The following is a 72,089-nucleotide window of genomic DNA, read 5'->3' on the forward strand; positions in this document are numbered from 1 at the left end:
CCTGCTATTCACTTATTGTGTTGTGCTCCAACTCTCAAAAAGTGAACTGTGACTATCAGCAAGTCTTTGGGGGCTCCAAATTCCTACCACAAACGTATTTTAAGATGCAGATGCTGTGATCCAAATGGAAAAATGATTGGTCAACTGTAGGCCTGTCCATTCAAGAAATAATATTATTTCTATTCATGTTTTGGGCAGTCCATATATTGTTAGAAATTGTTGGGGCAGGGCTTGTCCATCCTGCTTCCCAGCAACATATACGCACAGGCTGCCAGCCAAACTACTCCTAACTGCATCTGCACCTAGCTGCATCCAACCAGGCCCTGTGTGCAGCCTTCCTGTCCCAGAGCCCTTCCATTCTTTTCCTTCCTCTTCCCCTCCCTCCTCCCACCTCCCAGCCCACCCTTCTACCCTAATTGGTCAAATCACTGGTCATTACTGACCTTCCCAGGGAAGCCCTCTGCCTGGCAGCCCCTGCGGCTAAGGACCCCAAGGCAAAGGGCGGCTCCCCTAAGGCGGCTCCCGTTAGTGTCTGCAGGTGTCAGCAGGGGAAGCCAATGGCCAGCCATCAACCAGCAGTGATCTGTAAGGTAGGAGTGGCCTTGGTTCGGAATAGGGCCTTCTCTCTGCCCTGAAAACCTGGCTCCATAGCTAACTCTCAGACTTAGGTGTGTTTTTGCCAGTATTTTAATTGCATTGTGAAAGTATTTGAAATTGCATTGTGAAACCTAGACCTTTTCCCCCCTATACAGGATTCTCAGACTTAGGTGTGAATTCTCCTGTATTTAAATTGCATTGTGAAAGTAGGGCGTTCTGTGGTTTTTGCCTCCCAGCAAAGCATTCATCTGGCAAACTTTTCTACCATTATCTAAACTTCTGTCATCTTGTCCAATTATCTACCAGTTTCGCCTCTCTCTGTCTCGTCTGCTTGTGCCCCACCCTGTGTATTTCCCTAGTGTTCTCCTCTTCCCCACCCCTCCCACACCCTTCCTCTTCTCTCCTCTCCCTACCTACTCTATGGTGCTCTCTGTCTCCCCTATCTTTTCTAACTGCTTCTCTATCGACTATCCTGCTTTCCTCAACAAATTTGGTAGGAAGAAGTTTAAAAAGGACATCCTGGTCTCCAATCCACACCTCCCTATTGCTGATACCAATACCAGTGCTTCCTCCGGGCAAACACTCACTTACATCCTTTGTCGTTCCCTCACCAGACCTATGGACTCTACATATGGTCTCAGTGCACTCTCTTTTCTCTTCTTCTCCCATTAATGGTGGAACCCAGTGGAAGGCCATCCTGGCCTCCTTCCACTCCTCTAAGGTCATCATTAATGTTTACCTGAGTGGCACCGTCTTGGTCCAAGGCCCTCAGGCCAACCTTCTCCTCATTGTTAGATGCTTCCTGTGCCTCATCAATTACCTGTCTTCTCCTGCTGTCCCTTCTCTCCCTTCTTTGGCTTCCTTGCCTCTCCCTGCTGTCTTCTCCTTGGCTACCTTGCCCTCTCCTCCTTCCTCTTCTGCCCCCTTGGGCTTCTTCTACATATCTGCAGGGCATACCTCTGATTTGTACCACCCCCCGGAAATCTTTCAAAGTTGGCAACCATCTCCATATTGCCACTCTTAACTATCAGCTGTCAAACACTCATCTGACATCTGCCACCTCCTGGAAGAACTTGACCTCGATGTCCTCAGTCTCACCGAGGCATGGTTCATGGCCAGCTCTGTCGCAAGCTTTGACACTTTCCTCTTGGATGGCTACAAGTTCCTCTCTGTACCTAGATCCAACCGTTCCGGAGGGGGTGTAGCCTTGATCTTCCCTTAGTGGATTCATGCCTCGGTCATTCCTACGCAGGCCTACTCATCTTTCAAAAGGCTCGTCTGCAGGCTCTCTCTCTCTCCTGGCCATTCCCTTACTGTGGCTACCATCTATCAGCCACCTGCCATATCTCCTCCTTCCTCTCTGAGTGGGCGGACCTCTCTTCTTCCCTCCTGGTCTCGACTACTCAACTCCTCCTTGGAGACTTTAACATCCACTGGGATGCTTCCTGTCCTTCCCTGGACACTTTCGTGACCTCTGTGACTCTCTCTCACTCTCTATTTTCCCCTCTGGCCTGACTCATTCTGCAGGGAACACCCTGGGTGCTCTAATCTCTTGACACCTTCCCGTTTCAATCCCTCTCACCACTCCTCTCTCCTGGAGTGATCACTTTCTCCTTTCCTCCTAGCTCACCCTCTCTACCCCTCAGGCCAAGCCAACTCCAGCACTGCCACCTACCTTCTGGGTTATCCGACCCATGAAGCGTGTGTCAGTTGAGGTTTTCGCTGCCACTTTCTCTCCCCCCTGACTGACTCACACCATGACACAGCCCTCTTCGTGATCCACTCTGCGATATCTGCTCTAAATGTTGTTGCCCCTGTCATAAGGATCTGCTTGAAGCCCAAAGCCAAGTGCAACTCTTAGTACGACTCCTGCATGGCCCTGGCTTCTCATTTCATCTCTAAAACTCAGAACATCCTGTCCTCTCTCTCTTCCTCTGCCCCTCCTCCGTCTACTCCCTGCTCTTCCTCTGGCCCTTCTTCAGCCACCTCTCCTCCCTACTTCTCTTCCTTTCCCCTGTTCTCCCCAGATGAGATTTCAAGACAAGTCCGATCTATGAAAGTCTCGTCAAAACAGGTTCACCCCTCTTCCTCCAAAAGCATCAAGGACCACATTGACAGCCTGGCTCCTGCTCTGGCTGTCTTCTGCAACCACTCCTTCGCCACTGGAGTCTTTCCTTCCCCCTGAAGCACTCCCTTGAGCACCCTCTTCTTATGAAACCCTCAGCTGACTCTTCCTGCCCAGCTAACTATCTCCCAATCTTCATCACTCCTTTCCTGGGAAACCTCCAGGAAAAGCTGACCATCTCCCAGCTTAATCTTCACACTGAATCTGTTGGTTGCCTCTATGACCATCAGTTTGGCTTCAGAGCTGCCAGAAGCATGGAAACTGCTCTCCTGAACATCCGTGAAGACCTGCTCTCCAACCTTGATTCCAACACCACCGTGCGTCCTCATCTGACTTGATCTCTCATCTGCCTTTGACACGGTCAACTGTGCCATCCTCATAGCACTCAACCATTTGTGCTGCAAAGGCGGGTGAAATCAACCGATTTTGTTTTTGGCGGGTGAGATGCCCATTGGAATGAGTGGGCGTGCAGGAGGCTTGGCGGGTGATACAGCCCTTTACAATGTGGGTGACACCCACCAAAAGCGTGTGAGTTGAGAGCTATGCATCCTGCTCAACTGTCTCCGTGAATAACCTGTGTATCACCGATCAGGCCCTGGCTTGACTGACTTCTTTCCTCTCTGATCGACCCTCCCAGGTCCAACTTGGGTTCTTCCGCTCCCCTATCTGTATCTCTGCCTGTGGTGTTCCCCAGGGGTCTAACCTCTCTCCCCGGCTGTTCAACCAATACCTGGCATTTCTTGCCCACCGCATTGCCGCTCTCTGCCCCAACTTTCATTGCTATGTGGATGACTCTCAACTCATCTTCAGGCTTCCTTCCACCACCTCTTCTTCTTATCTCATTTCTGACTGTCTGCTATCCAGGAGTGGTGTGCCACCAATGATCTCTGCCTTAATGCCAGTAAGACCAAGATTCTCCTCACCAGTTCACCCGCTCCCTCCTTTCCAGTCGCTCTAAGGCCAGCCTTTCTTGGCCCTCTTCCTGCTCCCACCAGTGAGGCTAAAATCCTCAGGGTCATCGTTGACTCCACACTCTCCTTCTGTCCTCACATCTCTGACATCTCTAAGAAGTCAAACTACCAGCTGCACCTCCTCAGAGGTATTCTTCCTTTCCTCTCCTCCCCCCACAAGCTCACTGTCTCCAGAGCTCTGATTCTCTCTAGGTTGGACTACTGCAACAACTTTTTTCTAAATCTGCCTGCCTCTATTCTCCGCCCTCTGCAACTTATCCAAAACAGGACTGCAAGACTTGTCCTTGGCCTCAAGCCCAGGGAGCGTATCTCTCCAGGACTGAAATCTCTGCACTGGCTCCCAATTACAGCGAGGATTAAGAGAAAAACCCTCTGCATTGTTAAGTCCTTCGGTGTCCTGGGGCCTCAATACTTCAACTCTTTCTTCCTAAATATCTTCAATCTTGAGCTTGTCGCTCACCCGCCTCCAACTCCCTCAGGGTCAGTCGCTTCTCCAAGCAACGAGTTGGTGGTAGATCTCTTTCTTCTGCTGGGGCCTCCCTCTGGAACAGCCTCCCTGTCTCTTTGAAACTTGAGGAGTACTGTCTTATATGGGTGGGGGAATCCCTGGCCCCCACCGTAGTGCTCCGTGAGCCCAGGGCCTCCCTCCACTTCAGGAACTCACATGGAGGCGAAGTAACAGGCTCAGGCTCCCCAGTCACGAATGCCGCAGCCACGAATGCCCCCTTTATTAATAGGGCACGCGGCTGCGTGCAACGTCATGCCGCCGCGTGCTATTCCCTTAAAGGGGCAGCACCACACTCCTCCTTTTTCATGACGACACTAAACAATAACATACCACACTGCATAACTACAGTAAACATCTACACCACTCTAACACCCTTAACCCAAACAGCTAAACTCCCCAATGAGCCCCTTTACTCACAGCCACCCCCCATCCCCACTTAGCAGGTACCTCCTTGTCGGGCTCCATCATGAGTCCAACACAAAGTCACTGAAACATGCAGATTTCCCTCGCCCTGTCCTCAGGGGGTACCCCCTGCTTGCCTCAGGGTTGCGGATTCACGCTGTCAGCTAGCATCCTCACAGGGGATCGAGGGAGGGGCTCTGCACCCCCACCCTCACTGGGAATGTCCACACAGTCCTGCTCCATCGGTGCCTCAGCCCTGGGCTCCCCCAGCTTCTTGAAGAAGCTAACGTTCCGGGTGACCGAGACTCGGCCCTCTGACGCAGTCACCATGGAACCCTTGACTGCAATCACGTTCAGCGGCTCAAGCTCATAAGTTAGTGCCAGTTTCCCACAGGGGTGCCTGTTTCTTATCAGCACCTCGTCCCCAGGCACGAGTTGTTGTTGGCGTAGACCTCTCCTCTCATTCTTTTGCTCAGTTCGTAGTTGCCGCTCCAGCTCCACTTGTTGAGTGTTGATGACCGCCGGCTCTTTCTCCCCCACTTCCAGAAGCAGCCCCCTGGGCACCGCTTGAAGAGGGCTTTGGCCGGGGCCACTCCCGTTGAGGTGTGCAGTGTTGTTCGATACACCCACAGGAATTGGTAGAGAGCCCTCTCCAAACTCTGTCCTTGACCTTATGCAATTCGAAAAACCTTATTCAGCGTGCACATCATCCTTTCAGCCTCCCCATTGGCCCTCGGCCACAGGGGTGTAACCTTCCTGTGGTGTACCCCATAGTCTTCCATCAGGGCCGCAAACCGTTCATCTTGAAATGGAGCCCCATTGTCCGTGCAGAGTACTGTGGGGAGACCATGGGCCACAAATACCTTTTCCACTGCCACATGCTCGAAGGCCACCGACTGGATGAAATCCACCTCCGGGTACCTGGAGTACTCATCCACCACCACCAGGAAGTACGTCCCCTGCGACGTGGACCCAAAATCAGCATGGACCACCACCCAGGGCTGCGTGCCGCGTGGCATGGCTTTGATGGGCAGGCGATGCCACCTGACACCACACACATGATGCAACATAGTCGTCCACCCATTTGTCTAACTCGGGGAACCAGACCTTGAGGCGTAGTCGGGCTTTGGTCTTTGCAGCCCTTTATGGCCTTGGTGTGCCAGGCCTATCACCTCCTGTTCTTTTGCCTGTGGGACCACGATTCGATCACCTCTCAGCAGGAGGCCCTTCACCGAGAATGACAGCTCCTCCCGCACTCTCCATAGCTGCTCGAGGACCACCTTTGCTTCCTGTGCGCACCCAGCTAGCGACTCCAGGACACTCTTCCACGACCCCTGCTGCAGTGCCGCTCTGAGTATGCAGAAGCACTCACCGTTAGTAACCGTGGCTTCCAGTTCTTCCAGCGGTATGGCATTGGGGGTGGCCGCTTCGAACACCAGTTGTATATGGTCCCTGGCCTCTTCCGCACAGTCGTCCGCTTCTCCGTCCTGGTGACTCCCCGGATGGTGAGAGAGGTAGTCAGCTGCATTGTTGGCACCCGGCCGATACACCAACGAGACTCTGTATTCAAAACCGGGCCAGCATCCATCTCTAAATCCTCACTGTTGGTTTTGAAGATGAGCCCACTAGGATCGGCAGTAGGGGCTTGTGGTCGGTCACCTCGGTCACCGGCCTTCCCAGGATGTATAGCCGGAAGTGCCAGCATCCCCAGAAGACAGCCAGCGCTTCTCGCTCCATCTGATAATACCATTGCTCTGTGTCGGACATGGCCTTGCTGGCATAGGCCACTGGGCGGACACAAGAGTCCTGTCCCACTTGCGTCAGAACCGCTCCGAGGCCAAACGGGCTGGCGTCCATGACAATTTCAGACTGCAGGGACGGGTCGAAGAAGGCCATTGTGTCTTCCTCAGTGAGGGCGCTTTTAATGTCCTCTAACGCTGCCTGTTCCAACGGTCCCCACTGCCATGCCATCTCTTTCTTAGTGAGTGCCCATAGCGGCTCTGACCTGGATGCTAGATTTTTGCTAAACCGGCCACAGTAGGTGACCATCCCCAGGGAGCTTCTCACTTCAGACACATTTTCGGGTGGTTTCGCTTCCTTGATGTCTTTCAACTTCCTGGGGTCCGGAGACACTCTTCCCTCCTTGAACATGAATCCAAAGAACTCTATGCTCGTCCTCAGGAACTCACACTTTTCGTGGTGGAGTGTTAGGCCCAGTGACTGAAGCCTCTCGAAGGTCTGTGCCAGTCCCTGCAGATGGTCCACCTCTGACTTGGCAAACACCAGGCTGTCGTCATTAATGTCGAGAACACCCTCTAGGTCCACCAGTGTCCCCCTGATAATGTTCTGAAATACCTCAGCCGTGGAGGAGACCCTGAAGCTGAGTCGATTGTACCGGTATAGACCCGGTGGGTCGTGAAGATCGTGATGTATCTTGACTCTGGATGGAGGAGTACTTGGTGGTATCCCACCCTTAGATCGAGCTTCGAAAAGAAGCGAGCTCCCTGCAGCTCTGCAATGATGTCATCAATAGTGGGTGTGAGATGGCATTCCCTCCTGATAGCCTTGTTATGAAGCCTCATGTCCACGCAGATCCTTACAGAATCAGGTTGCTTGTGTTTCCTGGCAACTACAATTAGAGACACCCAGGGCGTCGGACCTTCCACCTCCTCTGTGATGCCAAGGTTCGCCAGGTTGTCTAGTTCTTTGTCCACCAATTCCCTCAGAAGGAATGGCACCCTGCGGTGTTTGAGGGCAATTGGCTGCACCAACACATCAATGTGAAGTCACACTGGATCCCCAACCATGCGTTCAATCCCTTGGAACAGGCCTGCGTCCTTTTTCAGCAGCGTTTGTATATCCTCTACATACACAGAGTATGCAAAGCGCACCAGTCTGAGGGCTTCAGCCGCCGCACAGCTCAGTAGGATGTTTGTACTGACTGGGGTGACATAAAACTGTGCTTTAATCTTGGAGCTTCCATGCCCTACCCGGGTCACAAATGCACCATCCAGGGGAATAGGATATGATCCCCCAAATGTGAAAATGCGAGCCTTCAGGGTTGACAGTCTGGAGGTTCAGGTCATGGCATCATAATGCTGATGGGCCATAACGTTGACTGAGGCCCCCCTGTCCACCAGCACTGATACAGGAGAGTAATTTACTGCCATGATGCATCTTGGCTGTCTTTGGCCCTTGGACTGGAGGGCATCAATGTTTGAAACAAAGAAGATATTCTTCTCTTCCTCCTCCTCCTCATCGGGTTGGGCACTTTCCTCCCCTTGATCTACTTGAACAACATTTGGAGGGCAAGACTGTCTGAAAAATCCAGATCGCACTGGGTCTCTCGGTACCATCACTGGCAGGGTCGCTCTACACACCCTTGCGAAATGGTCCATCATGCCACACCGTCCACATGGCCTCCCTGTGGCTGGGCATTCACTGGGGTGGGGCAGGTCGTACCCGCACTTCTGCCATGCTTCGCCTAGCTTTCTGCCCCTGTCACGGAAATTGCCAGGCGGCCTCTGGGCATCTCTGCCCCCACAACCCACAGCACAAACCTCTTCCAACTTGACTGCATGGGACCCCGTCTCCATCCTTGAAGCACATACCTCAGAAATCTCCTGGCAGCGGCCCAGCTCCAGGATGCAAAGAAGGGTGATTCCTGGTTCCCTCAGTACTTGTCTCCTCAACTTGCCCGAGGAGCACCCTTGGATGAGTTGAGCACCCTTGGATGAGTTGATTTCTGATCATGTCATCAGCGTTGTCCCATGCGCAGGCCACCGAGAGTCTCCTGAGATGACCATAGAAGGTGTCGAGGGTCTCGTCCTCTTTCTGTTTGGCGGAGAGCATCACAAACCTCTCATAGTCCACATTAGCCAGTGGAAGGAAATAATTGTGCAGGACTGTCTTTGCTGCCGCATATGAGTTGCCTGTGGTCGTGAGAGAGTCAAAGATCTTGTGTACAGCCGGGCCGGCGGCATATAGTAACGTGGCCAGCTTGCTGTCATCGCTGGTTTCCATCGTTGCCCGAAAATACATGTAAAGGCGATCAACCCATCGCCTCCACCAAGGCCCCAGGCTCGAAGAAGGGCCGGACACGTCAAACTCGGGTATGGGTGGCAGTGCCGCCGGAGCCCTCATCTGGGCCATTGCCGGAGGCTGGGGTGGTGGTGGCGCTTGCATTTGTGGGCCAGCATGTGCCCCGTCCTGATTCGCTGGGTCACTCATGGGTTAGAGCGCACAGGCACCCCTTCTCCTTTTACAGGGGCTGCAACTCACCCAGTAGAAATATCCTTCACCCAGCCAGATAGGTCTTCCACCTTCCACCAGGCTCACAGGCCTCCAGGCCTCCTTGATCTTCAAAACTCCCCACGGGTCCTTCACCAGTGCACACAGGCACTCACCAGCTTCCAGCCGTAGTATTGGTTCAGTGGCCAGTTGGTAGATTGTCCAGCATATGAGAAGTGTCCAAATATTGAGCCAGTGAGGCCTAGGGTAGGAGTTTCAGAATAGCAAGTCTCCCCCAGGGCCTCCACTTCACTCGTTGAAATACACCTAAAATGACAAAATATTGCAAATTTCAGGCATGTCCATATGGGGATAGCAGTCTGCTGTCCATTCCTCCAAAATTGTGCCTGGATGGCACTCACAGGCCCCACCGGAGCTCTGTGAAGTTTTCGAGTTGAGGGGACCAAATGGCCGCCGCGGCGTGGGCTGCCCCGCCCCCCACGCATAGAACGAGAGATCCTTCCCTCATTCGGTAAAAAAGAATTATATTATATCATCACCGCCGGGTCCGGGCATATTACTGGCCTCGTCGCCACTGTTGTATATGGGTGGGGCAATCCCTGGCCCCCACCATAGTACTCCGTGAGCCCCGGGCCTCCCTCCACTTCAGGAACTCACACAGAGGTGAAGTAACAGGCTCGGGCTCCCCGGTCGTGAATGCTGCGGCCGGGTACGCCCGCTTTACTAATAGGGCACATGGCGGCGTGAAACATCACACCGCTGCATGCTATTCCCTTAAAGGAGCAGCCCGACAAGTACCATCTCCAGTTCTGGAAGCCTCAAGACCTTCCTCTTTGTTGCTCCTTTCTCTCCTCCTCTCCCCTGCTGATCTCCTGGTTGAAACTTAAACTGCACTGGTTTACCTGGCCACCCTCGGATCTAGGGCCCAGGTCCCCTCCCTGCCAGTTACCCACCTGCACTGCCCCCCTGGCAACCCTTGCGCTCAGGGACTGTTTCTGTATCCCTTCAGCCCCCTACCAGCACTTGACACCTGATGTTTGCCCTTACCCTTGCACTTGCCACCGGCTAGCCGTACTTTTTATTTATTGTCTTTATTTATTGTATTTATTTATCTTATTTTGTACTGTTATCCTATGTACTGCACTGCCCTCTCCCCCTTTCCCCTGCACTTTTCCCCTTCCCCCCTCCCCTGCACTGCGTGATCTCAATGTCACCTGGCCTAGTAAGATCGCTGTCTCTGTCTTCCCTCTGTTCCTCCTCCCTTACCTCGTCGCACCTTGAAACACTTGTTACGCGTGTTATAAATCTCATATCATATCTGCGAAAAGTATCACACAGGGGTTTCAGAGGTGTTGTGGTGTAGAGTCTTACACTCTTGTAGAGCTACATTCATGCCAGGGGATGGGTGCCGTGTTATGTGACGTTGATCCTATTACACAGCCAAAACCTCGATGATGCCTTTTCCCATCGGAAACTTCCGGTTTATTTGAAGTGCAGGCAATACAAGTTGCAATACGCAGAACAACACGTCTTTGAAACGATCCACGTCACTTGACTCAAGATTTCCAGACTCCCCTGCAAGAGCCTTGCAGGCCAGCACTTCACTGATACTACTTCATTTCTGTTGATCACCAGTATGTTCAGTGAAAGATAGAAACACACAGAGGAGCTCAGTTCCTTACAGTGTACTGGACACTACAATGTAAAAGGGACCCACCTCTGCAGGTCTAAGTCTTGCCACACTTTCCCACTGTGTGCATGTGCAAACATACCCTCACCTTTCCAAACCTTCAAACATGAGTGCCCTTTCCCTTACCAATCTGTCCCTTAGACTATGGGTGAGGCAGAGGTGAAACTCTTGTCAACTGAACCCTTCTTCTCACAACCATCCGTCCCAGCATGATGATTCATGCATCCTTGCTGCTTTGGGCAGGGGCTTGTGGTTACTGAACCTAACAGTAGCCCTGGACCAGCACTCCTTTCTAACAAGTACTACCACACCCCCATATCAACATTATTCATCTTGACTGACCATCTGGGCCAGATAGAAGGGAGAGGCACAAAGGTTTGCGGCCCAATATTTTAGCAGCCTAATAAGGGGTCTGGAGGTCACCGTGGTCTAGAGGAGAGCTTTGGGCAGGCAATGTTTTGAGCAACTAGCGTGGGAGGTTTGACTTTTTTATTGGTGGTGGGGAGCTGGTAGAATCGTTTTGTAATAGTTAACTGTTTAGGGCGTTCTACCTTTTTGTATTCATAATACAAGGTTGTAATACGATGCAAACTGCCTCCTTGCTTTGGTCATGAAGCAGCCCATCAACACAGAAATTAATGAATGGGCTTATTTATTCTGTCTGTCTCAGAAATGGATCCCCGGTGAGGGGTCACAAACTACCACCTCCACTGAGGATGGAGGGAGAACAGCGCACATACTACATCCTCGGTGTGCCACAGCTGCTGGTTCAGCAGAGGCCTCAGAAGCGGCCATTAACCGGCACCACTGGAAGGCACACACATGTTTTCTTGTCACAACGGCATGTGTGGCTCACCCACTAGCCGCTTGGCAGGAAGAAGAAACTGCTGTGTGAAGGCAAACAATGGGATTGGTCTGAGGCAAGGCAACCGAAGTGGAGTTTAGGAGTTTTAAGGTGTGTAAGTGTGGAAAAATGCTTTTGAATGTTGAGGGAGTCGGAGTTGCCGCTTCAAGTTTATTGAGGGAGTTAGAGTTGCCGCTTTAAGTTTATTGAGGGAGTTGGAGATGCTGCTTCAAGTTCATGTCCAAGAATGATAAGTACGTAGGTGAATTATGGCATAGCTCTCAACCATTTGTGTCGCAAAGGCGGGTGAAATCATTCGATTTTGTTTTTGGCGGGTGAGACGCCCATTGGAATGAATGTGCGTGCAGGAGGCTTGGCGGGTGAATCAGCCTTTTACAAGGCGGGTGACACCCGCCAAAAGCGTGTGAGTTGAGAACTATGATTATGGAGACTTAGGGGTAAGTAGAAGGGAGAGGGGCCATGTCCAATTGCCCTAAGTAATATTCACAAGTTTATTCATTTCATTTCTGGAGCTCAAATATACTAAGGAAACTCAACGTTGTGGCTTGGAGGTCAGCGCCACTTAGATGGTAGGTGGACGAAGCAGAAATCTAGTGAGTATTGACTTTTTACAGATGGATGGAGGGGTGAAAAACATTTTTATATTAGCTTGTCGTTTACATCAGTGTTAGTTCTGTTATTCAAAGGCCAAGGTTGTAATATGATGTAAGGGTTGATTTGCCTGGCAATAAATGGCGTAAGTGGCTTATTAGCGCCATCAGTCCCAGTGCTTCTAAATTCAGTAGTCCGTCTGCGGTTTCCATTCTGGCGGAGCACATACGCGATGACAGCTCAACGTACACAAAACGGAAAGGGTTCACACGTGCAGTGTACAGTCTTTCCATGGATTAATCCCGCTCACATCTTTTTGTGCCGTCACACCCCAACTTTAAAGTTTGATACCGATTCCTTTCTAGCAGCATGGGCGGATAGCCAGCACATACGGATAGAGCCGATTTAAGTGCCCCGAGAAAGGCCAGTATCTTGTTTGGTTTACAGAGGAAGTATGTAATCCGGCGTTTGCAAATGCTTCTGGACCCCGCTCCAGACAAAGTGAGCACTGTGAGTAATCAGAGGATGTCTGTGGAAGGCTGCCAACATACACAACTCAGGCATGCAAAGGGTTAAACCGGAAAACACTATCAAGCTCAACAAAACCCCGATTCATGTTGCAAGCCCCCCTTCAATTGATGGAGGGGGGAAAAACATCGGCAAATAAAAAGCAGCGGCGTAGCACGACACAGCGCCGCCTCTGTGTGCGCGGCCTGAGCCTATCAGGGTTTGTTTTTACAGAAATTCTTAAGCAGCAGAGTAAACAAATAAAATAACGGATAATTCTCTGAAGGGGGTGGGAAACAATACGCTTCTTTCTTTTTCTTTTAACCGGGATTAAATGAAAATGTCCAGAGAATGTGTTCTCTATCCTGTGCTCATGTCATCAGCAGAAAGTTACAGTTGAGCTTAGCAGGTTTTTCCACAACACGAAAACGTCGAGGTTTGAACACCACCCGACATGCCATTGGCGTTAGTATTCTACTGGTAAATAGCTGACTTTTGGGTACCTTTGCTTTTAGTACTGTATTATACTGGAGTGAATTCCCATGGCTTTTCTAAGGAAAGTCTATAGGTGTATGCACAATCGGGCCACTTTGCATTCGCCAACTTCATGAACCCGGTCGATATTTTGAGGAAATAAAACAATGTAACGCGTACAATTGATGCAAAACAAAAGTCTACAAAAAAGGTTATCAAAAGACCGTTGCTGGAGATTTTCTCAGAAATGTAAGCTATACACATCTAATTGAATGTCCATCTGAGCATGCTAGATACAAGTCTGTAGGTGAACTTTTAATGGAGGTTTTCTTAGTAAACTTGGGGCGGGGGGTGGACATTTATTTGAGTTTTGCTTCTGTTTAGCTGATAACTGCATGTTTACTTTTTCTAAAAATGATCGTTGAAACCTGAGTTAAAACTCTTTACATGAATTGTAAAGATTATTTTGCTGTGAAAAAGTCCTAAAAATGCGTATTTGTAGTATTTCTTCTCTATATATACCCCAGCAGAAGAATTGCAAAATATACTAATAATTTTGCAAACTAGTGGAGCGAAACCTCATCAATGATGACCTCTTCTCCCATTTGAACTTCAACTGCAAAGGGCAGCAATTTGAGCTGGCCAAAATGCTTTCTCAGTGTTGTCAAAGCCCTTGGGGTTACCCCCCACTCGGGACCAGGCTTTGTAATTAAGTCCAAATGAATTGCAAATCGATTGAGAATGTCACTGCCTAAGTAAAAGGTGGAGGGGACATCTCTCACAACCCAACAATTATGTTCTATACTTTTGTCGCCAATGGACATTTTTAGTATGCACCTGCTAGGCAGTAGATGTCTGGAATTAGGATTTTCCAGGCCCATTTCCCACTTATCAATCAACAAAAACGTGGGAATAGTCTGATCTTTTGGGAGTTTCCTGAATAATGCTTCACTGATGAAGCTGCTTCCGTTATTCAGTCACACCCTGGCGAGAAGAGGCCCCCTCCTCATTTACCTGAATGGGGAAAAAAAGCAGTTCCCCCTTTCTCTGGATGTTGGTCAAACTTTGATCTGGTTTTCCCACACCTTTTGTCACAGGATTTGGGTTTTCTTCGGATTGTGAATTGGTATACAATTTCAGGGTATTTCCTTCCAGTGTGGAATGCCACTTAAACTGGGAGGAAGGTTAATTTTTAAAAAATGGAGATGGGTTCCCATCACCAGTTTGTTCTCCTACAGAGATAACAGTGATGTTGGGGATTTGATTGTCCTAAAGTAAAATTCTATTCTTCAATCATGTGGAAGGTGCCATTTAAACTCACGTGATTGGTACTTTGTTTCAACTTGAATGGCCGGTTAGTGTGAGTCCAGAGGACCTTATTCACGCAATCAATGGTGATAACCTCCAGAGTAGGTAATTCCCCAGTAGACAAGGTGTGCCCTCTGGGGTGACGACTATCACCGGGTGTTTTACCCTATGTCGCCCAATTTTGATCTCCAGATCTGCAGTCCCTTCGATGGATATATCATTTCCGTCAAAGTTTTGGAGTTGTCCAGGAAGAGGTGTGAGGTGAATTTGGTGACTCTACCCCTTCTTGAATTCATTTGGTCAAAGGCCTTTCTGAACACAACGGTGGCTTGGGATCCAGTATCCACCAGTGCTGATAATGCATATTGACCCTGTACCTTGATGGAGGCATACCATCTCCCTTCCCTCTCTTCAAGGGGACAAAGAAAATGTGCATTTTGTGCCAGCTTGGCACTTAATTTTTTTATTTTGAACTCTGACACTGTGTGATCTTGGACAGTTTTCTGTGTCGGAGTTTGTGAATCTGTAAAGAAAATTTTGCACCGAGCAACAAATGGGCTGGGGAAGTCCCCATTTTCCCCTGATTCTTTGCCATCCCCCTTTTCCTGGGGACCGTTGCCCAAACATGTTTGGGGGGGAGGATCCCTCATTGCTGACAATGCAACACAACTTTCCATCCACTTAACTACAATAACACCTTCAATGAATAGTCTGCTGCTACTGCACTGTCACGAGTGAAAACTCTCTACCAATCATGGCACAAGCCCCCAGTTTTGTCACGGTTTATTATGCAGTCACACCCAACTCAGGGAGTTCCTTTCCCCCAATGAATGTGGTGGTGCACAATAAAGCGCCATGTTTGGTTCACTTTGGTAAGGCCTCCAACCTATCTCACTTACAACCCCAACAAATATCCGGTGTCACAATGGACTAGGAACCAGGCTGGTTTGTTTTAAGAATATATTAATTAATTGAAATCAAATTTTGACAGATTCACATCCGCCACCAGCGCGGTGGCAACACAAAAACAAAATTGAATTCCGTAAAGCACCAACACAGTTATAATACTGAAATATGTAGTCTCAACTATTTCTTTTTAACTCACCCACCAATACAGAAAAGAACAATTAAAGGCACACATTGATTTCTGAATTAAAACACAATGTTATGATACTATACCTCCCAGCAACCCTTACCCCCTTACCCTACAAACATCAATTAGGCTTCACTCCTTTGAATGATAGGCAGTAACAGGGAGTGGGAACACAATGGGAAAATCGGATTTTGAGTGTTAAGCACAGCTGCAATGGGAGAAAGAAAAGCACACAGGGAAATTAATTTTGCCCCACCTAAAAAGAACAGGTGGGGCTTTGGAGTTTTGGTCAGAACAAAGTGGAAAATCGGTTTTGGAAGTTTTAGCACAGAGGCAAGGTGAAAGAAAAAATGTAAATGGAAATTTGGTTTTGCAAGTTTTAGCAGAGATGCAAGGTGAAAGAAAAACATTTAAATGGGAAATGTGTTTTGCACCTTGCACATGCAAAGGCACTACAAAGCTACCCACTTCTGATTTACAATGAAGGGGATCAATGGGGAATTTCGTTTTTACACCCTGCGCACACACTTGAAATGGGGCTTTGTGTTAGAGAAGATTTCATAATTGTATGTAATTTTCCCTCCATGTCTCAACCCCCAAACTATTTGCTGCTGTTTAGACACCATTGACTGACTTTACCAGAGAAGCACAGCCTTCAGCTGGACTCCTCTGGGCTTTCGCTCACTTTTTATGGGGAATCTGACATGCCCTTAAGACAGTCAGTACCGAGAGACTTTGTTTCCCTTAGTCCTTTCCTCATGTTGCAACTTTTGTGCAACATTTAACAAGTGTGCAATGTATCTTACTATACAGCACACTTGGGTCTGTGGTAATTTTCCTAAGGCCCTAGAAACTCTCTCTGGACGTTTTATAAACTGTGCAGATGTGTCATGGACAGGACTGGTGGCAGCTATCTTTTTGCATTATTTTTAACCCTTTTCTGCCATGTTAACCGCATTAACTGCGTTTGGCACAAATAGGTGGCCTGTCTCCAAAATGGCAATGCCACAATGTTCTTTGTCCTGTCCTTTCACCATCTTGCCCCTTCACCTTCCCCAGGTTGAGTCAACCTGGGTCACTCCTTATTTGGACATGCACTTTCCCGCGAATCCCAATGCTTTCGTGGGCTTCTGTATGCCTGGTGTGTGTGCCTCCAGGATGTGGGCTGGAACGTCTGGTTCCAATGCACATCCTGGGTGCCAGAGAGTCTGAAGTACCCTGAATGACTGGGACCACTGTGGTCCATGATTGGTCCACGTATGGAGTGTGTGTTTGTGAGCAGATCTCCCATTGTTTCCTCTTCGTTTTGGCATGAAGGGAACTTTGGATAAGAGGAGGCTGAAAACACCCATACCATGTCGATCTCTTGAGTTCTCACTGAACAAAGGATAGGATCCAAGTATCCTGTACCTACGAAGCTGAGTCTTGGAACCGCTGGTGGCCCGCTGGAAGGTTTGGCACCCTGTGCCCGCTGTCGTCCCGTGGGACCCCTCTGCATTTGGTCGTCCTAAAAGGTGTGCGAAGATGCTTGGACATATTGGAATAGTGGGACCAACTATTCTCGGCACCTTAATCAAAACCTGCAAGTAAGCTTTCTCAGAAGTGTCCCTGGGCCAACCAGTGGACTGACCAGCTTACCCAGTTGCTTTGCTCTGTTACCTGTGCCTTTTTGAGAAGGCCCTTGAATCTTGGTATACTGCTAGCTCTTTATCCACGGCACCCTCACACTGAATTTCGTACACTTGCCATTCACAGGTCTGAAGTGAGACGAGTGCGCCAGGACCGGAGTAAACGCGGGTACTGTGTTGCCCTGCCACAGCAACTTCCTTTGCAAGTCAGCTGCATTTGTTACCCTCTTGCCCCTGAAACCTGCTGCAGTGTGACTGGGTCGATTCATCCACCCAGAACGGAGAAATTGCCACTGTCCTGTTTGGGAATCATCGCTGTATCTCAGGAACTAAAAGGTGCAGAGACGTCCTTTATGCTGCATTCGAACCACAAGCGAAGTGGACTGACCTGCCAAAGTCTGGGTCCGCTTGCGTTGGGGACTGGTGAGTACTCAATACCCCAACTGGTCCCCCTAGTGCAAGGGCCCATTTTTACACACGAGTTGCCCCTGTGGGCCCCTCTCCTTTCCACTACTATTGCGAAATAGCAACTCTATCCCAAAATCTTGAACTGCCTCTGCCTTCAAGTGGAGGTCCTTCTTGAATAGTGGGAACTTGTTCTGCATCGCCTCATCCACCTTCCCGAGCTGCTAGAGACCCCTGAAGAGACCCTATCCTGCCCATTGAAACAACTGTGTGTGCTTTCATTGCATGTACTATTGAGCACAAGGCTCCTCTCTTCTTAGGGCTTGGACTGCCTCTTAGTTAGGTGTATTGTCGATGTCGAATGGGCCTAAAGACTGTGCGCACTGTCTATTTCCTTCCCATCTAGGTTGTTGACATATTTCATGCATTTAACCCTTTGGACCTCAACGGTCTTGTATATATACTGTATTGATAGTGTGGGTTTGGTTTACTTGGTTTTTCTGCGAGTCTTTTGCTATGGTCTATGTTACAAAGGCCTTGAAATAAATGTGTCTATATTTTTGATATAACACCTGTCTGGAGTAATTTGTTAGTGTCCTTGCTTTGTTTGCTCATTGAGGTCCTTCAGTCACCCTCACCCCTCCTGAGACTTAGGACTTCATTACACGGTAGGTGGTGGACCAAGGTGCTATTAGCACCTTGGTCCATGCCGGTAAATTACTGGCACCGCCTTGGCAGAAAGGGGAATTACCGCCCTACTCCAAGGTTGGTGGGGCGGTAATTCCCCCTTCCACCATTGCCCTTCCCCATTCCCATTTTTGCCCCATAGGGCATAATGGGAATGGGGAAGGTGCTAATTACGGTACCGCAAATTTGCGGTGCCGTAATTAGCACCAAGGTCCCTTTGCGGATTGGGTTTTAACGCCTGCAAAAAGCAGGCGTTAAATTCCCCAACCCGCAAAGGGACCTCGTAGTATGGCGGTAAGGGTTAACGGTCACCGTTACCATTAATGGTGACCGTTAACCCTTACCGCCGTCCTTGTAATGAGGCCCTTAGTCTTGACCACCTTCCATAGCTACCCTGATTGGTCGGGCTTGCCCCTCCAGGTCAGAGTTCAGAAATCCATCTTAACACTTTGGGATCAATTCCTTGGGCAAATCCTTATGTCTATACCGGCTCACAACACACTGGGAAGGATTTGTAAGTTTTTGAATGCCAACAAACACCACCTGTGATTTCTATAGAGGAATTAATTGATTTACTTTGATTAAATATGCTAGGGATCTGCACATATCAACAAGATATTTTTCTATGGGGAACTAACTAAAACAATGCTTGAAAAATATAGGCCCTACACAATCTATGGCTTTGGGGTGGTCTTACCTACACGAGAGGCCTGGAACTAGGCACCAGGAATCATCAGGGCACCACTGGGACAGCAAGGGGGTCAGTCAAGGATCTCCTCTCGTTCCTCCAAGGGATCCCCGTCAGCTTCTATGTCTCCTGGTTCCTGTCTCCAATGGAAAATTAGGCCGCTCTGCTGGGATGTTGTTTGCCAGATTTTAGCAGCAGGTTGCCTCTCAGAATTATTGGAAGTAGTTCAGCTGTAATGCAAACTAATCTACTTATAGTGCCAATGACATCACAAAACTGTCATAGTTCTCACAGAAGGGATTGGTTAATTTTCACTACCCACCTCCCACTTCTGTGCTGATAGGACAAGGGGATGGGAGAACGATTAGGGTTAGCTGTGGGAGGAGAAAGCTTCATCCTCCCACTTTGACAGGTGGGCTGGGTCATGTTTTTGAACTCAAAATCTCAAATACCCTAAACTTTCAAATATATACATGTATGAATATATTTTTGAGAACTACATTTTAAGGCGAGTCAGACAAGATTAGTCTGGAATCAGCACACCCTTCCTATGCAGAGATACAGTTTTTCTTCATTTACCCAGGAGCCATATCAGTGAAAAATGTACCACTTTACAGTTTTCAAAGTAATTATTACCGGCATGCTCATATCAACTTTCACATCCCTCTGAATCAAGGGAAGGCCCAAATCACAATTTCCTTCATAATTGTAGTTATGTTTATCCCACCAAAGTTATTTTAGCATGGCTACAAGGTGGTGACTATCACCTTTAATAAAAGTCTGGAATGACCGTTGTGACATTTACACTGTCCATTTTATGCAGTAAAATGTATTTCCCCATTTTAATCAACTGAAGTTTGACAACCTCATCTTTCACTCCAGCCCCAACCAATCCTAAATTTCATTTATCTTCTGGCATGTGACTTAAGCAGAGAGGTTTGTATTTAGATTCCACCACCCCCTTCAATGCCTAATGGCGACACCGATACACTTTTTATGGGACTTGTGACCTGGAGGTCACAAGTGCTGCCAGAACAGACATGGCTATTGAAGTACTGGCTTTGATTGATGATGACACCCAGGCCAGATCTTCAGGGCAGCAGAGGGAAGAATTCTGGAGCTTAGTTTCATTTCTGAAGAAATGGCCTTTCATGAACCCAGCCGCAAACTGCCTTTTACATTCACACACAATTTCATTTTTAAATGACATTTTATAAGGCGCACAGTTTCAGCACTGTTTTACTTTAACAGCTTGGAAAACAATCTGGTATTCCATTGAAGATAATGTGCACTGTGGTTTCTTGAAATATCAGTGCAGCTCTCCCTGGATTTGTCAGCCACATGTCTTCCTTTTCCTTCCTGAAAAGCATTGCACACATTTTAGCATTTTTGGATTGAGGCCCACTTTCTTTCCTTTGTGATTAGGTTCAATAGGCCTGATGTCTGACCTTATTTCTGTGCTGGCCTTATATTTCGGTGAACATTCACACATGACACCAGCCTCGTTATTTCTCGCATCCAGGGGCTATATTTCACCCCACACATGACAGTTGTTCCTGGCCTATGACTATCCCATCCCTGCTCGTAACCCACAAGTGTTGTAATTGCAAATGCTTCTTTTATGCAATAGTTGATGATGGCAGCTCAGAGGCTTGGATCTGCACATGAAAGCAATTCTGCTGGGTAGATCTTGTGTGCAAGTTGACAGGAAACAAGGTCTTCTGTCAGTGCCATAGACAGCAAACGTGACATTGTGACAATCAGAAACAACACCTTCCCACATCACTTCCCAGGTCCTCACATGCCTTTAGGATTTCCCCATCCCACACAACTACACACATGCACACATGCACGGCCAAAAGAGGGGTTTTCCACAGGTTTCTCTAGTGTCGAAAAGCAGATAAAGTCCAAACCAGAAATGGTGGGCAGTAGAAAAACCTCACCTTCCTAGCTCATTCCAGCTCAGTGCTTTCCACTGCCGGGTTCAAGGATGACCAACATGAAGGTAGGCAGAAGCCCTCCCCTTTATTCAGGTGGTAGGCTGAGTGTGAAAGAAGGTGACTGTTGTCTCCTTGTCCCACAAACTACATTGACCCCATGGAATTCATCAATGCAGCGCAGATGGCTTCAATGTGCTAAAATGTACTTACAGCTTGTTTGACTCACTGTCTGCATAACACTCTTTCTGGTTTACACTAATCACACCATTTTGTCCTCACAGTCAACACTGTTTCACCCAGAGCAGGGGGAATGTGATGTGCTCTTAATATTTTTAAACACCTTTTACCAGAATGTTAGAATTCCATGTGCATTCAAGATGTTCAGGTTTCATGTTAAACACACAGTATCTTCCCAGCAACATAAAGCTTCTCAACATGCTACTCGCTTTATTTTTTAATAACCTATCACTTTTCTATGCACATGGAGTTTCTTTAAATGAGACCGACATTGACAGGGGCACAATTGGGACAGTGATGGATGAGAGCAGAGGCTATAATCTTGGTAACAGTTTCAAACCCTATAATCGTATTGGAAACAGGCTTTCTTCATTTAGCCACTTAAAAGCATATACAAACATTTGAGGGGTGGGAATTTAAAAACAGATCTTAGTGTGTAGTCACTGGGTGAACCTCTGAAAAATAAATTCACTGGCCATGCAAAATGTCTTCCTGAGATCCAATCAAGTTCAAAGCATTCAGGCAGCCTGCAAACCTGATTAATCTCTTTGCTAGACTCAAATCTCAAGGGTAGATGGAAGAATCTGGAGTAATTCAAGCAATTTCAGATACCAAATTGGGAGTTCACAGCTTTGTGCAGGCACCATTACAACTGGGAGTTCAGTGCATTGACACACCTGCTACAAACATCTGTACAACACATGTAGGACATTGATCTGAATGTGGGCAGGGATGACCACCCGGGATAAGACCAAACAATTCAAACCTTGGCACACCCCTGAGCTTGCCACGAAAAAATTCTCAATCGGAACCCTGGAGAAACAGTGGTGCCAAAACTGTAAATCTGGAGATCTCACCAACCTCAAATCTCTCCATGCCAACCGTGGGATTCTGATTAGGATTCTGATTACTGAGTCAAAAGGTGCTTACTACTCCACCATCATGGTGGCAGAATCTAAACAGGCAAAGCTCTCTTTGAAGTAGGAAGGAATTGTACCACACCCTTCCCCGACAACAAAGTGCAAGCAACTCAGGGAAAATGCAATGGCATCAACAATTAGTTTATTGAAAAAATAGACAAAATTTGACAGATCATCAAATCAACCACGCAGAACATTAGCCCCCCCAGCACCCTAGCAGGCACACTGCCATTCTGGGCTGAATGTCCTCCTCTCTCTCTCCCCAGGATCTCCTAAAACAATTGCCTCTTTCAAACCAACTTCCTACTCTGATGGTATCATCCCACTCTCCATCATTAAACAATTGATGGGCCCGGTGCACAATGCACTAGAAAGATGAATGCCTCCCTCAGAGAAGGGTCATTCCCAGACACCAGCAAGACTAATTTCACACAAAAACACCCCTAGACCCAGATGACCCGGCCAACTACCGGCCAATTACGAACCTCATGTTTATTGGCAAAATCTTGGAAAAAGTAGTAGCTAAACAACTAGAATCAATCAACTACACCTCCTTGTCAGGGTGGCAAGGGGACCAAGGGTGCCCATAAGTGTTTGTGGGGGAAGAAGAGGGGCAAGGCAGAGAAAAGGACTGTCCAAAATGCTCCTGAACAGTGTTAAGCCCTACAGAAGGCTTCTTTACCCTTCTTCCAGGAAGAAGCCTCCCAGGACCACACTTCCCAGCAGCTCTAGAGACAAGAACTACATTTCACAAGCCACATGGGGTGTGGCAAGGCAACGTGCATGCGCGAAGCTCCGAGCATGGGGCTTGTGCTCAGAACACCAGCGGGAGCGGTCGCATTAGTTGCAGCTCCAGCTTCAGGGGACAGCACGAGGGGCCACGCCCCAAGGACCAGTCAATCCGGCCCCTCGTGACTCAAAGATAAGTGCTGCATGCTCAATACTATTGGGGAAAGGAGCCACAGGGGAATCATGCACAGGGGGTAACACCCTAAGTCCTAAGCCCCCCTGTGCTCCGTAGAGATAAGTGGAACGTTACTGTATTTGCTAGGTGGGAGTTAACCAAGGAATCAGCATCTGCAAAGTGCGAATTTCACTGTTCCACGGTCGAATTCCCAGGATATTTCCTGACCCCATCCGGGGTGCAAATGGATAAAAAGAAGGTTCAAGCAGTCCTGGATTGGCCTGCACCTACTACTGTGAAGGAAGTCCAAGCCTTTCTAGGCTTTGCTAATTTTTATCAGTCGATTTATGAAAAATGTCTCTGAACTAGTAACCACGATAACTGCTCTACTACGAAAAGGTCGAGTATTCCTATGGGATGAAGCCGCAGAGCGAGGCTTTAAACAACTGAAACTGCCATTCACGTCCGCACCAGTGTCAAAACATCCGGATTTGGCATTACCCTTTGTGGTTGAAACGGACGCATCAAGTTATGCCCTGGGCGCAATCCTCTCCCAGCCTGATCCCAAGACTGGTCTGTTGCACCCTGTAGCCTACCATTCAAGGAAACTACTCCCGGCAGAAACAAACTATACTATAGCCGATAGGGAACTGTTGGCAGTAAAGTCTGCTTTTGAGGAATGGAGGCATTACCTATTAGGGGCCCGTCAAAAAATGACTGTCATGACAGATCAACGCAATTTGCAGTTCATTAAGACCACAAAGACCCTCAGTCATCGTCAATTACGGTGGGCATTGTTCTTTGCGGATTGTGACTTTTTAATTGCATATCGGCCTGGACTGATAACCATAAGGCTGACATCCTGTCCTGGTATCCAGAACCGGAAGAAAAGAAAGTAAGCGAGACCCGACCAATCATTCAGCCACACCAGATTGTAGGGGTGGTTGGTGGACCCAACACCTTTGAAGATGTGCTAGAAAGTAAGTATGTTGGCTTCCGAATTCCAGGAATGGAAAACTAGAGGGCCTAAACACACTATTATAAATGGTCTTCCATATTATGATAAAGCCTTATACCTGCCAATGACCAAATTACAGGCAGAGGTTATGCACTGGTGTCACAACTCCAGTCTAGCAGGCCACCTGGGTGTAGCAAAAACTCAAAGAAATGTGGCATGACATTTCTGGTGGCCCACTCTGTTACGGGACACTCGGGTCTACGTCTCTGGCTGCGAAACGTGTAGTCGACAAAAAGCCGGTCATCAAAAGCCAGCAGGATTACTCCAACCTCTGGCCACGCCATCTGCTCCATGGCATACAGTAACAATGAATCTGATTCTGAACTTACCACCGGTGGATAAGTACACTTCGATCCTAGTTATTGTCTATTCTCTTACTAACATGGGCCATTTTGTCCCTTGTAAGGGTGTGCCGACCTCGGGGGAAGTTGCTGAGTTATTCCTGAATAATGTAGTGCACCTTCATGGGTTTCCCACTCGTGTTATCACGGACAGAGGACCTCAGTTCACATCCCGATTTTGGCAAGCATTTTGCAAGTGGATTAGCGTGGAAGTTAGTCTGTCCTCTGGTTACTACCCCGAGACCGATGGACAAAATGAAAAGGTCAACCAAGGCCTAGAACAATATCTGCGGTGTTACATTCAACCACTGAAGCTTCTGGGTGCAGTATGTCTGGTTGGCCGAGGTAGCATACAACAACTCAGTGCACAGCTCAACGTAGTATACACCATTTTTTGGCATGTATGGTTATCATCCGCGGATGGTGCTCATGTCGCCCATAGCTCCCTCCTTAGATTTACCCACACTGGTAGGACGACATGCTCATGTGTAACAAGTGTGGTGCGATATTCAAGTTAATTTACCACACGTCAAAGAATCATTCAAATCTTATGAGGATAAGAAAAGACGAACTAGCCCTGTGTATCAAAAGGGGGATCGAGTATGGCTATTCACCCAACATATACGACTGCCCGGGCCTCGTAAATTACAACCCTGGTATCTCGGTCCCTTTACCATCACTGATATAAGAAATCCGGTGGCTTTTCGTTTAGCTTTGCCAAACCAAATGAAAATCCATCCCACGTTTCATGTATCTTTACTAAAACCTGCTAAGCCTTCCAGTCGCACCATTAAACCACCTCCTGTGATTATACAAGATCACCCCGAGTATGAGGTGCAAGCTATTTTGAATTCTCAGCTACGGAAGAATGGTCAGGTTTACTACTTTGTAGATTAGGTTGGGTATGGGCCAGAGGACCGCTCCTGGGAACCAGCCTGCAACGTCCATGCCCCGAAGCTGGTGAGCATATTCCACACTACCCATTCCGAGAAACCCAAGCCTCAGACCCTTCGCAGGGGGGGAGTACTGTCAGGGTGCCAAGGGTGCCAAGGGTGCCCATAAGTGTTTGTGGGGGAACAAGAGGGGCAAGGCAGAGAAAATGACTGTCCAAAACGCTCCTGAACAGGGTTAAGCCCTACAGAAGGTTTCTTTACCCTTCTTCCAGGAAGAAGCCTCCCAGGACTACACTTCCCAGCAGCCCTTGAGGCAAGAACTACATTTCACAATCCACATGGGGTGTGGCAAGGCAACGCACATGCGCGAAGCTCCGAGCACGGGGCTTGTGCTCAGAACTCTGGCGCCAGCGGTCGCATTCGTTGGAGCTCCAGCCTCAGGGGACAGCGTGAGGGGCCACGCCTCAAGGACCAGTCAATCCGGCCCCTCGTGACTCAAAGATAAGTGCAGCATTCTCAATACTGTTGTGTAAAGGAGCCACAGGGGAATCACGTGCAGGGGGTAATGCCCTAAGTCCTAAGCCCCCCTGCGCTCCGTAAAGATAAGTGGAACAATACTGTATTTGCTAGGCGGGGGTTAACCAAGGAATCAGCATCTAACAATTTGGTCGCCCATTAACCCGTGCGGGCCCAAACTAACGTTGTATGTGTTGACTACTAATTTACCACGTGCTGCTCCCGCTTGTCATCTAAGGAACAACGCACACTCTGAAAACCAAACATTATGGGCAGCGGCGTATAAACAATCACGTGCGGTTCTTTTAAACGCACGCCTTGAAAAAACAAAACATTACGGGCCGTTGTGTGCAAACGACCATGTGCGGTTCTTTTAACTACACGCCCAAGGCGAGAACGTTATCACCGCATGTAACATAATTCACGTGTGAATCCTGGGGAGAAACGCACAGCAGGATCCCCACGTGGCATTGAGACTAACTACCGTATTGTTGGAGAGTGAGAGTTGGTGAATGATTGTGTGCATGTTAATTGCTGTAATTCAGAACCACGCAGAGCACTGCCTAATTTTCGCTCTTGTTGCAGCATTTGATCCCTTCTGAGGCAAACCGGACCTGGAGTGCGCAGGCAGGAGGCCAGTACTCAAACCCAAAGCTAAGTGCCTTGATATCTCGTTTGATTTGTTTGTAATGTCACCCACAATGGGTGTAAGCATGCATGAATGAATGTAATGTTAAAACCTTGTTTCTAAATGTGTTTTCCCTAACTACCCTGTGTCCTATCCACTACTTTACCCTGCAACCTCTATCCGGTTTTCCTACTTTCCCATACCCATCCAACCAACGTTCCCTAACACTCTTTCCCCGCTGGGGTTGCGGATGTCTGCGTAAGCTCTCGCTTGCAGGCGCCAAAACCTTAGAGGGGGTGGTTGGTTCGTGCCACTCCTGCGCATGGACTTCCGGAAGTCTGACACTCCTAAACTACGATCAGTCGGCATTACATCCCAAGTGTAGCATCGAGATGAGCACCATCCAGATGGTGGATAATTCCCTCAAATCATGAATAAGTGCAACTCTCGGCTGCATTTGAAACAGTCGACCACGGTATCCTCCTCTCTATCCTCACCGACAGGATGGGATTCTTTGTCACTGTACTGAATTGGTTGACCTCCTATCTCTTGGGCACAGAGCAGGCCACCCAGATTAAAATGTGGCATTCTAACCAACTCCCATAGCTCCATCCTCTCATCAGTATTTTTAACCTTTATGTGGAGCCTTTGGGTACACTCCTCAAAGACCCCAATATAGCCATCCACCAATATGCACATGATACTCAGTTGTTCATGAGAATAAATAGCCCACAGGATATCAGTTGTCTCTACGATTACATAGCAATCATGGATTCCTGCATGTCAGCTGCCTACCTCAAACTTAACCTAGTCAAGAATTAATTTGTTCTCATCGGTCCCTCCCAAACAACAAATTGTCCAACAATGGGTCAATGATATTTCCTAGAAGGATTCAATCTGCCCTCTTGGATTCAGCAAAATCCATAGGCTTCACCATTGACAGCAGCCTGTCCTTCCAGAAACACATAGACAAGAAATCCCAAACAGCCTGGCTCCAAATCTCCACCCTTTGCAAAATCGAACCCTTCATCCCTGCCGCAGGACTTCCGGACCATAGTGTATGCCCTTGAGGTCTCACACATTAATGAGGGAAATGCCTGTCTGACAGGGCCCGCAGCCACTCACTTGTCTTAGCCAAAAGCAGTACTCTATTGCATTACGTCTTATTACAGATGCGTGGAAATTCTGACCAAATCACCACCGTCCTACAAAAACTACATTGGCTTCTTTCCAGGCCAGGATCCTGTTGAAGACTGCATGAATCCTCTACAAAACAGTCACAAGTAGCACACCAGTATACCTGACAGCAAAGCTCCACATATCTGGTGGCACACCCTCCTTGGGCAGCAAATAGACCAACCGGCTTGAATCACAACTTTGTTTGCAAAAATAGGATCCACAAACAATCATACGCTTGTCTAACACACACTCTCTGGAACGTGATCCCAGTATCGACTCGGTATGCCCCCAAAATTCTTCAACTTTGCAAATCCCTAAGAATGTTACCTTTTGCATAGCACCAGACCATGGACTAATCCAAGTGGACTCACAAAACAAAAACACAGTACTGCGCTGCTATTAAAAGATGTCAGGCCAAATGCTTGCTACCCATAACTTGTACAGTGCCTTGCTGCTCTCGAGCTAGGTCCGTGTGATAAATAATACAAATAACATTTTAAAACTGACCAGGCATTTAATCCATCCAGAGTAAGTGAAATAAGCAACACTGGATGGATGGATGGATAGATAGATAGATAGATAGATAGATAGATAGATAGATAGATAGATAGATAGATAGATAGATAGATAGATAGATAGATAGAATATTTATTAAGTGCAAGCTTGTCACCTGAACAACAAGTTTCAAGGTGATAACCAGTTTTAAGGCGCTATGCAAAACATGTGCGGGTTTCCTCTATGCCTGTTGAAAATGCTATGGCATTCTATAGTAAATCACTTCCCCAGTGGCTTCCTGTATAGCCCAACCCCATTGATTGTTTTAGCAGGTAGATTCCTTAGGATATATATCTAACAGCTATAAGCACCTTCGCCCAGTCAGCTATACCTCCTTTCATCTTCCTCAGGGAATCTGGTCCTATTTAGGCAAAGCACTACATCAGATTTCCTCTGGACAAGTTCTTCTAAGTGGTCCATCCCATAATCTCCAGGGTATTTTCTGACTTCATTACTTCCTCTGTGGGCAGAGTTCACCCATCTGCAAACTTGACAGAATCCTAGAGCTCTTGTTTTCTTCCTGTATGAACTGTTTTCAACAAAGTGTACAATGCAGGAACATAATATTGATATAGCACAAACCACAAATGTAATTGTTTCTTGACACAATAACAGGAGTTATTTCCCAACTTGTGGCCTAATTCCAATTATTCCCAGATTCATAGAAGGAATGAGCTCAACAGGAAGACATAAGGTGTGGACATTTCTAGTGATTCTGATCCATCTTTGCAAATGGAAAAGATAGAACAGAGATTCACTGAATATGTGTGTGTTGAAAGGCACCAGAACATGAGAAACACTTGTATTTTCATGCCTTTGACCATATCTTTAATCTGTGGTGATCACTGGTGTACTCCCATTCACATGTCAGAGATCAGTGTTCAGGATTAAATCTAATTTGGTGCAGTGGTTTTTCATTGGACTAGTTTTTCTCCTTGGTTCCTATGACATGCTGACACTCCCAATGAAACTCCTCGTTATTAGGATACGTTCAAGATATTTAGCATGAGACAAGGGAATGTTATGGTCAGATTTGGACCAAAATCCAAGTTTTCCCATAACATTTGTTCTGAACTTGTCCTATTATTGATATGCGCCTTTTCTCAATCGCCACATAAATCTGAATCCAGAGATCTATAACACACCCCTGTAGCATTAAAGATAACAATTTATTAGTTATTAGATGATGTATTAATAATAGAAATTTATTGATATATCATGTGTAGACATATACTGTGTAGCATGTTCCACTGAATCCAAAATGAGCTTGCCTTTCTCAAAAGACCAAACAGTTGCGAAGTTATGGTGATTTTTTGTAAATTACATTGTATGCAGCTTTAAATGCACATTTCTGTACATGGAGGTTTTTTCAAGCTTAACATTAACTTGAAGATGGGTTATTTCCCAAGCTATGAAAACAATAATGGAAAGGTGATACTTTATTGATGAACTAGGTAAAAAGGTCAGCCTCTGGCTGGAATTTAGTCCTTTGATGTATTATTCTCTGGAAAGCAGATTTTGTCAAGAACATTTTGGAGAGGCCAAGCCCAAACTCATAACTATGCCCACATAAATGTGAGTCTTGTGGAATGCAATCCATATATTTTCTCTATTTTTCTAAGATGAGCATGTGTCCCTTTGTATGTCAGCCCAGCTTAAAGAGTTTAGCTAATGGTTGATGAGAGGCCTGATCCGACAGATAGCTGACCCATGACTTCAAATGCCATTCACTGCCAGCATGGATAGGAGTGGTAATTTCCTGTTAACCACTACTGTCACTAAAGATATTTCTATTTATTTATTTTTCTTCACTTTTCATGATGGCTCTGTTTATCTTCCCCTCTCCCTTCTGTTTCCTTCCTTATGTATCTTTTAAGAATGCATATATGAAAATGAATATTATTGTATACACTATGTATTATGCCTTTCACTCCTCATCAGTTATACAAAATGTAGGTATACCCCGTATTGATGTATGAGATGGCTCATTTACATTGTTATCTTCTCTCGGAGATTTCAAATTTGATCAATTTTTTATGCCCCATACTCATGCCACTTAATATAGTCTCATGGAATATTAAAGGGTTACATAATCAAATCAAGAGACAAAAAGTGTTATCTCACCTTAACAGATTCGCACCATCTATTGCCTGCATTCAAGAAACACACCTTTCTAATGAAGAAGCAGCAAAACTTAAAAGGCATTGGGTTGGTCAAGTTTTCTCCAGTGCTACCAATGGGAAGAACAATTTAGTTATCAAGCTAGTTAATAAAGCTCTCAATTGTAAAGATTTATCCAATGAATCCGACAATCTGGGAAGATGGGTTTTACTCAAATTATTGATTGATTCCAAAGTATACTCTATACTGAACATTTATGGCCCAACATCCCCAGACCCTAAATTTTGGCAGCTACTTAGAAATCACATGCTCCAATGCGACCCCCATAATCTGATTGTCTGTGGGGAGTGTAACCAAATTATAGATCCTTTTCTAGATAGGAAATCTAGTGTACGATTCATTAATAACTCTTCCCACAAACAATTAATTCGTTTTGTAACTGATCTAGGCCTTGCTGACACTTGGCGTTTAACTCATCCTACTGATTCTGATTTCACCTTCTACTCTACACCTCATAGTTCCTTCTCACGACTTGATTATATTTTTATATTTTATATTTTCAAATAATTGGGACTGCTACAAAGCTGTTCTTACAGGTCATATATTTTCATGTGTTGCTAATAAGAAACCAAAACTTGAACTAGAGTCTGAATCCATTCTTAAGCGGCTGAAGCCTTTAGAAACCCAGTTTCCTAATGATAATTCTCCTTCCACCCTTAAAGATATTCTTAAACTAAGATTTCAATATAACAAATTTATCACACAATACTCTTGCGCTAATATGCTTAAATATAAATCAAGGATATATCAACTTTCTAATAAGGCCAACAAATCCTTAGCAACGTACCTTAAATGCAAAAAAGAGAGGGCTAGGCTAGTTGTCCTTAAAGACCATTTGGGTAACAGGAAAGACTCGGATAAAGATATTACCGATATTTTTTCCAAATTCTACTCTAAATGAAATACTTCCGAAGCGCCTCTTAATAATGCTCAGGATGACACATTTCGAGACAATATTCCCAGAAACTCATAGGGCCTCATTACAGGTCGGGCAGTCCGGAATTAACAGTGGCGGTAAACCCGCCGCCACTGTTAATTCCGGACCGCCTGATCCGAGTCCTGCAGGCGGGAGGTGATCTTCCCGCCAAGTTTCAACTGGCGGGTTGAACACCTCCCACCTGCAGGCGGACGTGGAAACACCAGCACCATCACGAGATGGTGCCGGTGTTTCCACTTCCCCATTCCCATTGAGTCCTATGGGACTCAATGGGAATGGGGATTTACCGAATTCCGCCTCCGGAATTCCCGGGACACCAGGGCTGTAATGCCCTGGTAATTCCGGGAGTCACAGAGGTGGAATGGTAATACGAGTCCGGCGGTAACCAGGCGGTTTTACTCGTAATGAGGCCCATACTCTCCAGTAGATTTTCAGGCACTTAATGCTCCTATTACCCCCTCCAAAATACTTTTATCTGTTAAACATCTCAACACGTGTAAGGCTCCAGGCCCTGATGACTGTTTTTTTTGCCCACTTTTTCAACCTGTTACTCCCTAAACTTAGTGAACTTTATTCTCACTTTATATCAAAAGGAGAAGCCCATGGCTCATTTCTAGAGGCCACACGTATTGTCTTTCCCAAACCCAACAAAGACCCTGAACTCCCCCAAAATTATCGTCCCATTTCTCTAATCAACACCGATTGTAAGATTTATGCAACAATTTTGGCTAATAGACTCCTCCTTTTCTTACCCAATCTTCTAAAACAAGATCAAGTTGGATATGTCAAGGGTAGAGTTTCCTCTTCAAATATCAGACTTTTCTTAGATGTCAAAGCTATCATTTGCAATTCCAAACATCCCCATGCTACTTTAGCTCTAGATGCGGAAAAGGCATTTGATAGGGTAGAATGGGATTTTTTATTTAAAGGCCTCAGATGGCATGGTTTTAGCCCTCATTTTCTCTCTATGATAAAAATCCTTTATTCTAGTCCTAGGACTGCGATTTTTGTTAATGGGCAGATGTCCTCCTTTTTCCCTCTTTCAAGAGGAACATGCCAAGGTTGTCCTCTCTCCCCTTGTTTATATTGGCTCTTGAACCCTTTCTTGAAACCATTAGACAAAATGAAAATATTACAAGAATACATCATAAGCATCTCTATATCAAAGCTGCAGCATATGCAGACAATGTGTCCTTTTTCCAAAAATCCAGAACATAGTGCCCAACATGTACTTGATATCATTGCAGATTTCTCCAAGGCATCTGGCTATAAACTTAATATAGATAAATCCAAAATTCTTCCCCTTAATGTTCATTGTACATCATATCATACATCACCCCTTGGAATGAAGTGGTGCCCTAAAGGTTTAAGATATCTGGGAGTTCACATTTCAGCGTCCATTAGCGATGTTCGCAAACAGAATTCAGAAAAAATATTAACTAGAATTAAAGAAGTAACAACCTCATGGTCACACCTTTTTCTCTCTTGGTGGGGCCGCCTAGAAGTAATACAAAGGATGATCTCCCCTATTATTATCTACTTTCTTTACATGCTCCCTATCTCGTTCCCTTTTTCATTTTTCAAATCTATTGACTCTTGTCTAATTAAGTTTCTATGGGGAAAGAAAAAGCATCGAATTGCGCTAAGTAAATTAAAAAAGCCCTGCTCGTTAGGGGGTGTCAACCTCCCAGATTTCAGAAATGATCATGCAGCCTTTGTCATTAAACAAACACAAATGTGGTTTATTCAGGAAGAATTGCTTCATGTACCCAATTGGGTTTGCCTGGAGAGAGTCATGGTCTCCCCCATATCCCTAGCAGATAGTTACCTGATTAAAGGTAAAAATAAACTGACCAGTTACTCCTGTATTCGTCAATCTATGCTATATTTAAGACGCTACATGTTCCCATTCTTAACTAAAAGGTCCCTTTTCATTTCTCCTTATATTTGGCTTAACCCCCTTATTACTATTAAAGGTAGATTGGTCTTGTGGAGACCATGGCTCTCTAGGGGTATAAGATTCTATAATCAGCAGTTTTTTGTTCAGAATGCTCCTATTGTTTTTAATGACTGGACCATTAAATACCATATGCCAGCTTCCTTTCAGAAACAATATTTGGCCATCCTTGCAGCTATTCATGCATAACTCCAATGTTCCCGATGCACAAAGACTTCTACACATGTAAAAGCAAAGAAAAATATCGAGGCTGAGTACCTCAAAAGGAAATACACCAAACATGGGTTTATAAAGATTCACAGATCTTTATTCAAATAACTGTACAGTTTTCAAAGAAACAAAGTATCAGATAGCTATCCGGCCCTCTTTACATCACAGCGAATACCAGCCCTTTCGGTGTGAGAAGTGAGAGGTACTGGACGTCTAGACATTTACATCCTTTATACATTTTCCAATCGTAATGTCCAACCCCTCTGGAAGTTTAAAATTCTCGGTCTATGGCTCTTGCCGAGTTCACCTCTAGTTTATCTATCTACATGCATCTGGATTATTTCCAGTTTGTACAACAACAAGTCACAATGGCAGCAGTGTATCTTCGAATTTAACATTAAGCCTTAGTACACGTCCTATACAATGTAGTTCAACAAGTGTTCATGTTTAATATTTAAACAACATTGTATTTGATGTATGTCCGCGGATCGGACTTGTTAGCGTGGGTAATCCTCGATCTACAGGTGAAACGTAGGACAAGGTCTCATTACACGACACTAACATTTGGCCTACGGGCAGTTTAGACATTAACTTTTGTGCGAAGGTCAGGGCGGCTAGGTTACAAGCAAGAAACGCTGTCCACCATTTTAGAACACAGAGTGACTTTGAAATGAAAATCAAAATGGCGGGTGGACCTAAAATGGTGCCTAAGTTGATCTAAGGTCAGAACTTTGCAACGTGGATTTCTTCGCAGAGCGACTGGGCTTAGGCCAATATATACAATAAAAGAGGTACAATATGATATTCCATTTAACACACATGCTGAAACTTAACACTACAGCCTCATCGTATTACAAGATGCTAATATCGAAATTGTCTACATCAAATCTGGGCCAGCTTTATAGTGATTGGAATAATGATTGCTCTGCATTGAATCCTCAGCTATGCTGGCCAGTGCTATGGAAATGTATCTCTAAAATTACTCCCTCTGCAAGCCTAACCCAAACCCTCTTTTTTTTCTTTTATCACACAGCCTTTACTACCCCTACTTCCCTATTTAAATATGGACTTTTACCTAACGATCTTTGTTGGAGCTGTTCGCTTGCTCAAGGTTCTTTTATACATATGTTTATCGAAAACTAATGTGTTAAGCCCTTTTTGGAATTTCGTATGGTGTACTATTGGATCTATTTTTACATTTCGTAAAGATTTATGTTTTGACTTCCTATTCTTTGGAAGTTCCATTTTACAAGCTAATCGAGTTAACAAACATATACTTTTTCTTTTTGATCTATGCTTAATAGTTGCAATCCAAACCATCTCTAGCAATTGGAAGAACCTAAACCATATACACTATAAAATCTGGTGGAACAGATTTTGTAATATTCACAGATTAGAAAGTTGTACTGCATCATCTCCTGATTTGCTACACAAACATCAACTGAAATGGCAACCATTTGTTGACTATTTATCCAACACCAACACCCCCTAATGTTAACATTGTCATCAAATAGTGCATTCTCTGACTTTATTATTATGCTTTCTTTTCTCCCCTCCCTCCTATACTTTCATGGATGTAATGTCTTGTCCTTGTCGTGTTAGTCACTCAATGTTTCATCATTTGTACTGTCCTCCCCATCCCCTATTTAAAAATGTTTACATTTTTTCTATCCAGTTATTCTAATATACTTGCCTCCTATGTATGCCTAACATATGTTCATAAAGAAATTAATTTATGCATGTCTCATATGCTTATGTATATGTAAATGTTTATTAATTGCCATGTATATCTTTCTCATACAATAAAATCCTTAAACTCAAATGCCATTGACCTTCCACTTTATTCTAAATCCTCTTTGTATGCTTTAATTCAACATGTATGGTACAGGCACAGGAAAGGATGTATTGTTGAATTTGTTATTTGCCAATTCATCTAATTTGTACATTGATTCGCTACAAATAAGGCACAGTTCTATTGTTCTATGTATGAGAAAGTTCACAGATATGATTTGACAGGTGCAATGAAACACATTCTACAAGATAGCATTTGTGAAGACAAATGAAATAGGCTCCATAATAGTGGGTTTCCATTTAAGGTTCTGATTCTTTGATATGTAACTACTAGAATGCAAAGAATCTAATACCAGCTGATTTCTACACTCTGAGCCTCCCACATACTCTCTTCTGCTTACATTGAAGAGTAAACATTTGTGGATGAAGTGAAAAGACTATGGACGGGGTCAACAGAAGCAACATCTTCTATCCTCACCAACCAAAATTAAAAAATAAACGATCACACATTCTCCTTCCATCATCAGCTGTCTCTTCCAATTCATCTGCTACAAGGAGCCAGTGACCTCAGAGAGGTGCCAATGCATGTTATCGATGCGATGTATAAAGGCAACCAAAGTTAGGAGGGTGCCAGTGATATTAAGTGCACCAGATATGTTCAGCACTTTGGGACTGAACTACCCTTTCCTTTCCTCTATGTGGCACTTTTGTTTACCCTCTGCCATGGAGCATTGGGGGTGCTTGAAAGGATCAAGTAATGTACTGTGAAGCATAACGGGCTCTCCCATACATTTACATTCTAGGTGTGTATAATCTTTTTCACTAGTTTTACTACTGCATTTATTGAATGTGGAAAACTGCAGTACAACAAGCCTGCAAACGTTTGCTTTGGCCAATACATTCCTGAGGCATGGCATCATAGACTTCAAGCAACACTCAAGAGGCACTGTGATATGCCAGTGTGAGCCATGCCTGTGTTAGGGCATTATCTGAGAGAGCAATGTGTCAAGGCCTCACATGCTTAGTCCCATCTTTTCCTTTTTGATAGAAGGTTACCATTCCAACATGGACAGTCTTGTACACCCCTTGTGTTCTTTTTTTGAGATATGAGAATGGGGAAGGAGACATATAACACCAGCAGGGCTCCTGAATGCTTTGTAAACAACCACATATCTTTATTTCTGATGAATATGTCTGTTATGAAAATGGTTGTATGTCAGAATAATGTTATGCACACTTGGATTGGTGTTCATTTAATTTTCCACAACACTCCCCCTAAAAATTAAAGTGTAAGTAACCATGAAGGATATATACTCACTCAGACAGCTTAAATATTTAGATGTGTGGATGAAATGGCAGTGACAGGTTTCAAGGACCATCCTGCCCCTTGTTTTCTTGTGTGGCGAGCCTCTCTGAATTTTCAAAAAGAAAGGGATAGATGACTGGGTAAGTACAGCTGTGCACATGTCCATTCCCCAAAGTGCAGCCCTCCTTAGAAAAGTGTATGTAGGATAGGATACAATATAATTCGATATAGATATAGAGAAAGTGAAAGGGGAAGTCCTACTGGCAGGGCAGCATCACAGAGAGGGTCCCATTACCAAGACACACTTATTTCAGAGGTTCCATTGACTACAGCTTACAGACTACTGGTGGAAGTTACAAACTCCCAGTCTGCAGAATGCTACTGCTTACAGACGAATGGTATCAGCTGTGACTCTTCATAAAAGAGTGATACCTAAGGAGTGTAAGGTGTTGCATTCTCCAAAACACCTCGTTATGTTTTAACATTGGAAAGCAATGTTTATTAATGGCAATATACAGGCATTCAAACTCATCAAGATAGTATGGATATTTACCATTAATACTAGAGAGTGATACAGAATATACTTAATTGAACTTGGGTATGTGTGAGTTGTTCAAATGTCTCCTGTCACCAACCTCTCACAGTGTGTCAGAATTTCTGCAATCTTAAAAAGGTTCTAAAAAATGTAACACCCTTTCAATCTCGGAATGGGCCCCCATGTTTTATAATCTCAACTTTGACAGTGTCATCCATATTAAGCTGTTTGACTTCACATCTAAACCTGGTGTTATAATAACACTTAATCTTACAATTTAAATGTTCCACACTAACCCTCAGCTCTTTGTCAGCTGATAAAATGTATGGTGTTTGGGTCACGCGGATACACAGGTACAGGCCCTTGGCCAGACAAGACCACAGATTCACATTGCTTACAAACATGAATGTCCAGTCTTTGTTGACTGATGCATGGAGAGAGTTCTGCAGAAAAAGAAGCAAGATCATTCTGCTCATTAAAAGTACATTGGGCCTCATTACGAGGTGGGCGGTAAGGGTTAACGGGCACCGGTAAGGAGACCGGTGCTGGTAAACACTTACCGCCCTATTCCAAGGTCCCTTAGCGGGTCCAGCTATGGGCTCCTGGTTTTAGCAGGAGCCCTTAGCGGGAGCCGCTAAAGAACCAGGGAGCTAATAACAGGCCCGCTATTAGCAGGCCTGTTATTAGCTCCATCCCCATTTCCATTGAGCCCTATGGGGGCTCAAATGAGAATGGGGAATGGTTCTCAAAATGGGGACTTACAGGGTCCTCCAAGGCTGGAATGACCCAGTAAGTCCCTATTCCGACAACCCGGACCCGTAATGCGGTAAGGGGGTAGCCATGGTGCTAACAGCACCATGGCTACTGCCTACCTCGTAATGAGGCCCATTGTCCATTGTTAGTTGCAATGATCTAATTCTGAATGGCAGGTTTCTTAGTTCTAACTGGAAAGGAACTCCTAAGGTTGTTGGGGTGTTCAGGAAATGCAAGCGAGGGGTCTGCATCTTTCTTTAGATAAGGCTCTCAGTATTTTCATGCCTGCCAGCGGACTAGGAAAGTACCGGGTGGACTGTAAATAATTGGGCGTACGGTCATATCGTTCTCATTTGATTGTAAGTGTTTATTTGCGTTTCCACTACCTTACCCCCTAGGCAAAGGAGTCTTTGGGGGATCCCTTCCTTAGTCTGACCCAGGCAGTCAAAACCTAGTGGACCAGAACCAAACATTTATCCTGAAGTTGCCTATGGACTGTGGAACCTGGAACATCCTCCATATAAATCCTGCAGAGTGTGCATCAGGTTGTGGGTGATAGCCCCTGATACCCAAATTCAGCTTAACCCCATCACTGAGCTTCTGGATTGCACCAATATCACCGAAATTATAAACCTCCTCTTTACAGAAGTCTTAATTCTTGTTCCACTTAACTTTGCCTTGACCACACCGTTAATTAACAAACCTTCATTAGACCTCTTGAACTGTGCTACAGTCCCATTACAAATGTACCTTTACTTTTAAAAGTCATGGACAATGCAGTGACTTATCAACTTTATTTGTTCTTGGAAAATCACCATTTCCTGGGAGATACAAAGTTAGATTTTTGGCATAATTGAGGTATGGAAACTCAACTTTTGGACATCCAGGGTAATCTACTCCAACCTCTTGACTTTGATGGTATAGCCATGTTTCTGGAAATGTTAACCACATTCAATACTACTTCATTGTGTTAGTAAGATTGAATAACACTGTGAGGTTGTCTAGTGCAGATAAAAGCTACATTTCATGTTTTCCTTGCAGTAGATCCTCAAGAGTTGAGATAGGGAATAACACATCCTTTGTGACTTCTGAATACTGTGTTGTCCCAAAAGGCTTTTGTCTCTGCCATTTCCTGTTAAATGTATACACAAATCTATATCATGACCTTCTCGTTAATGAAGGATTTTCCTTCCATAATTACCCTAATAAAAACTAGGTAAACATCAGGCTCAGTGGCAACTTGGATGAGAATTATACAAAAAACTAGCACTGCTTGCTTACACCTGGGTTGCCATGTGGAATACCACCATTGATATTCAGAAGCCGGCCAAGTCAGCAAGACTCCTACTGGATTTATCCTACACTAAGGCACTGCACATTAATACTATCTTGAGTGGCACTATATCCAATAATCCTAAAGAAGCACAGATTGTTTTGATCTCAGGAGAATATTGCCCGCATTGTCATGGTAATTCTAGCGGCCAAAAATGATTATTGCAATGCCGGTTTCTTAGGTGTCTCCATGTTGATATTCCAGCATTTGCATGTCCTCTTGAATTTAGTGGCACAGACAGTAACTAATACTCTGAAGAAAGAACATATTTTGAGAACCCTACAAGAAATGACACCGCTGGCTGATACATTCCAGAATTTCTTACAAGGCCCTCAGACTTGCCCATAAAACAGCCGAAGACCCATGTATTTGAAATGCAAAATCCACTAGCACTGCCCCACCAGAGGCCGAAGATCAAAACAGGTATCTGGCTTCTTGTCAAAATAGCTATAGCTACTGGTTTCCCCTTCCAGCTATTGGTTGCAAAACTGTGGAACTCTTTTAAGAACATCATTTTTTTTCAAAGATTATTTTTTGCTGTTTTAACATGCAAAACATAACAGGAGTAGAGTCCTCCACATGCAAGGCCATACAAAATGTATAGTTAATTGTACAGAGCACATACAATTTTCACTGTGGTGCCCCTCTGGTAGTCTTGGGGAAAATAACAACAAAAGTCATATCAGAATAGGTGGCAAGCACTTCCCTGGCCCTTTCAACTCAACTGATAGCCTCTGCTCGGCCAAATATCATGAAAATCCACTATACATCAAGCATCTGGTATTGTATGATATTGTCCTAAACCAGACCCATTAATAGTTTGTCAGGCTGAACCTCAACGAAACTCACAGTTCTCCGAGAAAGGTCTGTGTAACCAGCTCAGACATCGACAGCAATTTAAGAAATCCAACATGGAGAAATCGCTTTCTAGACCCTTTGTGGGTTAATGAGCCCAACCTGTGGGTTCCAGGTACATAGTTTGAGGCTACTATATTTTGCACATGTCGGAGCCCAGTGTCAACAGGATAGATGAAATCGACCGGCCTCTCATTCCCCAGCCTTCAACTATGAATCCCACCTTAAAATACCCTTCCAATACGGCATCACATATCCTGCAGGTAAACAACGTGATTAAAATTCACAGAACGACAGACAACTCAATGGTACTTGTCGCCTAGGCCCAAATCTCCTCATCCCTTATCTTCATTAGATGCTGTTTTCTCAGTGTCACAGAAAATGTACTCTCTTTCTTCCCAGGTAGCCCTCAGCTTGGCAGGTCCAAGTAAACCTTCCCTCATGCCCCGTGACACAAACAATTACTTAATAGCATTGAATTTTTCTTGCTTTTCTTCTTGGTAGCCGGTGCCAAATGTGGAAAAAAGAGAGTTCTCTGAATCTGTAACACCTAAGGTTTTTTCGCTGCCATGGTTTTCAGGATCCTCTTCCTATCATAGGCACCCGAGAGCTTGATAATAAGTGTTGGACTGGCTGATGACTCTGAGTGTTTCTTGGAGGAATACGACTTAATTCTATAACACTTATTGACATATGCTGGATCCTCTTCTACCTCCAAATCCAAAATGTCTGGGAGCCAATTATAGACAAAACTAATTGGGTCCTCCTCCTCTACTCCTGGAGGGAGACTAATAACCCTGAGTTGATTAGCTCACACTACCTTCTCAAGATATTCCAAACTGTTTTCCATTGCTGTATTCCCGCTGTTGGTGGCCTCCACTTTTTTCGCTGCTTTTGCTTTACCAGCAGATCATTTGGGTGTATTGTTGGTCTGTCAATTTCAGGAATCCACGTTCTAACACTAAGCATACATCACGCCGCTCTCATATACCCAGTTCATCATCAAACATCCTGGGAGTAATGCCTTACATCAGCTCCAAGCACCACTGCGTTCATTGACCATACCCAGGTTTAAGCATGTAACATCTTTCCTGCAGCGTACGCACTACAAAGCCCATACTCCAATGCATATCCGTAGGAAAGGACGCTACGGTACGTAGTGGAGGTTACAAAGGAAATTGTCAACACAGTGCCTGCCTGCTAGGCAACGTTCACCGTTCGGAGGTCACGTGATGTGTTCCCGTGACATATAAGCACCTCCCCCATTCCGTGGTGCTTCGAATTTGCTGAAGGACTTTGTTTACGTATTTTTGTATCTGTTCGATTTCCTAGTTCACCGAACCCCACTTTCATCTGGATTTTGCTTGCCTGCTCCTGCTCTGGTACCGTGTAACTACTCCTGCTTGACTTCTCCTCGTTTTGACTCAGAACGTTTCTGGACCTTGCCTTGTCTTGCCCTTGTCTGCTTGTTTGCTGCCTTGGTCTGTCTTCAACGTTACTAATCGGAAAGCTAACTGGAATTGCCTTGGTTACCCCTCATCTGCATTGTTCTTTGTACTTATGTATTCCTCGTTGGACATCGAAATTCACCTTGGAAACTCCTATGTTCATCTGGTTTCTTGGCCTTCAGCGTCCTTGTACTTTTCCCAGTGGAATTTATCAGCGCACTGAATCTGAGCACCCCACGGAGTACCGCGTACCAAGCCAGTGGATTTTACTGTGCACCGTATTCCTCGTCAGGCATCCTCGTTCTGTCAGGACAGTGTCCGGACTTGAGACATTCGACCTAGGCATCTTAGTTTCATCAAGAATAGCCGATGGGGTTGCTCTGCTTCTGCTACAGCTACTGGTAAACATTAATCTTGCAGAAATCAGGCCCCACGGTAAGCTGTTACTTTCAAAGAATAGATCATGCTGTCTTGTTATTTGTAACACAGACAGTAGGTTATATTGTTGGGAAGACTCCGTCTTCTACACTACGAGGGCAAGTGGAGATGGATTCTGACAGTCAAATTGTCTCTCTGTTCTAGTGTGGAAGTTCGTTTTTACAGTTGGGCCATTTTTTCGTTCAATTTGTCGAATGTATTCTCTAACCTCGACATTGACTTCTCGATCCCTCCCATCACAGCCATCACTGGGTCTTGGGACAAGGGTGTCTCCTGACGATGTTGTCTAGTACGAGGTGTGAAGAAATGTTTCATCATGCTTCTGGTCTTCCCTGATGCTATTTTGCCTTCCTTCCTCCTAAGGTATCTGGGATAAAGATGAGTTGAGAAGGGCATTGGATGAGTCTCTGTCAGAGGGGTACAAGGATGATGTCAGCTTTCACCCATATGTCCATGCTCATACACAGGTCAGGTATGCAATCAGGTCTGGAGACAATTGTTCAGGGAGATACTGCATTCTCCAATCTCTTTTTGTGAAATATGGCTACCCCCGGTCTGGCTTTACTGTAATTGCATATGGCGACCCTGTTGCCCACAACAAACATGTACTGCAACATATCAACCCGACGGATCTGCGGGTTAAACTTGCACCTCCACAATATTTAGAGCACCAGGTTCATGGTGAAGTTGGTGGGAGAGCAGCCACTCTCCGTGTGGACGCACATCTCTTTCAGTCATTTCCCTCCTTTCGTGCTGCCGAGGGAGCCTCCTCAGAGCAAAGATGGAACCTCGGTGCACGAATTCCACCCATCTGTGCTAGCACCATTTCACCAATACTGCCAGTTCCTCCTCCCATTTGAGGTGGCAGCCTTCCCTCAGCACCATCTGCTATCTACAGGAGGGGCGCTGGCCCATATGTGCTTCTGGGGTATGTTATCAGGACTCATGGTGTGCAGAGCTCAGAGGAGGTGCTCCGGTATTGCCATCATCTTGGACATGCCCCCCACTTTCAGGAACATCTAAAGTTCTGTGTTAACTTCCTACTTACAGGAAGAGCTTGAAGACTTACCTCTTCTAGTTACTGTCAATGTGGGGAGCCCGACCTTACAATAATCAGGATGGAGTGGGATAATGTTATTGCAGAAATCAGACGGGGGGGAGAAGGGGAGACCGGTGATGAAATTAGAGGGAAGGTGTATATTTCTCCTGTACAGAAACCGTTTATTTCAAATCTCACCGTTCTTTCTATTGGCTATCTGCATTATTTGCACGTAACATGAGAGACTGGCCATGTGTGCCCCAAAATCTGTCAAGCTCAGGACTTTTTCTGTGGGCCTGGGTTATCAGGTGAAGGCCACCTGTCAGGGCTGGGCAGGTAGGCAGCACCTTTGGTAGAAAACAAGTGTACCACAGTCATCAAAACCCTGTGAACCCTTTGGCTAAACCTTATATGCAGTATATAAGGAGGATTGTCCATCCATGTTGCAGGCAAAATATGCAAGGACTCAGAATCCTTAAGAGACTACATTTCACAGCAGGCCGTGTGCTTCACAAGCCTGCCGGGAGAAGAAGAACCACACGCGAGCCGCACTCACGCTTCTCCGCTTGCTATTCCGGCTTCCGAGGAGATCGGACGTGTTTCCCAGCGCTCCGCCCAGGGCCAGCCTACGCGGGGCACTCCGCCCGCCTGAACTCATCACAGGCCCCGCACCAACTTGCAGATAAGTGCTTCTTGACTAATATTGTGTGCAGAGAGAAAGACTAATGAAGCGATTGAGGTCGCGGATCTGGCAGACATATTTTGGCGGCGCAGTCTGCAACGCATGACTGAACATTAACCCGCATGCAGAGTGCATATATAGGGGTAGCTACATTCTGGGTGAGGCAACCTGGATCGTGCAATTCTGATCCTCCAGCGGGGCAGGGCAGGAGGCGTGGGTGCGGAGCCATGGGTGAAGACAACCCGACTCAAGCAGACTAGCTGGTCATGATGGCCCATTGTTCTCGGGGTACAAACATAGTTTAAGAACGTATAGTCAGACCCAGCACACGCTTACTGTTCTTTTGGTATTTTCCAGCGAACTCCACTACGGAACACTTGGGAAAATCCTGTGTCGTGTTAAAAGGAGAACTAGACTATGATCCACAGCTAAGTACTTTTCTGGTCTTTGCTAATGTGCTCTGTAATGTCACAAGGTGCTATGTAATGACAAAAGATGTCGTGTAATAGTGCACGTTAGCACAAGTCTTTAAAACTGCAAGAAGAAAATGCAGTGGGGGAAGAAATAAGGCTCATGCTATTGCAGTTTTCGGTGCAGCATATTGTGGTTGAGAGCTCCAAGCAAAAGCTCTTGTAGTGGTTTCAGGCTCCACAACAAAGGCCCCCAACTACTGGTCAACGGAGTGAATGAGCATAGCATGAGTGGGCGGAGAACTCACCATAAGAATAACCAGTGGATGGGCGGCAGGAGCTGAGGAGCATCTTTCCCTAATCTCCCCCTTTCCATCCATAACCTCACCCTAATCCTCTCCCCGGTGATCCTACAACCCCTTAACCACCCACTCTACGGATCCTAAACCTCTTTCCCCGGCGGGTTGCGGTAACCTGTGTTTCCCATCAGGTCCAGGTGCCAAGACCTCACGGGGAGGCAGGTTTTCGTGCTGCCTCTGCGCCAGACACGATTGGAGACACCCTGACAGAATAGCAAGCCCACGTATATCTAGGCGCCCGGGCAGCCGACCAACCATGGCTGAGATGGTAGTCTTGTTACAGGAGCTCAAGCAAGAGCTCACAGCAACCAGGCAAGAGTACCAGACTCTAGCAGGGTAGGTCCATGCCCTAACAGTTCAAAGTCAAGCCCAGGCAACCCCATTATCCCGCAAACCTCCGACCCCTTTCCAAGTACAGGTGTCTAGCGAACCCCCGCTTCCATTGGCTGCCCCAGAACGGTACCAAGGTGATCCCCAAAGGTACAACCAATTCATCATGCAATGCCAATTACATTTTCTAACTAAACTCACTGGCCCTCATTACGACCCTGGCGGAAAGTGACTGACCTGACCGCCATAGCGTAAATAGCGTTTCCGCCATTGCACGACGGAGCAAAGTGCGGCTAATTCCGACCCATCGGGCACGAGCACTACGCCATGGCGGAAGTGCAAAGTCCGCGATGGCGGAAATGTCCCCAAAATGCCCCTCACCGCCGTCGTACGGCGCCCTAGGTGCAATTCCGCCACCCATCTTAGCGGTCACCGTAATGAGCGGCAATCGGAAAGTACGGTGACCGTAAATATACGGAAACGGAAGTAAAAACATGGTCCCGGAACGGGAAACAGCACGCCGTACACCTATAAAATCAGAATTCCCACACAACCATTAAACATACTACCCTGAGACACATCCCAACCCGTCATCCACCCTAGTGAAAGCAATAGAAATGGGAAAAGTAGCGAAAAAAGCGTGCGACCGCAAGCGGCAGGTCCACTTCTCCCGTGAGGAACTCACCGTGCTCACAGAGACCCTCCAGGAGAATGCTGCCGTCGTCTTCTCGACGCAAATGACCAGGACGGCACTTGCGAACAAGAAGGCCATATGGGCCCTGGTGGCACAGCGGGTAAGTGCTGTGGGGACCGCACCCGCAACCCACAGCAATGCAGAAAGCGATGGGACGACCTGCGGATACGCGTACGGAGCATACTATCCGCCAACCGTAACATTGCCACAGCTACCGGGGGAGGATCGGAATCACCCATCAAGTTGACCCCCTGGGAAGAAATCTGTGCCTCCACCATTGGAATGGAGAGTATAGAGGGAGTCGGAGGGATGGAGAAAGGAGTGCAGACATCCGAAGAATCAGGTAGGTGGCCCAAATAAAACAATGCGAAATCCACAATGTCCAATCATGTGAAGTACCATGTGTCCACATAGTGCAACAGTAACACATGTCCAGGAGAACGTCCACATACATTGGCCTGATAGCGCACTTTAAAACTCACATTAAATACATAAATAATTAAAAATCCTAAAAACACCCTCTACACGTGCAGCAGGCACACATTAACTGCAGGCTGCAAAACAACTGCATCCTCAATCCACACAAAAATGAAACCACCTCCAAGGCCCCGACCCAAATCACCCTCAGGTACCACCCCAATGCATGTGATACATTGCCATTCCAATTTCAACAGACCCATTAATAACGCTCGCCCTCCTTTACTCCACCACAGGGTCCGATTCAAACGACGAGCTCCAGGACACCCCTACCAGCACACCTGCAAAGAGGGTCAAGACCAACGGCCAAAGACCCTCCACCTCAGCTGCACGCATCAAGACACGGCAGCAGCACAAATCAAGTGGCAGCACACAGGAGGGAACTTCAACAGGCACCCCAGCAGCCAGCATGCCCACAACAGCACCACCACAGGTCCCCCCAATGGATGCCACAGAAGGCACTGCTTCTGGTGGCAGCAGCACCATAGGTGACACTGCATTAATGGCAGCATGCTCCGACACAGAAAACGGGGATGTCGAAGTAAGATCCATCCATGACCTGTCTCAATCCACCTGTTTGTTTCATCCCGTACACCATGAGGATACCACGCAGGGGCACCCACAAGACGACGACTGGCCATCCCCCACAAGCCCTGTGGCAAGACAACATGAGGTGACCAGCCCCTCTGTGACACCATCGCAAATGGCCATGGCACAGCAGAGGCAACAGTCCCTCGACCAGGTGATCGTGCAACAGCAGCAACTGGCCACGCTCCTCAAGGACCATGCTGATGAATGTGGGGGTACTAAGGCAGCCATAGAAACATCAACTGAGACACTTAGGGCAGAAATGGAGAGAAGCACCGAGAGCCTGAGAGTACAAATGGAGAGAAGCACCGAGAGCCTGAGAGTACAAATGGAGAGAAGCACCGAGAGCCTGAGGGGGGAACTGCATGCGACGTCCAAAGACGTATGTGCTGAACTTGCCGCTGTGCGCCGTGTGCTCACTGAGCTCTCACAAACCCTTAGGGACATGCATGGACGTGAGCAGGCAGAGACATCATCCGTTGCAAGTTCTGTCCAGGGCAGCCCCCAACGTAGATCTGGGAGGAACCTGCGCTCCACAGGCAGGGGTGCCCCTGATACCCGGAGAGGGGGCTTGCAATAGCGTCTGCCCACTGACAATGAGCATCTTTGGACACTGGTGTTCGGGGGGGAGGTAGGAGGGTGGAGGGGGTGTGTTGGGCTCACTTGGGTGGCGGGTCGATGGGGTGTGTAACATAATTTCACATATGCTATAAACAATGCACGATCATCCAATGAGATGTGTGGACATTGATCTTTGTGTACGAGGCCTTTATAGGCGTACAGTCCATATTGTGCATGTTCCAGACACACACAGTGCCACAAGTCCCGTGTCCATGTATCAGCCACCAGGCGTGAGTGCTAGAAGCATGAATCAATGAGAATCTGACGAATGTCACGGCCCTCCTGTGCCTCGCAGACTCCTTGAGGTGCTGCCACATCCCCACCCTCATCATGACCATCTTCAGGTGCTTGCAGTTCTGCGTCAGGGGGCATGGGCACATTTCTACGTACGCACATGTTGTGTAGCATGACACATGCCATGACCATCTTTGCAACCTTCTCATGGCGGTACAGGAGTGCCCCGCCAGACCTGCTGAGGCAGCGGAAACGAGTCTTCAGTAGGCCGAATGCCTGTTCTATGACTACACGGGTACGTGAGTGGGCATGGTTGTAGTCCTCCTCATGCTGGTTCTGTGGGTTCCGGAGTGGTGTAAGGAGCCATCTCTTCAGTGGATACCCGGCATCACCTGTATGTGGACAATAAAGGATGTTTGTGGAATGACATTGCTACGTACGCACCCCCCCCCTTCCTGCCAGGTCATTGCCGCATCACATACCCCACATTATCATGCATGAAATGAGACTCACCGAGTAGCCAGGATCTGTTCCCTGCGTGTCGCTCCATGTAGCGTGGTATTGTAGAGTTCCTCAAGACCATAGAATCATGGGTTGATCCATGAAATCGGGCACAACAATGTGTAATGATCATGTTGGAGTCACACACCATTTGTACATTAAGAGAATGAAATTGTTTTCGGTTGCGGTACTGAGCCTCCATGGCATGTGGGATGACCAGTTCCACATGGGTGCAGTCGATGGCACCAATGCAACCCGGTATGCCGCCAAGTGCATGGAATCCCACTTTTGTGTTCGTAATTTCCTGCTCCGAGCGTGGTAGAGAGATGTAGTCGTCTGCGTGCTTCAGGAGGGCATCGTGAGGACACTGGCTGTGAAATGCCATGCAATTGTCCGACTGTGTGCTGGTAGGTGCCTGTGGCCAGGAAGTGGAGTACAGACACCACCTTCAGTAGGGGTGGGATGGCGGTTGGGCTATCTATCATGCTGACAAGGTCAGCCTGTGTCATGTCCACAATGGCGGTTATGGTGTCCCGGTCCAAACGGTAGAGGGTGTGGATCTGCTCATCCGTGAGGTTGAACGGATGTGCTCGGAGGCGTGGGATTGCGGGCTGCCTGCGTGGTGGTAGTGGCTGTGCTGGCGGGCCTTGCTGGCCCTGCCTTGCCCTCCTCCTCCTCCTGCGTCTCCTCTGTGCGGCCGGTTGTTGTAGTAGTTGGTGTTCGTCTTCTTCTTGAAGTTGGAGTACTTGCAGTGCTATCAGGTCCCCCAGGGCCAACATCGCTAGTCCTGCCGGTAGCATTTTGGAGTGGGTGTGGTTGTGGGAGGGGGTTGGGTGTGCAATTTATGTGTTTTCAAGCTGTATTGCCTCCACCTGTGGTGATTCATTCCACCTGTGCAAGCTGCAATCCCCTTTGGGCGAGCACGTCCCGCACACAACGCTGCAATTCGACGCATGGCATCTTGCCATTACAATCATGTATTTCATCCCGATGGCAGTGAGATATTGGTTCATATGTTCATTCTGCTATGGTCCCATTGCTTCACATACTATCTTTGCAGTCGCAAACAAACTTGTGAAGGGTCAGTGGAATGTAGTACTCGATTAACGGTGGACCCTCATGCAGCACTGTACCGCGGTTCACCGACGGCCGGGGCGTCCCATTTGTGAGTGAAGCCAGTTTGCATTTTCACACATTGCCGCACTACATGGATGGATTTGTGATTTCAAGCGGTCACAGATGCCTTTTCGACGTGATGTTGCAAATGAGGAATTCGAAGGACAGCGTTTTCGGTTTTCAGCTAGCGGCGAGGAGACGCCCACAGGTCTGACTGCAAATATAACGTTCTATTGTTTAATGTCCTTGGGACAGGGGCCATGGCGAGAATGCAATGATTGATATGAATAGTATGGGATGCGCAATAGCGTAGTGGACGATAAGGCCGGACGTTCCCAAATACAGGTTACTTCACAACACTGGAATTCCGGCCTGAAGCACAGTGGATTTTGCAGACTGCATTACGCACAGACTCAATGGAAATTTCACATGTTATGTGAGTAAATAATCAGGCATTTTCATACCGGGATGAGGGAATGATGTATGGATGCATGGACAGATGATTTGATGGAGAGTTTGCCATGTACAGGGCTTTTTGGATTCTATCCACCTCCCCTGCGCTATGTGATGCAGAGCTGCCATAGTGGGACCATCGTCTTTCTGCCCTTGTTGAACCCTCCCTGTCTCGACGCGCCTTCAAACACTTGTGTCTATGCACGTTACTAACCCCATCTAATGGATTCTGTCTTAACAGACGCATGCACACAAACACTCGTTTGTAATAGTGTTTTCACCTCGATTTTTATAGTTGTGATTCGCAAGTGATTTATGGGTGGGAATAATCCTTTTGAGTGGGCTAGCATGCAAATGGCTGTAGATTTAGTGTGATCATTGAAGTGAGTAATACAAATCAAGTTCTGATGGCCATACTATTCTTTTTCATTTCATTTGGGTGACAGGTATCTCCTCCCCTTTTGCCGCTGCCATCTGTATGCCACTCCTGCAGATGGCTTTTACTCCCGACACCTGCTGCTTCGAGTTAATCAGTGGAGCACCATTACGATCTTATGGGACGATCGCCAATGGGCCACATGCCCTTACGCAGTACTAGTGGCTAGGAGCAACATCTCGACCTTTCAGCTGGACTAGTGCCTACCTAATGGGACGGCCCTGCGGTTCTAGGCGCTTCCATGTTGCCTTTTTGAACGTGAATGTAGCCCCTGTGTACCATGAAGGAACAGGGCGTCACACAAGCAGAAGCTGGTCATTTATTGCGGATGCAGCCCACAATACTGAAATGTATTTTGGAGTTCATGACCTAATGGCTGTATGGGCTTGGTGATTTTGTGGTGCATTAAATTTCTATTCTGATATTAACCGTGTAGCGTTATTCTTTGCAAGTAATGTAGCATATTCCTATTTGTGGAGCGGTGTATTGTGAGGAGATCTGCATTGGGTTCCGGCTTCTGAGTATAGTTGCGTGGTACTGTACTGGCCGCGTTTGCCTACGAAGCCCAGTAAGGTCAGGGATGGGGCCTGCCATTATGACTGTTTTAATGATGTCATGCTCAGGGGCGGGGGATTAGCTTTTGTGTAACAGATGCCGGTCAGCCAGGTGGATTGGTGGAATGATGTGATTATCAGACTATGGCTGGTCACAGGTGCCTGTGTTTGCGTGCGTTTCTTGGAGGGAGACTGAGGTCATGTCCATTGGAATAGCTTCTGTATTCGTGCCATCTGTGCCCTGCAGCTCCCATTGGCCCCTCTTGAGATGAGCCTGGCTGCTCTGTCACTCTGCCAACTTGTGTGGTACATGCTTATGCTGATGGTTGGTTTGTTTACTGGCAGGAGTACAGGGCTGGTGCAGTCTCACTCAGGATACTGCTTTGAATGTTGCCTTACACTGGTGTCAGTCGATGGGGGGGCCTGTTTTTGTTTGTCTCATTGTTCTGCTCATGTTGCTGTACTTGAACCTTCACATGCCTGTGCTGCATCAGTGCGGCAATGGTGCCATGGCAAATATGGATGCCCCCTCACAAGGCACTTGGAGCCCCTGGATTCATTTGTTCGTTGGCATGCATGGGTGACTTGTACATTTCACTGGTTGCATTGTGTGACTTCATTGCACCTACGAGGAGTTGTGCAATGTGGCCAGGGAGTGGTGTACAGGCACTCAGTAGGGCCGTTTATGGTTGATTCGCGATGCCGTACTTCTCACCATGGCGGAATGGTACTTTCCGCCATGCTTGATGGCGTTAGGTACATGTCCGCTAGGGTCAGAATTCGCGTACCGTTGCGCCATGGTGGTAATTACGGTTTGGCATGGCGCGCGTGCGCATACTTGGTGCAGTTAGCGTTGTCGTTCACTACGGTGTCGCTAATGGCATCGTACTTTACGTTGACGGGTCATAATCGCACCGAGCGCTATTCGATGGCGGTATTGCATTTCCGCCATCGTTTTTCGATTTCCGCCAGGGTCGTAATGAGGGCCACTGTGTTCCGGACAGAACAGGCTCGCACTGCCTTTGTGATATCGTACTTGAGTGGGGACGCGGCTTCATGGGCTACACCATTGGTTCATAAGGATGATGCCCTTTTGTATTCTTGGGAAGACTTTTTAGAAGAATTTGGTTGGATTTTCAATCGACGTTCAACCGCCCTGCAAAAAGACAGCGAGTTGTGGACCCTCTGTCAGGGAAGCAAGGAATTGGTCACCTATGTTACTTCATTCAATAGTTTAGCCGTACAAACGGACTGGCCCCAAGAAAAAAGAATGGCGCTTTTTTATCAAGGTCTTCGAGAAGACCTCAAATATCTGATTGCGCAAGTAGATCCACAGCCAAATGACTGCTCGGGGATGATCGATCTAGCATTACGCCTAGACCAACGCCAGAGCGACCGGCGTCAAGACAGAAGGAGTGGGATGCCAAGACGATGGTGCGTTTAGATCAGCAAAAACCCAGTTAACCCACCGAAAGATGTACAAGCTCGGAGGAGCCTATGCAAATCGGGACGATTCGGGGACCATTGTCTAAAGAGGAGAAGGACAAGAGAAGGCAAGACAAGCTTTGTTTATACTGCGGAAAAGCCGGACATTTTGTGAGAGAGTGTCCCACAAAACCGAAAGGTAGTCAATCGGGAAACGCCACAGCTCATCAGTGAGGGTGGCCCAGGCGAGCTTAGCAGAAGACACCCCGAAGAGCTTGGCTAACACTTATCATAGCCAGGGAGCTCATGTGCTGCTGGAAGGGCAGTTGTGTTGGCAGGACAATCAGGTCCCAGTAGTACTTATGGTCGATTCAGGTGCAACGGGCAATTTTGTTGATGCGCAATTAGCACAGAAACTAGGACTTCCTCTAGTCAAGAAAAGACCAGAAGAAGAGGTAAAGGCAGTGGATGGATCTCCATTGTCCTCAGGACTCATCACGCACCAGACACAAGATCTGAGATTGACATGCAGGGATCATCATCAAGAGCAGTTACGGTTCGACATCATAGCAGCTCTGCATTTCGGATTCATCCTAGGTTTACCTTGGTTACGAATGGATAACCCCGGGATAAAGTCTAGTCCAGTTTTCGTCAAACTATTGTGAAGAACACTGTTTGAAACCACGTAACGCGCAGATCATTGGAAGTACGAACATGGCGCTACGACTACGCCGAGTTAAGGGATGTCTTCAGTAAGGCCGCGGCAGAGACCCTTCCACCACATAGACCATTCGACTGCCGCATTGATTTGGAAGCAGGAGCCGCGCTGCAATGCAGCAGAATTTACGCACTCACTGAGGCTGAAAATGAACACCTCAAGACTTATATAGATACCAACCTGGCGAACGGATTTATCAGACATTCAACTTCACCAGTCTCTTCTCCATTATTCTTCGTCCCTAAAAAGACACGAGATTTATGCACTTGCATAGACTATAGAGCAATAAATCGGATAACCATAAAAAACCGTTACCCGTTACCACTAATACTGGTATTGTTAGATCAAGTGAGAGGATCCACGGTATATACAAAATTAGATTTACGCGGAGCATACCATCTAGTCCGCGTAAGACAAGGAGACGAGTGGAAGACAGCGTTTAGAACCAAATTCGGTCTATATGAATACCAAGTAATGCCGTTTGGACTCTGCAACGCCCCAGCAGCGTTCCAACATTTTCTAGACGAAGTCCTACGAGGTTACCTAGATGTTTTCGCAATTGTATACATCGACGATATATTAATATATTCGCAAAATATGGAAGAACATCGAAAACATGTGCGAGCTGTTTTGCAAAGGTTAAGAGAACATCAACTATATGCAAAGCTTGAGAAATGTGAGTTTCATCGGTCAACTGTAGAATTCCTAGGGTTTATCCTATCGCCTCAGGGAGTCACCATGGACAAGAGGAAGGTACAGGCTATTGTAGATTGGCCATCCCCTAGCTCTGTTAAGAAAGTCCAAACCATATTAGGATTCGCCAACTTTTATAGGTGTTTCATAGATGGATTTGCTCAAAAGTTGCTTCCAATCACTCGTCTGCTCAAGAAAGGAGTGATGTTCCATTGGGATTCAATAGCCGAGGAACGTTTGCAAGCATTAAAAAAGGCTTTCACCACAGCGCCAGTGCTTTGCACCCAGATCCTGCGAAGCCCTTTGTTGTAGAGACCGACGCATCAAGTTATACTATCAGGGCTGTTTTATCGACGCGTGATGATCATGGACAATTACACCCCGTAGCGTATTATTCTAGAACCTTGCTGCCAGCTGAACAAAACTACGTAATAGCTGACCGGGAACTATCGGCAATTAAAACTGCATTCAGTGAATGGCAACACTATTTAATGGGAGCCAGGCATACCATCACAATCTATACAGACCACCGGAATTTGCAATTTCTAAAGTCAGCTAAAGCATTAAGTCCAAGGCAAATAAGATGGGCAATGTACTTTGCTGAATTTGACTTCGTAGTCACATATCGGCCTGGCGCCGAAAATAAGAAGGCCGACATCATGTCCAGATATCCAGACTCCTCATCGGTCTTGGCAGAAAATCCAATTGAAACAAAACCCATCGTTGATCCAGTACGGATTATTGGGAGTATTACTGTGGATGATATGTTCCAAGATATCAGAAGGGCGATGACCGCTCAAGAACTAGCACAATGGAAAACACAGGATGCAGACCGAACTGTAAAAGAAGGATTGCCATTCTACAAAGGCTGCCTTTATCTACCCACTAACCAACTACAAAAAAAGGCTCTTCGGTGGTGTCATGATTCACCATTCGTGGGGCATCCTGGGGTGTTCAAACATATTTGAATCAATGTGAAAATTGTCTACGTAATAAGGCTGATCATCAACGACCCGCAGGCTTGCTTCAACCTTTACCAACACCACCTAGGCCTTGGCATACAATTTCATTGGACCTCATTGTTGATCTACCTAAAAGTTTGGGCTTCACATCTATTTTGGTGGTTATAGACTATTTAACTAAAATGGGACACTTTATACCATGTACAGGAACGCCCTCTGTTAGCGACCTTGCCGAGTTGTTTTTGAAGAATGTAGTACGATTTCATGGTATACCTCAGGGAATCATTTCGGACAGAGGCCCACAATTCACCTCCCATTTCTGGACTGCCTTTTATAAAGCAATAGGTATTGAGATGTGTCTGTCTACAAGTTATCATCCTGAGACGGACGGTCAGACCGAACGTCTGAATCAAACTTTAGAGCAGTATTTAAGGTGTATGATTCACAGTCAAGGAAAATCTTTGGCTGAGGTAATTTGGCCAGCTGAATTTGCCTATAATAATGCTGTCCATGCTTCCACTAAAGTGACTCCTTTTTTTGGCACATACGGATTTCACCCGAGGTTTCAACCAGTACCCGACCTCGCGCCTATGGCACCAGCTGTAGAAGAGTGTAGAAAACAACTTATCAGCACTTGGCAAGTCATGCAAAACAATCTGTCCTCAGCAAAACAAAGCTATAAAAAATATGCAGACAAGAAGCACAGACCGAGCCCACCTTACCACGTTGGGGACACAGTCTGGCTGTCCACGCGAAACCACCAATCTGATATTTTGTGGACTGTGCCAGCTCTAACTTGGTTCCAACAACGGGTCTCTCATCCATGGGTGGAACCATGTACTGGAACGTGGGTGATTTTAGTCAAAGCGACCCAGAAGTGGTCTGTCACATGCCATCCGAGAGTGATGGTAATAGAGAATGGTCCTTAGCCAATGGGGTTGATTTACGATGAGACCTATCATAAATGGAGGACGTAAAAGGCTTGCATTAGGCTTTTACACCATGCATTCACGTCACACCCCATTTTCCTTCATTTGTATATTTTTATGGCGTAGAGCAGGAGTGATACACATCTTGCATTTCCGCCACCTCCCTTCCTCTCCGCCATACAAATGCTCCAGCATTTGTGTCAGCATCCATTTTCTATGGGGGCCCACTGGCTTTATGCTCCAGCTAAAAGGAGACAGACCCCATAGGGATCTATTGGTAACATTGCCTGCCATGCATACATGGCAGAAATCGTTTAATACATGTGCATGTTGGAGTGCAAAGGCGAAGGGCAAGAGATGGCATACAAGCATGCACGCCACCTCTTTCCCTTCACTTATGCAGCACGACTTTCAAATGAGCAAAATTCAGCAACAGGGATCTGCCTATGTGTATGTGTACACGGTCCCTACCGCCGAATTAAATGGCTCAATAAAATTGGCCCCAATGTGTTCTTTTGTTGTAAGGAGGCATGAGCCACATGCTGGAAGGCCTATGTAGGAGACTTCGAAGATAACGGTGTCAAGCATCCAGGAGGGCATAAAGAGGGACGATTGGAGAGTAGAGTCAGTTAGTGGATTTTGGGTTGGACTGGTGTGCTAATTATTTATCTTGCAAAATATTAAAGGCCCAATAAAACTTTTGCTTGTTCACCTATCAAGAACTAAAACGATTCTTTTCTCCGCCATGTTAACAGATGGTGCCACTACTCTGAGCTTTCATGAAACGCAGTATAGAATCAGACTTTTGGGCTGCCTCCTCCCGAACACCACTCGTGCACACTGACAAAACTCCATGGGGGTTATTGCAAGGAAGATGCCAGGTTGGTGCATGTACATACTGAGCCACACAGGGAAGCTGAGTGTTTTTGTTGATTCTGGGGATGAACAGTCAAAAGGGGCCCTAGTTTAGGGGATTTGCAGAATTGGGATGGAGCATCTGTGTTGGGTATGTCATATTTAAGTTATAGGCCCAAGCGAAGCCCCCGAGCGAAGGCCCCCGGGCATTACTTGACTCGGTAATGCCCCCGCCATGAGGGGAATATTGCTATTAGTACCCCGGCTTGCAAGATCTGTGTGACCGGGGTACAAAAGGCAGTTTTTTCTGTTCCTGAATGCTGCATTGTTTCGGGATAGAAAAAAAAAGAAAAACGACCAAGAAAATGGCTGCCGGGAAAGGGAAAACAGAGTCCATTTTCCCTTTCCGTGGCGGCCATCAGGAGCGGACATGCTGGGAACACAAGTGTTCCCAGTGTGTTTGCTCCCAATAAACAACAGAGAAAAAGGTAAGTGGGGTTAGGGGAGGGAAAAATAAAAGATGCACCAGAATCCCTGGCGAAGGATGATGGTAGCCTCCAGCCGTGTGGTGGCACCGAGCGGGGATAGCCCCGCTCCGAGCCTCTACGAGGCTGGAGGCTGCCACGCTGCCCGCCGTGTACAAAGGAGGCAGAAGGTAAGTGGGGTGGGGAGGGCAGGGAGGTGGGAGGAAAGGAGACTAAAAAAAAACTCTTACCTGAGTCCCCGGCGGGGGGAGAAGGCAGCTTCTCAGCCGTGGTGAGGCTCGGAGTGGGGATGGCCCCGCTTTGAGCCTCCTCATTGGCTGAGGGGCTGCCATGCCCCCACCGTGTACAAGGCAGCTGGAATCCCGGCCGAGAATCGAGGGATTCAGGGCCAGGTAATGACCCGGCGAGAGCCAATCAGAATGCGTGTTGCATTCTGCTTGACTCTCGCCGGGTACTAATGGTTATTATTTCTTTGCTGTGGATGGATGTGGCAAAATATTGGGATTGATGTTTAGATAGGCTATTCATGATATTTTGAATATATTAAGGGTCCTCTCTGGATTATCTGTTTTCTGGTGTTTAGAGTAGGGAATGGTAAAAGGGGAATTCGGAATTAAATCACCAGTGCCCAATGACTGCAAGTTGCGTGTCCCATAACACTGTCAGGACACACTGCTGTGTCTCTGGTTACAAGTCACGTCCCTTCTAAGACCACAGTGGTTTTAACGGGCAGCATCTAAATGAGTGAGAGATAGCAAATAGGGGCATAAATGTGAAAAGGACAGTTGAAACAGCCAGGGAAACCCAAAAAGGGGTAGTCTGCACATTATATGTTCAATCACTTAACAGCATTAATTGTGAATTTTTTTTAAAGGTTTTTTGGCCACCTGATATACCTCAGAATCTCACGGGTCCCAGGCACCGCACTTGCCTCCAGGCCTCGCACTCACCTCAGTATCACTGCAATTATGACCCATGAGAGTGGCATCTCTCTGCACTTACCATAGTCTCCACCAACTGGGCACACTAGGACCCCCCTGGGACTTGTTCCACTCTCCACCTCCCCCTAAACCCTCTGTAACCATCTTTGCACTTGCTTGTTCCGATTGCACCATGCCTAACGATTGCCTTCCTGTTCCCACCTGTTTTCACTCCCTGCATGGTCATGCCCTAATTTGCACCTGGACAAACTGCAGAATGTTCATCAGGCCTATTTGCTATTATCCCCACTGTTATTTGTTCTATATACACTTACTCTGCCTGTGCAGACTATTATCGTTTCAGAATTTCAAGGGCTCTGAACGACTGTTGTTTTTCCATGTTTTCCCCTCCTCCTTGAGCACTTTGAAACACTTGCCTTGTGTATAGGTGCTTTATAAATAAACGTTACAATGCCAACCAGCTAGTGGAATTGCAAGGCCATATTCGTAAAGCAGTTAAATGGGTTATTCTAATGGAGCATGATGTTAAATATTCCACTTATCCTGCTATCTTAGATAATCTTAAAACTATCTGTGACCAGGACTCTAGTGCATCAGCCATATTAGTTGAGTATGGGAAACTGAAGGACAATCTGATCCCACATATCTCTGTATCAACTGAGGTAATAAAGAAGAGATGTATACGTAAGCCTAGTTGGTATGATGTGGAGTATCATTCCGCTAAAAAGGATATTGAGCTATGTTTATCCTCCCAATTAGGGGTGAATAGAATGAAATGATGCTCCCTTAGGCAGCAGCATAAGTCTTTAATCAATTAAAAAAATAATGAATTACTTCAGGAAAAATGGTGTGCTCTCCACAGAGCTCTTGAACTTGGGGATCAACCCCTATTCTGGAAATTGGTGACCAATGGAGATTTGAAAGGTGACCAGATTCTGTGATCTTGTATTAGTGAGGAGGATTTGTGGTCACACTTCTCCAGGTTGTATGATGATTCTACCTGTACTCCATCTGATTGTGTTTCTGCCAGCTCTTCCACCTCTAACACACTGATTATTCTGTTTAATGAGGTGGCATCAGCTCTCAGTACTCTGAAAAGTGGCAAAGCGGTCGGCCCAAACCTGATCCTGGTAGATTTGTTGAAAGACGAGGTGGATATTAGGGCTTATGTTTTGGGTAAGATCTATAACTCCATTCTAAGGAAGGGGGAAATCACCAAATCCTGGCACTTGGCAGTAATTGTGCTATTATACAAAAAAGAGGGCAGGGATTCCCTGGCCAACTACCATCTGATCTCTCTTTTGGATGGTGTAGGAAAATTGTTTGGGAAAAAGTCATCCTTAAACACCTACAGGACTGGGTGGATAAGAAAAACGTAATTACCACTCTTCAGGCTGGTTTTAGGAAAACCAAGAGCACCTTGGATCAATCTTTTATGCTGTATATGTTAATGCATAAATACACTGGGCCTCATTATACGGGTGGCGGCCACGGTATGAATGGTGCCGGTAAAGCACCAGCACCGTTCATACTGGGCTGCCGCATTACGAGTTCTGCTTGCGGGTTCCTGACAGCCCACCAGGTCTTACCTGGCGGGCTGTGCGGCACCCGCGAGCAGAACTCGTGATTGCCCCGCCACCGTTATCAACGGTGCCAGTGCAACCATGCTCCCCACCCCCATTCTGTCCTATGGGGCAGAATGGGGATCGGGAGCCCGGCATTACCACCTCCAGCGAATGGGCAATTACCGGCCCACTCATCTCGTAATGGGCCAGTTATTGGCCAATCGCGGTAGGCGGTGCCGGTAGCGAGCATGGAGGTAGCCGTGCCTATCATACAGGCACAGCTACCGCCATGCTCATAATGAGGCCCACTGTCTTGAAGAAGATGCATTTATATCTGATTTCTTTAGGGTTAAAAACTGCATTTGATTCTGTATCCAGAGAGACTATGTGGAAGAAGCATTTAGCTCGCAAAGACCTGGTAGATTTGATTACCATTATACTTCAGCTATACTCTGAAAACAAAGCTTCTGTTGTTATGGCACAGGTGGTGATCTCATGCAAACAGTTGATGTTAACATGGGTGTTAGGCAGGGTTGCGTCCTGTCCCCCTTCTTTTCAACATCTACATCCAAGAGATAATAGATGCAGTATTGGGGGGTGCCAGGACTGCCTAATGACGGCCTCTGATAAATATCCTGCCTTATTCAATGCGGACAATGAGGATTTGATGGCCACAAATATGAGAGGTCTTAATAACGCTCTCTATTTTCTTGGCTAAATGCGATGAGTTGCATCTAAGTTTAGACATTGATGCATCCAAGGTAATGGTGCTCAAACTACAATTCCAAAAGAATAGAAACTTTTTGTTGAAAGTAATAGGCTCCCCAATTGAACATGTTAGCAATTATAAATATTTGGGAGTCTGGCAGTTGGGCTACACAGATCAATGAATACACAATCAATCTGGAGAAATTGATTGGGGGTGTTAAGTCTTATTATTTTAGACATGCTAGTGGCGCAATACCTCAGTCATGGATTTACACTAAAAAAAAAGTTTGTCTGCTACAGTGCATGGATCAAAAAAATGTGGGTACGCAAATGCCATCAAGATGAATATTTATGAATGGAAATTTTAAAAAGAACTGTTTTCTATCCCTATTAGCGCCCCATCAGCATTCATTTATGTGGAACTTGATATGCTACTAGTAGCCTTGCATGTTACTCTTAAGCCAATTCTCTTGTGGGCCAGACTATGGAAATCACCCCGTTTTTAGAAAACCGGGTTGTGCTGTCTCATTTTAGGACTTCAGAAAGGGGTAAGAGTCTAAAATGGTTTAGACATGTGAAAGAGACCCTTCAGTTTCTTGAACTGTGGGAAGACCCACACATTCTGACTTTGTCAGCGATTAATAACGTAAAAACTGTAGTCAAATCTACAGCCTGTGAAACAGTTTATGTTATATGCTACAAATTAAAGTTGGGTCCAGACTCTCTAGAGATTAGGATATAATCTGGATTCAAAACCTATTTGGATGTAATTACCCCCCCCCCATTTGAAACATCTTTGTATATATCCAGTAGCCTCTTTCACTTATTCATGCAGGGATTTGCACACAAAATGGTGCCCGATGTGTGGGGAGCTAATGAAACTATGTTACAATTTCTTTTGGTCTGTGACAAGACCACAAAATTGAGACGTATCTATCTTAGACCAATCCTGAAGGAGTTAGTGATCTGCTTTACAGAATGTGCTGTGAGGTTTCTGAATCAATTTTTGTCCCCCAATGTCATCTGTGCATCTCCCCGTTATAGCCATCAGGCGTGGCAGCAAAGATCTAAAGCCTTGAAGCAGGTATGCCATGAGCCTGATGACTGACAAATGTTTAGCAAGGTTGGGAGCTGTGCTCTCCTTTTTTTAAAAATGTTACACTTTCATCGATTGTACCTTTTTATGATGGTTTTAGGCTATGGATCATACATCTATTGTTTTGACCTGACTGTACTTAATGAGTGTGTTGCCCTTCAATTTCATGTAATCTTACAGTGTTTTTTTATTTGGAAAGAATATGTGTATATTGTATTATTGACTTGAATATATAAACCGAATAAAAGTCTGAAAATGGAATGAAAGGAGGAAACCCTCAAATTGGGCAAAATACACAAGGAAGACAGGTGAGTGATGATCATGGGCAACCGGTTCAACAAGGACAATAGGGCCTACCAGATCAGCAGTGACATTGGGGCCCACCAGACCAGATAGGACAATGGGGCCAGGTAGATCAACAAAGGCAAGAGAATTGACTCACCCTGCAGGGACCGTGAGGTCCCCAATGAACCTCTTGGTTTGTAATGATTTCAAGCAGAACGGGCATTGGGAGAATGAGTGTCCTTATAGAGCACAGAGACTGCACCCTCAAGGAAATCGAGGACAAAACTATTTCCGAACTCCCCCACCGGGGACGTGACCTATTTGACAGGTACCCAAAGAGGCACAGTTTATTTCCAGAAACCAAATTCCGTCTCCTTCAGCTCTGGCCATCTGACTATTCCCCAGATTGGCAAAGAGACTACAGAGACTACAGAGGGAGAATGAGATTCTGGAATCCCCTCTAATCCCAATAGACCTAGATGCTCAGTACGTCCATGTTAAGATGGATTTCTAAACTCTGACCTGGTGGACAGAGGTTTAGGAGTGCACCCTTGTTTTAGTGAAACAGGAGAACCTTCTGGACAATCCATACCAATCTAGGTAGCTTGGCAGGCAGTCAAGACTAAGTCTCAGGAGTGGTGAGAGTGATCGCAAGTCCACAATGAGCACAGCCAGCAATGAACAACAAATTACTCTTAAACAAGTGTATATGAAAAATATCTATACATTCATCGTTGACCAGAACAATAGACACAAGTAACTAATTTAGGATTGCAAAAACAGTTATCACACAAAATTCTTATATTATACGATATATTTATATACATTACATTTCCTAATGAACTATAGTGATAAAATCTAGCCACACCCTTTAAAGAGAGGGTTGAGTTAACACAGTTATGCAAAAAACAAGGGGGGTCCTTGGAGTCCCTCTGCCGGACATTAGTCCTGGTTATGAGAGAATTACCCAGAGTCTTTAGCTCACTATTTTTCACATAGGAGAAATATCTAAAACATATCAGTCTTTGTCCTGCCCTAGGGCAGTCCACCACCAAAATGCTAAGCAATTCTCCTCTGAACAAGAGTACCAACAGCAACCCCAGACACGTGTTTCAGTTTGGTTGGACCTCATCAGTAGGGTGGAGCTGGGCCTCTCTAAGAATAGTGAGCAAGGGGTCTGAATTCCCCTAGTAATTTAAGGTGAGATCCAAAGTTACTTAAATATGCAAAAAACAAGACCAATCTGGCACTTGCTGGCCTTTATGGTCAAGAGGGACGTCTGAACAGCCTGTAACACAATTCTATGGTGCTCCACATGTTCCTCCCAGATGGCAATGAAGACTGCTATATCGTCGAGATATGCTAAACAGAATTCATCCATCCCATTTATAACATGGTTCACACACCTCTGAAAAGTGGCAGGCGCATTTTTCAACCCAATGCGCATACCCTGAACTGGTAAATGCCTTCTGGGGTTCAGAATTCTGTCTTCTCCTTTGCATGCTCTGCTAGGGCTATTTTCCAATAGTCTGTAGTAAGGGTAACTGTGCTGAGGTACTTGGAGGCACCCAAGGTATCCACCAGCTCATCAGTTCTAGGTAGGGGGTGAGCATCTGTCCTAGAGACAGCATTCAGAGCCTAGTAATCCACACAGAACTGAAGTTCAGAGGTACCAGATTTTTGCACTAAGACCACTGGGCTAGACCAGGGACTACTGGAAGGCTCAATCACTCCCAAATCCAACATCTTGTTGACCTCCACCTTGATGTAGGATCTCACCTTATCTGACCTTCTGTATCCCCTACTTGTTTTAGGTACACCATCTCCAGTGTCAATCTTGCACCATGGTGTCGAACCTGGAGTCACTGAGAACAAGGAGGAGAACTGCCTCAGCAAAGTCCTTACTTCCCCTTGTTGGTCAGAAGTCATGTGATGTGCCATGTGGATACCCTCAATGGAGCCATCTGAATGACCATTCTGGAATAAGTCAGGGAGAGGTTCTGATTCCTCCTCTTCCATATCTGATGCCAGTAGCAGTGCAGCTATTTCAACCGTAGGGAAGAAAGCCTTCAGTCTGTTTATGTGAAACACTTTGGGGCCTGTCCAGGCCTTCTAAGGTCCTCCAAATAGTTAACCTCACCCATCTGCTCCACAACTGTGTAAGGGCCTGATTATTTCTCCTGTAGGGCTTGAGGTCTTATGGGGTTCATGATCAGGACTTCTTGACCTGGGCTAAATTGTACAAGTGAAGCTTTCTGGTCATACCAATGTTTGATCAAAGCCTGACCAGCCTTTAACTTGTCACTGGCCTGAGCCATCAGGAGGACCATCCTCTTCCTTAAACCCAACACCTAGCTCACTACATCGGCGTGACAGGAGGAGTGGGCAGCTCCCACTCTTCCTTGACCATGGCCAGTGGTCCCCTTACAGGGTGACCAAATAGAAGCTTGAAGAGGCTGAAGCCAACCCCCTCTTGAGCCACCTCGCTGTAAGTAAAGAGTAAGCATGGTAACAGGAGATCCCATTTTCTCCTTTGGGGTTCTTCCAGAGCCCCAATCATGCTCTTGAGAGTTCTATTAAACCTCTTAACTAAGCCAGTTGTTTGTGGATGATAAGCTAATAAAAACATATAAGTGACCCCACACTCCTTCCACATGGCTTACATGTACGTGGACATAAAGTTGCTGCCTCTGTCAGACATAACTTCTTTAGGGAAGCCAACCCTAGTAAATATGCCAACTAAAGCTTTAGCAACTGACTTGGCAGTCACTGTCTTCAATTGGATGGCTTCAGGATATCTGGTGGCATGGTCGACCAACACCAAGATATACCTATTGCCAGAAGATGTCTGAGGTTCAAGGGGACCAACAATGTCAATCCCTACCGTCTCAAATGGCACTCCCACAACAGGGGGAGTGGTACCAATGGAGACTGGATTTTTGCACCACGTTTTCCAGAGATCTGGCAAGTGGCACAAATCCTCCAATGTCTTTCGACTTGCACACCCACCTTGGGCCAGTAAAAGTGCATGGATAACCTTTGCTTGGTTCTCTTGATCCCAAGGTGACCAGCAAGAGGGACGTCATGTGCAAATTGTTTGAGGAAGGGACTTGAAGGGGGAACACCAACCTCTTATTGTCTCCTTCAGTAGACTCTGTGGGCTCACTGAACAGGAGCCCACCTTCCCAATAAATCCTATGCTTCCCAGGAGGTTCACCCTCAAGCTAGGAACAGGCCTGTCTCATAGGCCTTTCAAAGATGGGCACTCACTTTGGCCCTTACCAAACTCTTCCCTGCCAGGACCACCTTTAGCCAATACACTTTGGAGTTCAGAATGGTCATGGGGGTTGAGTATTTCAGGCAGCACCTCTTCCTCCACAGATTCAGGTGCTTGGCCGACTACTCCCACCTCAGTGGTAGGTGAGCTTGGGGGAATATTCTCCTTCTCTCTTTTTAATTTTCAGACTACCTTTGCCTTGGGTTTCCCCTTTGGCTTTGGCTCAGCCTTGGACCTGGCCCGGGCAGCTCTTGTTTGTGACCTTGTGCAGGGTCTCTCTACTATATCTGACACTAGACGTAAGTCTCTGAGGTCATTACCCAACCAGACCTTTCCAGGGACTTGTCTCAGTATGCTAACAGGGATCCCCACTACCCGATTATTGATAGTCAGATTTACAGGCATTACTGGGTAGTTGAGAGAGGGCCATCAGCTAACTTGGTGGGCATCAGTGGAGCTCTGGCAGGCTCCTCCTGGCTGACCAATGTGGCATTCACCACAATTCTGCTGGCTATACTATCCCTAAGGGCAGGAGTGTCTACTCAATTGATCAGTATCAAAGTGGTGAGTGGGCACCGCTTTGTTTGCACTTAGTATATAAAAGGTTTTCTGAGAGTTGTCGAATTTGTTTCCAGATTGTGTGTGGGGAGCAGCCCACTATATAATGCCACTGTGTAAGTCACTGAATGATATGCAAAAAGAGAAGACCTAGGCTAATTAGCCTTTGGTGTGGGCCGCACACCCTATTACCCACTAAGGGTTAATTTGCTTAATCATTAAAGGTAATTCAATCTTGCAATAGCTCTTTCTTCTTCATAATAATTCACTGTTTCAGGTATAAAAGAATGTAGATTTTTTTTCACAAGTATGAAATTAGTTGCAAATGCGAGTCGTAGCCTATGTATTTCAGACTCAATGGTCCTTCGTCAGGGCCTCTAATTCTCGCCTGATCAGAGTTCAGCATTAGTTATAAACACATTTAGGATCATAACGGTAAATCAATTATTATTGGTTTGAATAGTACATATGAGGCGAGTATTGTGTTCATTGAGGTGGTATTACATCCCAAGGGAAGGAAAAGTGCCCAACCAACATATATATCTGTGTTAATACAGGTTGGCATTCAAATAGTTTGCATTAGTCAGGTAATTAAACACATATGAACATTGTATTCAAGATGATTCATGACCATAAGTGGGGCACCCACAAGACATACATATACAAAGAACATGTATGAGAAAAATATATACACATAAAAAGTATCTGTTAGCTATTTCATTGACCATTAACAATGCTTTTAATTGAGAACAATTATGGCTGGTATTTGTAGCTCAGGTCTCTGGTAGTGTGAACATATTGCATTTATATTCACCACACTAGATCCCACATGCATGTGCGTCACCCCTCGGTGCCTTGTGATACACTAGTTAGTGTAATGCTAGATTAAAGTTCAGTGGTTTGTTAGTTACCTATATAATGCCGTTAATACGTTGTTTTGTCTCTTTTGCAATTAATCTCTGTTGTCTAATTCATAAGATTGTGCAGTGCTAATTATAGCTCTCAACTAGGGTGACACTGTGTGTTTAGGTCATATATATAATATATAGGGGGTGTGGATCAAGTAACGTCAGAACTATCCTGTGGCTACGCGGTCATAGACTGTTGCGCTTACTGCTCGCCTGCATTTATCTGGGAAAAGGGCATGCACATTAGTAAGTATTAGATCAACAGTAATTCGAACTTCATGTGCACTCGCTTCTGATTCTAAACTTACCCCTCTTGTTTCCGAGTAGGTTGATCACGCGCAGCGGCAGTCTAGCGAAAAGGAGCTGACTGTCGTGGCTGCTTACATTATTTCAACCATGTTGCTGTAGCAATCATACTGTGGTCTGCCTGACAAGATGGCTGTCCATATGGGACATGGGTGGCCATCTTGGATCAGTGAACCACCTTCATATGAAAGTAGTATGTGCTCTAAATTACTGTATATTATATGCAGTGCATGTACAATTGATGTGGATAGAAATATCTAAGTCAATTCTAATATTACATAAGTCGTACATCGATGGTTACACATCTCATGGTGTGATCACTGTGAGTGCTAATGCAATGTTAATCCTAGCGGGACAGTTATCGAGTAAATAAACTCAGTGTAATACATCCTGGACATCAATGCAGGATGTGGTTTTGAGTGGGATCCCTATTTATATTTTTCTGGTATAGCGTTTAGCACTATGCTTTCATGCTTGACTTGTGCTTGCTGTAGTTTGCTTGTGTGACTCGTCCCGCTAGAGTCATGTTTGCAATGTGCTTCTGATCTCCAACATTAACTGGAATAAGTGGGGTGATGCAGACTAACTCTGGCTGATGGCATTAACTTCCACTCAAATGATATGTTAACCCCATCCACATGAAGCTATGTTGAATCTGTCATAATTATGATCACAAAATGACTGTAAGTACAGTTGATAATTGACAATTAGTATTATCTTCAACTCACATTGTATGCTCAGCCATCAACATAGAGCTGAGTTCGGTCCATCATAAATATGGTAACTCATAATCACAGAAAACAATTAATGTCTCACTCTTCGTTCATGTCGTTGGGTAAAGTGTGTCCAAACGGTCGATCCAGTATGCTTCTCGTTGTCCTCTGTTTCTTCATGTCTTGTCTGCGGTCACGCTCATCGATCACCTCTAATACTTGAATTTTAAGTTGTGCTACGCTGTGGTTCTTTTCTGCAAAATGTCTTGCTACTGCTGATGTCTCATTTTTATTTCTGATGCACGACTTATATTCATTCATGCAAATTCGAATTTTCCTTCCTGTCTCTCCAACACAGTATATGCCACATGGACATCTGATAGAGTACACAATGTTTTCTGTGTTGCATTTTGCAAAATGTCTGAGTTTAGTTTGTTCTCCTGTGCGAGGGTGCGAAACAAATGTGCCTTTAATTATGTTATTACAGTTCCCACAATTTAGGCAAGGAAAAGTTCCTTGCTTGCTGTTTCTTGTGGTTGTTCTTCTTTTCTCTCTGGTGTTCACCAATAGATCTTTTAGGTTGTTACTCCTTTGATATGCAAAGACTGGTTGGTCAGAAAACAGCTCTTTTTTACTACTATCACTTGTTAATATACTGCAGTGTTTATAGATGCATCTTTTGATCCAAGTATTTTAAGTAGAACATTTAGAAATGTACACCACTTTGGGTGCTGCTTGTTTGAATTTGGTTTGTAAGAAACTCTCACGCGATCTTGTGATCACTTTGTTGGTTGCTCTTCTCAGATCCTCGTCTGGATATCCTCTTTCTTGAAGTCTCTTATGCAGTTTGTCTAGTTCAATTTTGCATTCCTCTGGGTCGCTGATTATTGTTCTTAATCGCAACATCTGGCCATAGAGTAGGTTTCGCAGGGTGTTGTGGGGTGAAAACTGTGCAGGAGGTTGTCTCTGTCTGTAGGTTTTGTGAATAATGATGTTGAGATTTTAAGATCATTTACTTTAACCTTGACATCAAGATAATGAATTCCTGGATCACTTATTTCAGCTGTGAATTGGATCTTGCAGTTTATGGTGTTGATGTATATCAAAAATTGCATCAATTTTTCCTTGTTTCCATGCCATATGCCAAAGATATCATCTATGTATCTTACCCATGTCTTGATGTTATCTTCCATTGTGGGTTTTCCAAAATATGGGTTTTCTCAAATTGATACATAAAGCGATTTGCATAGGCTGGTGCCATTGTGGCTCCCATGGCTGTTCCTGATGTTTGTAAGTAGAATTGTTTCTCATGTTTATTATAGGAGTTGAAAGATATATATTCCAGTAATGTCATGATAAACTCTTTTGCTGCACCAATTTCACCTTCTTGAAGTAGCAACCATTCTGCGGCTTCTTGCGCTAGGTCGTGTGGTATACTTGATTGTGTCTATGGTAAACATGATATCCTCTCTTGTCAAGTTGATCTCATCCAAAATATTCAGAAAGTGCTTGCTGTCTTTCACATGGGTGCTCATTTTCTGGATAAGTGGTTGTAAAAAGTAGTCAATATATGTTCCCAGTGGCTGCAGGATTCCCCCTGTGACTGCTACTATTGGCCATCTTGGTGGATCTATCAAGCTCTTGTGGATTATGGGAAGCAGGTTGAAATGTGGAATTTGAGGTTGTTGAGTCTGTAGAAACACCTTGGTCTTGTGCGAGATTAATCCCATTTGTTCTGCTTTCAATAATACATCTTATACTTTTCTCATGATGTCATTAGTTGGATTGTGGTCAATTCTCACATAGATTGTTTCGTCATTCAATTGGCGTGTACATTCCTTTTTATATATTTTGGTATAAAGGAGAACAAGTGCTCCTCCTTTGGCCGCTTGTCTTATAATAGTGCTTTCATCTGAATAGAGTATTCAGATAATTGACATTCTTCCTCTGCTCAAGTTGTTGCTCCTTGGTTTCCCAAAGTGGATCTTTTTCAGATCAGCGAGCACCATTTTTTAAAATATATCGATAGCTGGTAGGTTGATGGGTGCCACGAAATTGCTTTAAGGTTTGAATTCTATGAAGTCTGATGGCAGTGTCTACCTAATTTCCTGTGGTGGTAATTCTGCAAAGAAAACTTTTGAGCTTTAGTTTTGGAGTCAATGTGTGTAATTCCACTTTGGTGTTGAACATGCTTGTGCTGTAGGTGGGAACATTTTTGTAACATCCTTTTTGTAACATATTGCATTCTTGTTTGGTGAGTCTCCTATCTGAAAGATTCACTACTAGGTCCGCTGTGTTTGAAATCTTGTCATCATTCCCTGTTTTTTTTTCTTTTCCACCTCCTCGTTCTTTTCCCCTTTGACCGCTTCCTAAAAAAGGTCTTGCACTACCTGCTTCCCTTGAGCTGGTTTGTGTTGTTCCTGTGTTTGACAGTTCTATTTTGTGGGTCGGTGCTGAAGAGTTGGTGTCGCCTCTGGTAGAGTCAGTGTCAGAGCTACTATTATCTGATGTCGGGTTGTTTGTTCTTGGAGGCTGGAATGATAGTTATGGGCCCATGTGCACACTTCGTCATTTAAGTAATCAAATGTGTCATGGTGGAATTTTCAAATTTGTCTTGCTTCCAAATCTGTTTTATATCCTTTGACACTGTCTTTACAGTAGTGCATGGTGTTTTAAGGTATCCTAGCTTAAACCTCTGAAACTCTTGACTCCCAGAAACCCAGGGAAACTAAGACTACCTCAGATTATAATCCACTGGGGAAGGAATCTGTGGAGAAGGATGCCCTTGTGATAATTTCTTCCTCCTCATAGGAGGGGAAGGCCAGACTCACAGTGTGAACCCCCAAGGTTTTGACCTTACATCTGGGTTCCCCCTTCACATGGTCACTTGCTCCACAAGCCACACAACATCCACTGGGTCTGTGTACATAGGGAGGCTTATTGTAACCTGAGATATGCTTGGGAGGGTTACTCCCACTACTCTGACTGTTCTCAGGTGACTTAACCTTTTTAAACTTTGATTGGCCCTTCTGAGAGGAAGATTGTGCAAATCCCCCACCCTCCTTATCCTTGTGATTTTTCCCATCCTCCTGCTTACTTAAAGCAGGCTTGTCCTTATGGGACACTCTATGTGACACCCATACATCTGCTGCAATGGCTAATGTTTTAGGATCTATGGGCCTCATTACAAGATGTGCGGAATGGGTTTAACGGCACCGGTAATGGTGCTAACGCCATTAAACCCACTCCGCACTATTACGAGGTCCCCTTGCAGGACCCGCTCTGGACGTCTGGTTTTACCAGACGTCCAGAGCGGGTCCTGGGAGGCTACTAGGGAGCTAACAACGGGCCGGTCGTAATTGGCCCGTTGTTAGCTCCCGCACCCATTCCCGTTGAGCCCTATGGGGGCTCAAATGTGAATGGGGAAGGTCCGGGCCCGAGTTCCCTGAAGGAGGAATTACCAGGCCCTCCTAACTCGGAATGGCCCGGTAATTCCCCATTCAGGGAACCCGGACCCGATTTTGGAGGCAGCCATGGCACCAATAGAGCCATGGCTACCTCCAAAGTTGTAATGAGGCCCTATATCCTTAGAGTCAGCCAAGTGATGCTTAAGGTCAAGGGAAAAAGAAGCAAAAATGTGTTCAGGCATTACCAAATACATCATATCCTTGTATCTGTCCACCTAACCAGTCAAGTTTTTAAAAGAATCAGCAACATAAGAAACCTAAGAATTACCTTCTTTCTTCTTGTTTTCTCTGAAACGTTTGAAGTGTTGGGCAGGAGTCTTCCCAAACTTTAAAGCCAGAGTTTGCTTGAGTTTTACAAAGTCTTTTCTCTCAGCCTTTGACATATCCATAAGAGCACTGCAGCCAGAATGTGGTAGTTGACTGAGCAACCATGCAATCTTATCAGCATCCACTACCTCTTGTACCTCCCATGTATAGTCAAATGCAGTCAACCAGTCCATAATGTCATTCTTGTCATCATATACACTAAGCAGATCTTGGAAATCTTGGATGAGAGGAGTGGCCAGACCCATCACCAGACCCTCTAGTCGAACCATTGGTGCCTTGCAATCTAGCAAGCTCCAACTGGTGATCCCTGTCTTTCTGCTTCTCTGACCTCTCAAAATCCAGCTTAGCCATACAGAATTCAAGCTTCTTCTGCTTAAATAGCTTCATGAATTTCAGCACGGCCTCAGCTCCAGAGTCGGTCAGTGGAACATATGACACGTCATCATCATCATTACCATGGATTATTTCTATGGTAGCACTAGTAAACACATTACTGGTACTTGGGATAGCCCCAGTGCATTCTGCATTCTCATAAGAAGGCAAAGCCAGAATCTGTATTTTTTGCCAATATGTGATCCTTTGGATCATTTCAGATTTAGTACCATTTGTCGACAGGCCCCTTTCTGTACAAATCTGTATTAGTGTCTCAGATCTAGAGGCACTCAAAACAATGTTGGTAATTGCTTCAATATTATAAGTAAAGGTAGGTGGTTTATAGTTAACGTTAACCTAAGAACACTCTCCTGGTGGTAGCAGTGCCTGTAAAATAGGTACGACTGCCCCCAGAGTTCCATTTTTTCAGGCACACGTGAATGGGCAAGAACCAGGTCATGCTGAGTTAGGCGGACCCGGTACTTTCCCATTTTTGGGTGCTGGAATCAAGGGCCTCCGCATCCCCATTCCGCCCCATAGGGCTGAATAGGGGTGGGGACGTCGGATGCACCGACACATTCAGAGTTGTGCAGGTGTATCCGACGTTCTATGCTCGCAGGTGCCAGTAAGCCCGCCAGGAAAAACCTGGCGGGCTGACAGGCACCCGCAACCACAACACTTAGTATGGCGGTCTGGGAACTGCGGTACTGGCATGCTTACTGGTACCATAGTTCTCAGACCGCCAGGGTCATAATGAGGCCTTATGTCTCTTGTGTAAGTGTAACCTGGGTACCTTACCAGTGCGCAACACTGGGTACCACTGATCTCATCCCACTGCTGTATACCAATTTGTTAAGATGGATTTCTAAACTCTGAACTGTTGGGCAGAAGTTTAGGAGGCCACCCTCGGTTTAGTGAAACAGGGGAACCTTCTGGACAAGCCTGGGTTCCACTGGAAAAAGTCAGGCTAGGAAAGCCAAACACATGCAAAAGGTTTGGGGGGTCCATAAATGGAGGGAAAATTGCACATAAATAAAATCTTTCCTAACAGTTTAGTGTCAGACAGACACAATGTCTCTATCATGTTTATCGGACACTGAGGGTAATAGATGAACCCTACTATTATATCTGATGTACCTCTGTCTAGCGAGAAACTGAAGGCTGTCAATATCTCTCCACTGTTCCAATCATGCACATAGTCACAGAACTTCTGACCATTACATTAGTTTCTCACTGATCGGTAGACATACCTTTCAAGCCCTACTGAACCAGTGAATTTGTTACCCAGGGATATTTTGTGTAAACTTAGGTGCACTATATATTGCCACTGAGCTGGTGTG

The sequence above is a fragment of the Ambystoma mexicanum genome, chromosome 12 (assembly GCF_040938575.1).
Source record: "Ambystoma mexicanum isolate Mex_15411 chromosome 12, UKY_AmexF1_1, whole genome shotgun sequence".
Taxonomy (NCBI): domain Eukaryota; kingdom Metazoa; phylum Chordata; class Amphibia; order Caudata; family Ambystomatidae; genus Ambystoma; species Ambystoma mexicanum.